General features: G+C 33.1%; 2 protein-coding genes across 5 annotated transcripts; one reads left to right on the top strand and one right to left on the bottom strand.

The window, feature by feature from the left end:
- Positions 1-40,885: 40,885 nt before the first annotated feature.
- LOC105791445 (kinesin-like protein KIN-14I) lies at positions 40,886-49,540 on the top strand. 3 transcript variants are annotated; one of them, XM_052635406.1, is made up of 20 exons: positions 40,886-41,051; positions 41,229-41,393; positions 42,008-42,174; positions 42,245-42,388; positions 45,030-45,272; positions 45,361-45,432; positions 45,676-45,744; positions 45,867-45,944; positions 46,028-46,156; positions 46,242-46,323; positions 46,432-46,527; positions 46,621-46,794; positions 46,884-46,990; positions 47,090-47,270; positions 47,429-47,588; positions 47,676-47,929; positions 48,048-48,211; positions 48,318-48,506; positions 48,632-49,131; positions 49,206-49,540. In XM_052635406.1, exons 2-20 carry the CDS (start codon positions 41,279-41,281, stop codon positions 49,336-49,338), a joined length of 3,057 nt encoding a protein of 1,018 aa, XP_052491366.1. In that variant the 5' UTR covers positions 40,886-41,051; positions 41,229-41,278; the 3' UTR covers positions 49,339-49,540. The 3 variants fall into 3 exon arrangements, with proteins under 3 accessions (XP_052491366.1, XP_052491365.1, XP_052491367.1); XM_052635405.1 differs by having other exon boundaries at positions 40,887-41,393; XM_052635407.1 differs by lacking the exon at positions 46,028-46,156 and having other exon boundaries at positions 40,887-41,393.
- Positions 49,541-69,171: 19,631 nt separating this feature from the next.
- LOC105791446 (ethylene-responsive transcription factor ERF071) lies at positions 69,172-70,454 on the bottom strand. 2 transcript variants are annotated; one of them, XM_012619512.2, is made up of 2 exons: positions 70,153-70,454; positions 69,172-70,075 (listed from the first exon to the last, which is right to left on the bottom strand). In XM_012619512.2, the coding sequence occupies exons 1-2, from the start codon at positions 70,325-70,327 to the stop codon at positions 69,369-69,371; spliced, it is 882 nt and encodes a 293-aa protein (XP_012474966.1). In that variant the 5' UTR covers positions 70,328-70,454; the 3' UTR covers positions 69,172-69,368. The 2 variants fall into 2 exon arrangements, with proteins under 2 accessions (XP_012474966.1, XP_012474967.1); XM_012619513.2 differs by having other exon boundaries at positions 69,172-70,072.
- Between the last annotated feature and the right edge of the window lie 1,635 nt (positions 70,455-72,089).

Below are 72,089 nucleotides of genomic sequence, written 5' to 3'. Positions count from 1 at the left end.
CATGTGTCCTAATAAAGAATGATTATCCACATATAGTTTGGTTGAAGGTGGAGTTGTGCGCATGGAAACGATTCATCCAGTAAGGTAATTAGTATTGCTACTGTTAAAATTAGGATGCATGATGGGACGATTAGGGCACTCTTAAATGTCAGGTATGTACCTGATTTACGAAAGAATCACACCTCATTGAGTATTTTAGACTTGAAAGGTTGTAGAGCCAACATTGAGTCGAGCGTCATTAAGGTGTCTTGTGGGGCTCTCGTTTTGTTAAAAGGTAAAAGGACCAACAGTCTTTGTATTTTGGAAGGTTCTACAGTGACCGGTGAAACCAGACGTCCCTTGTCCGTTATGGAGTCGAAGTCAACTCGTTTGGAGCGGATGCAACTTGGTCATAGGAGGGAAAAATGTATGACCATTTTGTTGAAGAGAGGTTCTCTTTTAGATGTAGGTTTTGAAAAGTTTGGGCACTATGTTCGTGAAAATCAGACCCGAGTTAGTTTTGATTTGGAAGTGCACAAGTCAAAGGCTAGAAGTCTTCCAGTTTTTAAGCACATATTCGACTCAGTTAATTCCCTACATAGTTCAAGATAGGCTTGTGGCGGCCTTTGACAAATATGACGTTGTGAGAATTCGTGTCAAGGTGGAGGTTATTAGAGTTGTGTAACCCAAATTCCTGTTAAATAAAATAAGATATTGCTTGCAAATAAATTTAAACAAAATATATTTTCTTTCTAGAAGATTTAGTATTTATTAGTATAATATATTTATCATTTATTAGTATAATTTATTTGACCTACGAATTTAGCCTATAAATAGGCTCTTTTACAACTTTAGAAGAAATACTTGTTAAAATTAGAACTCATAACATTTTTTGAGAATTTTGTATTTACGTTTTGAGAGTTCTTTGTTTTCGGGTTTTGTAACACCCCTAACCCGTATCCGTCGTCGGATTAGGGTTACGAGGCATTACCGAACAGAACACAACTCAAAATAGGTATTCATTACGTTTCATGCTTCGCAAATCAATCACATCAATACACTTATCCTATTCAATTTTCAAAGCTTAATACTACTATATTCTTATCGTTCGTATATTAAAATTTTATTTCAAGCTTATAACATTACAAAACATACATCGAGCATATCACAAAACATACATTTCCTAAACTGAATATCAAACATATCACTTCAATACACATGTATATTAAACTTAATAATCAATATGAACCATTTAAAGAAAAATGCATAATTCAAGTCATAGTATACTCAACTTACAATTTCATTAATCCAGTCAACTCACATATGCTTAGCCAATAATCCAAACATTAGCAACCATGACATATGTGCATAAATATATATACATTCAATTTACCTAACTTTAGCCGATTCTGCATGTACATCATTTACTAACTCTTAACCTATTTCCAAGACAACTATAAATCAATTTATAATACTAAAACATACCTATTTTCTCATTACAAGTTTATGCGTATATGTATACATCAATTGAGCCATTTCCGAACACCCATACTAATCATACCACTTTACATATATTTTATAGGCTAATCATCATGTCCAAAATTTATACACACTTAGCAAATTCATTCATTGCTTATTCGGCTATCAAGGTTAGCCACATAAATAGTACAAGTTATGCCATTCAATCATAAGCTAAAATATGCTATTTCCTAATCATAACAAAGTTGATCATTTCACAACCAATGACTTCATATGCAAAAATTATTAATTAAACCTATTACAAGTCGATATAAACTTGCATTTAATTCACTTATTAACAAATCATATAACCAATACAACATGTTTATAATATAATCATGAAATCAAATCAAATCATCTTAATTCATAAGTACAAATGCCGAATCAAATCATGTTTATTACACATATTATGCATTGTACCAAAATATCACACAAGACCAACTTGCTTCTTATCAATTTGGTTAGCAAAATTAATCGGAAACACTTTCCTCGAATGCCATTTAACAACCAAACCTATATAGCCAATTAACATTCAATACATAACTTAAATCGTATCACATACTCATTAATATGAGTCTAATACTTTAGCCGAATATACTTATACACATTATTCACCATTTCTAAACCATTTCACTAATGCAAGCATACCATTTCTAATTGACTCAAAGTAACCATATCAAATTGTCAAATATCCATAGTATAACATAGTCCACACATAACGAATACAACTAGTTTCAATATTAACATATAACTAAACAATTAACTATATGATTAAATCACCATTGCCGAACCACAAATTAGATTAAAACCATTATCTATGTTTACAAATTAAGTTAATACATGACCGAAAATCACTATCATTAGCATTATTAACAAACCACAACCAAAACACATCCATCAATCATATATCAAGCTTACCAAAGTGAACTAATCATAAGCCATATATATATCATTACTTCATACCAAAATCAAATACCAAACACACCACACACATATACCCTAACCGAAAATGCATAAATATAAGCATCATCTCTGGCCATTTTCACATAGCTTATAAACAAATTCAAAATCAACCAAAACAAATACTAGCCTATACATGCAATAGGTTCTTAATTCGAGCTTTTAAAATATCGAAATAACGGTCGATAGTGTGACGGACTTCCTTGACAATCCTGAGCTCGTAACTAGCTTCCCAAAATCTATAAAACAACGAACAAACACACACACAGCAAGCTTGGAAAGCTTAGTAAGTCATAAGCAATTAAAGTATAATAAGGACATTAACAACTTATTACTATTTGGCCGAATATAACTAAACTTATACATATATATAATCACATTTCACAAGTTATTTCACATAGTCACATAATTGCATCAAAACTTACCTCTTCATTCGAATATCATATAAACATAAAACATACTTGAATTATTTAAACCGAACTCATATTCGATCTTGCTAATCTTTGCCCGTTATACCATGCGGAATCATTAAGGATATTCGGATAGCTTAACAGCTCGCACAATGCCATCGTCCTAGACGTGGTCTTACATGTAATCAAATATCGATGCCACTGTCCCAGACAGGGTATTACACGAAGTCAAACACGATGCCAATTTCCCAGACATGGTCTTACACGTAAATCTCAAATCGATGCCAACGTCCCAGACGTGGTCTTACACGAAATCACATAGGTCTTACACGAAATCACATACCGAAATCCTATGGTTCGTACGGGGCTTTTGGACGTCATAATTCGATCGAATCAAACTCATAAACAACTCTCCCATGCTTATAACAATTAGAAATTTATAGTACATATACATCCAAATTTAACAATATTTATTTACTTATAAACTTACCTCGTACGGAGACAAACAGATCGGGACGACTATTCGACAACTTTTGTTTTCCCCCGATCCAAATTCGATTTCTTCTTTTCTTGATCTAAATTAATACAATTTGACTTGTTTAATCATAAATTCATTCAATTTTGTTCAAAAACACATAAATGTGAAAATTACACTTTAGCCCCTAACATTTCACATTTTTTACAATTTAGTCCCTATTTCATAAAACACAAAATATTCAAAATTTTATTTTTCCCATGCTTGGCCGAATATTCATATGGTTCATATAAGTCCATATCTTTCATTTGTTTTGCATTTTGACCCTTAAATTTACAAAATTCACAATTTAATCCTTAACACATATTTTTACCAAAAATCAATTGATTAAACATGATAATCTATCAACATATATTTATTTTTCATCATCAAACAACAAAAACTACAAGTTATCATCAATGGCAAATCATGAATACATCAACAAATTCAAAAATTCAAACATGGGCTAGCTAGTATTCGAAGCAACCATCTCAAAAATGTAAAAATTTTCAAAAACCGAGCTAAACACATACCTTAATCAAGCTTGGACAAGGCCGAACCTAGCTTGTTCTTTTTCTTTTGCATTTTCGGCCAAAAGATGAATAAATGCATGGTTTTTATTTTATGTTTTATTATATTAACATATTTAACTAATTAACAAAACTAACATTTTAATGATAAAACTTATAATATAAGCCCATTACCGTCCAAGCATATATTCAATGGTCAAATATCAACATAAGGACCCACATTATAAAAGCTATAGCAATATAGCACTTTAACAAATAGCTAGCCACTTTTGCATTTTACGCAATTAAGTCCTTTTATAAAATTTAGCACACAAACGATAAAATTTTCACATGAAACTTTCACATATATTAATTCACATACTGTAAACACGAAAAATAATTTTAAAATATTTTTTTGACTCGGATTCGTGGTCCTGAAACCACTGTTCGACTAGGGTCTAAACTTGGTTGTTATAGGTTTCGGGGTTTAATTTTTATCTCCATATTTTGTATTCTTCGTGCTTTTGCCATTATAGTAAATTTATATTTGCTTGTGGTTTTTTTATCCTCTTTGGAGGAGTTTTTTCCAAATTAAATTTGTGTGTTCAATTTCTTAATTTCTTCTACTAATTTTTACTTGTTCGTTGCTTAATTGGATTAATCCCCAAAAGTTTAACTATTTGTTAACTCCTACTTTGGCTACTACTCAAGAGGCTCGTGCCAACACTAAATAAAACAACCAATTTTGGGAGGGTTTTTTTTTTATTTATTAAAAAAAACATTAGAAGTAAATTTCATTTAATAAATACTTGAAAACACAGTATAGCAAACCTCCACGACAACTTGGACAATACAATCAAAGAATACTTTGGATAACAAACAAGTCTTATTAACCCTTCTAAACAGTCGAATATTTAAGGGATCATTAACATGCAATCAACGTTTCAACCATTTACTTGACTATGAGGAAATGCATATGACCCCTTCTACCCTGACGTAAACTTGAAATTTAAACCCAAGGATTAAAAATGAAATGTGTTACTTTTCAAATACTACTTCAATTTCGTATAAATGATCGTATTAAGAAAACTATATGTTGGGTAAAGCTCCTCAAAATCGATCGTTCTGTATTATAGTTCAGATTACATTTTGGTCCTATTAAAAAAAATGGAGTCCATGTTCATTAAGTCAAGAGTAAACTAATCATTTTGTTAAGAAAATGCTCATATAAAAGGTAATATTCCATTTCCCTTTGAATTTTTTTAAAACCCTAACCCTTCCCATTTCCTTTCCAATTTGAAAAATACAAAATCCTTTGCAGTTGGAAATTCCAACCCTAACAAAAAAAAAAAAAAAACTCCTGTTTGGCCAAAATCCGAAACAGGCAGTCCGGGAAACACAAAAGCTTAGTTGAACATTTTCAGCACTACCCTCTCGAAAAAGGGTACTGGTAAGCAACGTATAAAATACAAAAGCCAGTTTAGTTGAACAATGAACTCTTTGCAACACTACTCCGTATTGAATATAGGTATGGATAACGAATGATTAAAAATGGGCAATTCATGGGCGACTACAAGGAAAAAAAAAACAATTTCATTTTAATCCCTTCATAAATAATAAATACATGTTATTATTTACTATCATAAAATGTTAGTTCAAATTAAAAGTGATATAATTTGATTAAGGTTTATTGAGCTTTAGTTATTAAATAAAGTATGAATCAAATATGTGTAGATACTCTAGTAATTAATTTCTAATTAATGATGGGCTGATTAGAAATTAGAGTTAATGTACAAAAGTTATATATTAGGATTATGGTCCCCAAATTACACATACACAACTTTTCTAATATCCATCTTTAGAAAAGAGAGTCATATTCTCTAAATTGTTTGTCTGCTAATTTGGAAGATCAAAATCGTAAGATCCATATCTTTCAAGAAATCGATGAATTCAGGTACGCTTTTGCACCTAGTTTTATCCATGATTTATTCTTGATGATTTTGCATGATAGATCTTAATTTATTAAGCTTTATTTCAAATTTATTTTTACGATTCTAACAAGTGACATCCGAGCCTCGTCATGTTGAATCATTGAAAATTAATAATTTTAGATTACTCTGTTCTTGGGAGTATATGAATTTAGTGCTCCCATTATAAAGATATTATATCTTTTGGATTTGTATTAAAATTTTGGTTTTAACTAATTATGGATTAAGTTTTTAGGGTTTTCTTAATAATTTAGATTGAATGTATAACATCATATTATTGATTGGGCAATTGCATGATCGGAATGTGGTTCTCGATTTATAATTCACATTAGCTTTTTTTCCTTCATTGATTGCTGATAAAAGTTGCTAAAAGTCAGGTGTGTTTACGATATATTTAGATTATCATATAGTTTGATTTTTATAAATTATTATGATCTTATTTTGAAAAATATATTATGATATTCATTTTTTATTATAATTTTTAACCTTTAGAAACATGAACTCAAAATTTCGTGGCAGACGAGTATGTTGATTTAATGTGAAATAAATATGAATCTTTGGAAGGAATGTTTAAAGTGCCAAAAGTTATAAATGCTTTGTAAGTAGACCATATGGTTATGGGCGTTAAATTAACCCTATTTCTATGGTAATAACAGCTTTGGTATTGTTGTCTTTATACTACCCTTACAAGTATATACGACATCATATGATTTTGCTATGACATATATTTTATTTGTAAATCATATAAGTGTGTAAATTTATCGGTAGATTTAATTCGATTTACTTTATGGTTTTAAGTTTTATGTGTATTTATATTAAAATTATTGATAAATTGTTTATGAATCCAATTATAATTCTCTGTTAAATTGGAATTGCTGGACATTTATTGAAATTGTTTTTTTTTGGTAGGGATATATATATATATATATATATAATTTTATGGATGTTTTGATGTAAATTCATACTAAATTGATGCATGTTTAAGGAATTTAATTTTAAGTTTAGTTTTATAATATTTGATTTTTACATTTGATGATTCGAATATTCGATTAAACTGTGATGATATGATTTATAATTTAAATTGTGGGACATATCAATTATTATGATGCTGATTTTTAATATTTAACTTTGATGTATGTTGTTTTGGGAAAATATAAATACATATACTACTATCTTTTAATTTGATTGAAAGATGAAATTAAAATAAATTTATTATGAAACAAATAAATTCAGATTTTACCTTTGGGTTTTAATTAAGGATGTCTAATATTTTAAATAGATTAGTTGCAACAAAACGCCACCAAAGTGACCTCTTTTGTGTAGGGTAGTTTATTTAAAATATCAAGATGATTATATATTTTTGTGATTCATTCGTTTATTAATTGATGCAAAGGTAAGTTAATATTTGATAGAATTTCAACGACATCTGTGGTGATAAATGTGTGACAATTATAAGGTACTTTATGTGAGCAATAAGTTAGTGCGGGAAAGAGGACAATTATAATTGTCACACATTTATCACCACAGACAATTATAAATGTCTAATATATACATAGACATTGCACTAAGGGAAGAACAACTCGCACCTCTCACTGCAGAAAGCACCCTTTATGCTAAAAGGGATTTTGAGAGGTGGGATCGTTCAAATCGCATGAGTCTAATGATCATGAAGCACAAAATTCCAAAAGCCTTTAGGAGCACAAAATCTGAAAAGATTACTCAAGCTAAGGATTTCCTTGATGAAATTGAGAAATGTTTTGCAAAAAATGATAAGGTTGAGATGACATCATTTCTGACTTCTTTAATGTCTATGAAATATAAGGGTCAAGGAAACGTGAGGAGTACATTATGGAGATGTTCCATATTGCTTCAAGACTTAAGGCACTTAAGATTGAACTTTCTGAGGAATTGCTTATTCTTATGGTTTTGGTATCGCTTCTTACACAATTTAACCAATTTAAAATTAGTTACAACTATCAAAAGGAGAAATGGACTCTAAATGAGCTCATTTAGCCATTTGGCCAATGTCTCTAAAGATAAGGGAAAGAAAAGAAAATATCAGAATGAAGCTGCTAAGGGTCCAACTCAAAAGAAACAACAATAGGTTACAGAGAGTTGTTTCTTTTGTAACGAGTCTAGACACGTGAAGAAAGAATGTGTCAAATATCATGTCTGGCGTGCAAAGAAATGTATAATTCTTACTTTGGTCTATTTTGAGGTTAATTTAGCTTCAGTATTTAGAAACATTTGGTGGATAGATTCTGGTGCTACTACTCACATAAAGGTTTCTATGCAGAGTTGCTTGAGTTATAGAAAGCCAAGTGATGGTGAAAGACACATCTTTGTGGGTGGTGGAATGTAATACCTTATATCGGCCTGATCAAACTACTAGAAAATAGGCGAATGATCGTCGTACAGATCACTTCCTCCACATATACAAAACTCGTCCCAGTCACAGATACAGAACAACAAGTAACATCATGCATAACATGCTAATATACAGATCACATATAAATACTTAATAGAACAGATGTACATATCAGAATCCTACACAAGACAAACTAACAGAATATCATATTACATAGTTTAAGGTTTGGTTATCCCTTACCGATCCTACAGTAGGCCCACAGTTGATCGGAATGAACCATGCGACCGTAGGGAAAATTTCAGAGCTATGGGTCCATACGCCTAGATTAACCTTGCCCGTGTGGCCACATGGCCTGGGCCAAAACCTACATGCCCGTGTAGCCCACACAGCCACACTCAAGACCGTACCTTCGTCAGACAAACGGCCGTGTCTCAGACACGGCCAACCACACGGTTAGGCACATGCCCGTGTGGCTTTGATAAAAAACTTTTTCGGCTTTTGCTAATATCTGATTTTCTACGTTTTGGGAATACACCTGGTTCGTTTCGATGCAAAAACAATCCTGAGCCTTTAGAAACCTAAAAACAGAATACCCAACATCGATTTAGGAATTTGATTAACGTATTCGCCAATAAGAACCAACCACAAAATCGACTTACCGTTGACGACAAACTACCTTTAATGCGCACCACTTGTTGGGATGCAATTCTCCGCCTCACAACCTTCACCTAATCATAGAATCTGCCAATTATCACTACATTCTAACATCGCTAAACCCAAACAAGAAGTTAAAGGGATGCAAAATTTACCTACCAGTCGAATAAAGAACCAGGAAATCGTAATAACGATGATTGAACGAGGGATTCACAACCCGAATCAAAAGAAACGAAAAAAAGTTTACCGAAAAGAGAAAAATATCAGAAGAGGGAAAAGAGAAAAAATTTGACGTTAGAAATTGGGGAAAATAAAAATTTGAAAAAAATAAGAAAAATAAAATATGACAACGTATCCCCTATTTTTCTCCTACTGACCCACTAACTCATAACTATTTCAGAATTTTAGCTCTACCGAAACTCTATCAGACAACCGAGTAAAAATTAACATCGACTCTCACGCAAGGGCTCGAACATAGGAACTCCAACACACTAACTCCTTACCACTCAAACCAGCAGACTCATTCTGATTTAGATTAACAAACAGTTTAATATAAGCCCACTCAATAAGAGTAAAGCTTGGATCTAAAATAACAAAGTTTTGCCAAAAGTGGGAGTTGAACCCAAGACCTCTTACCCATATCAGAACACTTAACCATTGAAACAGATACATACTTGTGTTTGATTTCACAAAAACAGAAATAAGTTACTTAGGGTATCACAACTCTACCCCCTAAAAGAAATTTCGGCCTTGAAATTTACCTGATCCAAATAGAAGAGGGAAAAGAGAAAAAAATTGACGTTAGAAATTAGGGAAGAAAATAAAAATTTGAAAAAAATAAGAAAAATAAAATATGACAACGTATCCCCTATTTTTCTCCTACTGACCCACTAACTCACAACTATTTTAGAATTTTAGCTCTACCGAAACTCTACCAAACAACCGAGTAAAAATTAACATCGACACTCACGCAAGGGCTCAAACATAGGAACTCCAACACACTAACTCCTTACCACTCGAACCAGCAGACTCATTATGATTTGGATTAACAAACAATTTAATATAAGCCCACTCAATAAGAGTAAAGCTTGGATCTAAAATAACAAAGTTTTGCCAAAAGTGGGAGTTGAACCCAAGACCTCTTACCCATACCAGAACACTTAACCATTGAAGCAGATACACACTTGTGTCTGATTTCACAAAAACAGAAATAAGTTACTTAGGGTATCACAACTCTACCCCCTAAAAGAAATTTCAGCCTTGAAATTTACGTGATCCGAATAGAAGAGGGAAAAGAGAAAAAAATTGACGTTAGAAATTGGGGAAGAAAATAAAAATTTGAAAAAAATAAGAAAAATAAAAGATATGACAACGTATCCCCTATTTTTCTCCTACTGACCCACTAATTCACAACTATTTCAGAATTTTAGCTCTACCGAAACTCTATCAGACAACCGAGTAAAAATTAACATTGACACTCACGCAAGGGCTCGAACACAAGAACTCCAACACACTAACTCCTTACCACTCGAACCAGCAGACTCATTCTGATTTGGATTAACAAACAATTTAATATAAGCCCACTCAATAAGAGTAAAGCTTGGATCTAAAATAAAAAAGTTTTACCGAAAGTGGAAGTTGAACCCAAGACCCCTTACCCATACCAGAACACTTAACCATTGAAGCAGATACACACTTGTGTCTGATTTCACAAAAACAGAAATAAGTTACTTAGGGTATCACAACTCTACCCCCTAAAAGAAATTTCGGCCTTGAAATTTACCTGATCCGAATAGATGAGGATACTACTGATGCATCGAGTCCTCAGGTTCCCACATGACTTCATTATTGCCATGATTCTGCCACAAAACCTTAACCAACAGAATGGACTTCCTCCTCAGAATCTTAATATCTTGATCCACAATCTGAATTGGCACCTCCTCAAAAGTCAAATCTGGTCTAACCTCGATCTCCTCAACAGAGACAACGTGAGATGGATTAGACCGGTGGCACCACAACATCGAGATGTAAAACACATCATGGATACGGTACAGCTCTGAAGGTAGCTTCAACTGATAAGTGACTGATCCTACACACTTCAGAATCTGATACAACCCAATGAACCTAGGGCTCAACTTGCCCTTACGATCAAACCTCGGAACTTTCTTCCACGAAGAAACCTTGAGAAAAATAAAGTCACCCACAAAGTACTCGATATCTCTCCTCTTCAGATTTGCATAGGACTTCTGTCTATCAGAAGCTACCTTCAGACGATCTCGAATTAGTCTAACCTTATCTTCAGTCTTAGAGACCAACTCAGGACCCGAAACCCAATGCTCACTTAACTCAGTCCAATATAGCGGAGTACGTCACTTACGATCATACAAAGCCTCGTAAGGTGCCATCTAGAAGCTAGACTGAAAACTGTTGTTGTAGGCGAACTCAGCTAGCGACAGAAATTCCCCTCGTGTGACTTAAGCTTATGGGACGCATAAGCCACAATCTTACCATCTTGCATCAACACGCATCCTAAACCGACATGTGACGCATCACTATATACTACAAACTCCTTACCAGATTTAGGCTGTATCAGAACTGGAGTCTGAGTCAGAACAGACTTGAGCTTCTCAAAGCTCGATTGTTGTGCATCAGACCAGAAAAAAGGAACACCCTTACACAGAAGCTTAGTCAAAGAGCTACAATCAAAAACTGAAACACTGACGTAGCTCAAGTACGCCTCACACCCTTTCCGAACTAATTTTTCTGCCACTAGAGCGAAGATCACATTAGACAGATAATCTCAACGCTCACCGATAACTACTATTTTCTTGTCATCCACGGTCCTTACAACAACCCTCTTAGTCGCGCAGTCCAGACTAACTTTGTGCTCAACTAACCAGTCTATACCCAGAATCAAGTTAAACTCCCCAAACAGTAGCTCTATGAAATTTGTTGAAAATACAGCCCCTTGTACTTCCAACGACACATTACTATAAAGTCTTCTTACTCGAACAGACTGCCCTAACGGGCTCAATACAATAATTTCACTAGAAGTACACTCAATAGAAATCCCTAAGTTTTTGGAAATACTACTAGTTACATAGGAATGTGTAGAACCTATGTCTATCAGAGCAGTATAAGGAATATAAAAAATAAAGAACGTATCCGTGATCATATCAAGAGCGTCTCTATCCTCTCAACGTCGAGTGGCATAAATTATGCAGGCTGCCTCACCTCAGTCTGATTAGCACCTTTGCCTGGTGCTTTCTGTCCTTGACCCATACTATTACCACCCCTAGCCGGTCCATAGCCCCTAGGTGGCTCTTGAAGCGCCTCCGAGGTCTGCATGAACTCGGCCCAAGCTTGCATCCGACCAAAGATCTTGTGGACACTCTCTAATCCGATGCTCTAAAGACCTACACTTCAGACATGCCTCCAACCTCCTCCAACACTCGTCCGGATGACGCCTACCACAATCACCACATGGCTTAATCCTTATAGGAGCAACAGGAACCCGCACTCTAGTAGGCCCATCAGGTTTGGCCCGTTTCTTAGGCCTTTGAACAGAATTAGAGGGCTTTGAATTATTCTTGCCTCTCTTACGATCTCTATTCTGGCGCTCTACGCGCTTAAACACTTTGGCGATCTTCGCCTTATCCTCCAGAACAACAAACTCACTCTCTCTCTGCGGAGCAATCAATACCGTCAGATTATCCCTCAAGCCATCCTCAAAATAGATGTATTTCTCATACTCAGATGCCACCATGCCTCGAGCGTAGTGGCTCTACATCAGAAACTTGGCCTCATATTTGGCCACAGATCTATCACCCTGTGTGAGATTCATTAAAACTCACGCCTATGAGCATCAACATAGCTCGCTCCTACATACTTCCCCTGGAAGAGAGTCTTAAAATAATCCCAGCTCAAACGGTCCCGTTGAGTACCTTTCTCAACCGAAAACCACCACTGATATTCCTCATCGCGAAGCAAAGAGACTGCACCCTTAAGTTTCTGCTGAGGAGTACAGTCGATATCGTTCATATTCCTTTCGGTGGCCTTCAACCAATACTCAGCCACAGTAGGGGCGACTCTAGTGACAGCCTTAAATAGTTCAGCTCCATTGGACCGGAGTCATTCAGTTACCGACCCACGGCTTTCAGATCCAGAATAGGGTCTAGCGACCCTCTCTAATATTCTCAACATGGCTTAGGACAGTGCATCATCCCCAGTCGAGCGGTTTTGAGACCCAGTCTCAGTAGCAGGTGAAACCAGTGTCTCACTCGTGTCTAAATTTGACATACTTCCTAAAGAGGAAGACCCAGCTCTAGCCCTCCTACGGCCTCTATCTCGCCCACGAATACCACAAGCGCTCCTCGTAAATTTTAAATTTGTCTACATTATAAAATTTTATGCATCAGTTCTAATATTTATTAGTAGATATTTTATGCTTAAATTATCAAAAGTTTAGACATTTTTTAAAAGATTCAGTCTCTAACTTAACTCAGTGCAGTCTGACAAAGTACAAACTACAATATTTTCAAAAAGTTCTATCTAAGTTCAGAATTACTTACAAGATCAACGCCGGAGACTCGGTTTACCGCATATTCAAAACCATCCAAATTATTTGAAAAATTCTTATTAAAACATAATTTTGGAACCCAAAATTCACAGCTTGAGTTTTACAACTTGGCTCTGATACTATTAAATGTAACACCCTAAACCCGGCCTAGATGTTACGGTTGAATCCAGAGATGTTACAAAGAAGGGTTTTGATAAATCATCCTAGTTTCATAGCCCATATTTCTTTATAACTATTAGAAACTGTTATATTTGAAAATCTCGTTCGTATTTTCAGAAAAAAAAACATTTGTTTTTAGTAAAAACCATATTTTTAGCCAACCGTCGCAATTAAAATGTTAAATTAAAATTTTAAATCCAAAAATAAATCCAAACAGTCCAGATAGTCCCTTAATCATAAAACTCCCAAAAGTAAGCCTTAATTAAACGAAAACCATTAATTAAAAACAATTTGAAAACTTGTGGTCACTGTGAGACTCTGCTGCACCGATCCGCCTAAATGTGTGGATTACCTAAACATAATAGAAAAAAACAGAATTGAGTTTTCGTAAACTCAGTGTGTAACCCAACAGAAATAGATATGCTATACATATAGAAATCACATATACAGTCAAATTCAGATTCAGACTTAAGTCTTTTACATATACAGATATCAGAACCTACCCTCATCGTCTTTACACCAACTTCGACCATCTCATCACACCATGTAAGGCTAAAAAGACCCACCCATCCCTATACACCATATAGTGTCGATAGGGCACATAACAGATAATATGCAGTCAAGTTGCTAGAAAATAGACGAATGGTCGCTGTACAGATCACTTCCTCTGCATATACAAAACCCACCCCAATCATAGATACAGAACAACAGATACAATAACATCATGCATAACATGCTCATATACAAATCACATATATATACTTAACAAAACAAATGTACATATCAGAATCCTACATAAGGTAGACTATCAGAATTTCATATCACATAGTTTAGGGTTTGGTTAGCCCTTACCGACCCTACAGTAGGCCCACAGTCGATTGAAACGAACCATGGTACCCTAGGAGAAATTTCATAGTTTTGGGCTCACATGCGCGTGTGGGATAACATGTCTACTTTGGCCAAGCCCGTGTGGCCCAAACGGCCACACTCACACCACCACACGACCGTGTCTTACACACAACTGCACCTTCGTGAGACACACGACCGTGTTTCTCACACGGCTAGACACACGCCCGTGTGGCTTTGACAAAAAACTTTTTGACTTTTGTTGAAATCTGATTTTTCGCGTTTTGGGAACACACCTGGTTTGTTTCGATGCGAAAATAATCCCGAGCCTTTAGAAACATAAAAACAGAATACCCAACACTGATTTTGAAATTTGATTAACATATTCGCCAACAAGAGCTAATCACAAAATTGACTTACTGCCGACGATAAACCACCTCTAACGCTCACCACTTGCTGGGATGCAATTCTCCACCTCACAATCTTCACCTAATCATAGAATCCGCCAATTATCACTACATTCTAACATCGCTAAACCCAAACCAGAAGTTAAAAGGATGCAAAATTTACCTATCAGTCGAATAAAGAACCAAGAAATCGCAATAACGACGATTGAACGAAGGATTCACAATTCGAATCAACGGAAACGAAAAAAAGTTTACCTAAAAGAGAAAAATGTCAGAAAAGGGAAAAGAGGAAAATTTGACATCAGAAATTAGGGAAGAAAATAAAATTTTGAAAAAAAATAAGAAAAATAAAAGATACGACAACGTATCCCTTATTTTTCTCCCACTAACCTACTAACTTACAACTATCTCAGAATTTTAGCTCTACCGAAACTCTATCAGACAACCGAGCAAAGATTAACATCCACACTCATGCAGGGACTCGAACACAGGAACTCCAACACACTAACTCCTTACCACTTGAACCAGCAGGCTCATTCTAATGTGGATTAACAAACAATTTAATATAAGCCCACTCAATAAGAGTAAGGCTTGGATCTAAAAGAACAAAGTTTTGCCAAAAGTTTGAATTGAACCCATAACCTCTCACCCACACCAGAACACTTAACCACTGAAGCAAATACACACATGTGTCAGATTTCACAAAAAAAACATAAATAAGTTATTTAGGGCATTACAATCGTATTATACTTACTCATGCATTATTATTAGTTCTTTTACATGGTAAGCATATTTACTTTTAAACATATACCACATTACACATATAATCACATAACATTTAAGCGTATATCACAATACTCATATAATCGTATAACATTCAAGTATATGTCACAATACTCAAAAACATGTTTATAGACAAATTGCATAATGATTACATGTCATATAGACACATATCGTAATACACTCATATTCATAATTTAAGATAATTTGGCACTTGAGCTATGAAACATAAAAGTGAGCTCTATCATTACTCATCGGATACACAGATCTCCAACATACCATATAAATTCATAGAGTTAAACATGCCCCAAAAGTGAAACATAAAGCTAACACTCTCCTTATTTCCCCTCACATATCCCGTTGAATAGAGTTTAAATCGCATTCCCTTATCTCTCCAACATGTACCAGGGCCTCAATGCCTAAAATCACTGTACATATAGGTGAGTACTCACAATTCCATGGCATGCCAACTATATCCAATGGTTTCAAAATCACAAGGCCAAAATATCCGAAATCAAACACATATCACTTATCAATATCCGTGCACTATCACTGCATATTTGCATCTTTAGCAAAACACTGTCACTAATATTTAACATATACATAACATGTACACATTTTCACTTTCACAATGGTTATCATAACCACATATTACATGCTATAGCATCTCATCTTAATTCACATATTCACAAACACATAAGCACATTGTTCACAAGATAGCATAGGTTTGAGAAAGCTTACACTTGAAATTTAGAGTAGGGGTTTAGGCTACTACTAAATTCCCAAATAACGCATTGAATCATGTCCACAAGCAATTATTCCAAACACTCACCAATTATGCTTTCGCCAAAAAGCTGAAAGTTCAAACTAATCTTTCCTTACCTTTATCTCTACTCGTAGAAGGTCCTATCGAAGCTAGAACTTCAACACAACAATTCACAAAACAATGTAATCAACAATCATCCAAGAACTCACCACAAGCAATCAAAAACATAAGCTTAAGCTACGTTCCCATGTAACCGAAACTTTTAACATAACAAACTTAAAACTCAATTATCTCAGTCTATACTCAATCTTTTTACATAAAAAGAGTTTCATTCATCTAATTATTAATCCATGACTAATTCCTAACCTTTAAACTATAGTAAAATACTCTATTCATTGTATCAAGTTTTTGACATGTTTTATGACTATTTTCAAAAATTCATTAAAACTCAAGAATTCTTTAACGAAACTTCAAATTAAGTTTAGAAACTTCTTAATCATGTCAAAACTAATTGAAAAATACTTTAAAACCATGTTTTTACTCAAAATCCTAAAATCCACCATTAATGACTAAATTTTTCGCTTTTATTCAAAACATGCAATTTAATGGCTAAAAACTTAGTTTTAAAGACTAAATAATATTTAAAACCATTTAAGAGTTGAATCATTACCTTAGATAATGAAAAATTGAGTGTTTGATCGAAAACTCGAATAACTCACAAGCTTGACAATGGAGAAAACTATGGTGTTTTTGGTATTTTTCTTAAATTCTATGGTGATTTATAACTTACGAGATGATAGAAATCAAAAGGAATTAGAATTTGGAATTCAAAATTGATTGGGAGAGTTGGGAGAACTATGGACGACATAAGTATGAGTGGAGAACAAGACTAAAGTGAAAATAAAAATATAAATGGGGGTTATTAGGTTGGATTTTAAAATTTGGTCTAATCGCCTCTTAAAAACTCTAAGTTTTGATTTTTTTTTACAAATTAGTCATTTTTTTTAAATTTTAAGGTATTTAAAACTCATTTTCAGAAATTGATTTAATTTTCTAAAAACCATAGTCGAAAACATCTACGGTGTACCATATCATAGAATTTCGAAAACATCTAAGCCCTATTTTGGGGTGTTACATGGAAAATTTGTCTATCCACTTGTAATAGCCCAATTCCCAGTGGTGTCGAAAATAGTGGTTTCGGGACCACAATTCCAACGTGTCAGTCCGTATATTTACAAGGTCATTAGTGTTGTATTAAATTTTAGTTAAGAAATTTTATCATTTAGTTAGTTAATTAAAGAAAATGGACCAAAACGTATAAGTCTGAAAAGTTGGTTTTATTATTTAAAAGTATTAATTGGTTAGTAAAATGTAAGTTGTTAGGCCTATGTGTTAATTAAACCATTCAATAAGTTGGTGGACAATTATGGGTTAAGTTTGGTTAAGCATTGTGTTATATTAAAAAGGGTAAAATGGTAAAAGAAAATTTAAAACTAACTTAAACAAAAAAATAATGAAATTCATCTTCAAGGGATAGCCGAAGTTAGGAGGGTGAAAAACTACCATTTTTCTAGTTAGGTTTTGGCAAAGCATGGAGGGGTGCATGTAAGTATTTTCTTACCCGTTTTTCATGAATTTTATGTTTCAGGATCGAATTAACTCTATCTAGCTAACCCAGGAATTTATTTACTAAATGGTTTAATATTTTCAAATATGCCATTGATGAATATTGTAGGTTTTTGAAGTTTCATGATGGATTACTTTGCTTGAATGTTAAATAATGTAACATCAAAAGCATCTCTATCCTCTCGGTGTCGAGTAGCATAAACCGGTGTAGGCTGCCTCACCTTAGTCTGACTAGCACCTCTACCCGGTGCTCTCTGTCCTCGGCCTATGCCATTACCACCCTTAGCTACTCTACGGCCCCTAGGCGGTTGCTAAACTGCCCTCTGAGGTTGTACAGAACCCGGCCCTAAAGCTTGCATCTGATTAGACCACTGCGGACACTCTCGAATCTGAAGCTCCAAAGATCCACACCTCAGAAAAGCCTTCAACCTCCTCCAACACTCTCCCGGATGGCGCTTACCACAATCTCCACATGGCTGAATCCTAGTAGGAGCAACAGAAACCTTCACTCTAACCGGCCCATCAGGTCTGACCCGTTTCTTAGGCCTCTGAACAGAACTAGAGGGCTCTAAATCCCTCTTACTCTTGCCCCTCTCACGGTCCCTATTTTGGCACTCCACGTGCTTAACCTCTTCAGCGATCTTCGCCTTATCTACAAGAATCGCAAACTCTCACTCCTTCTGTAGAGCAATCAATACCCTCAAATTATCCTTCAGACCGTCCTCAAAGTTGACACATTTCTCATACTCAAACGCCACTATGCCTTGAGCGTAGCGACTCAACCTCAAAAACTTGGCCTCATACTTGGCCACAGACCTATCATCTTGCGGGAGATTCATGAGCTTACGCCTACGAGCATCCAAATAGCTCGCTCCCACATACTTCCCGTAAAAGGTAGTCTTAAAGAAATCCCAATTCAGACGATCCGACTGAGTACCCTCCTCAACCGATACCCACTACTAATATGCCTCGTCGTGAACTAAAGAGACTACACCCTTAAGTTTCTGCTCGAGAGTACAGTATATATTATTCATAATCCTCTCGGTGGCCTCCAACCAATACTTGGCCACAGTAGGGTCGACTCTAGTGACACCCCTAAACAGCTCAGCACCATTGGACCAGAGTCATTCAGTTACTGACTCACGGCCCCCAGATCCAAAATGAGGTCCAGTGACCCTCTCCAACACTCTCAGCATGGCTTGAGACAGTGCGTGTCTAAATTTAGCATACTACTGAAAGAGGAAGACTCAGCTCGAGCCCCCTACGGCCTTGCGAGTTCCACGAGCGCTCATCGTATATTCAAATTTTATCAACATTATAAAATTTTATGTATCAGTTCCAGTATTTATTAGTAGATATTTTATGCGAAAATTATCAAAAGTTCAGAATTGTTTTCAGAGGTTTCAGTATCTAACTATCTCAGTACAGTTCCAGAAAGTACTAACTACAATGTTTTCAGAAAGTTCTATTTAAGTTGAGAAATACTTACAGGATCGGCGCCAGAGACTCGGAGTACCACATACTTTCTCAAATTATCCAAATGATTTAAAAATTAGTTTCAAAAACCACAGCCCGAGTTTTTCAACATGGCTCTAATACCATTAAATGTAACACCCCAAACTCAGCGTAGACGTTATGATCGTATTTGGAGATGTCACAAAGAAAGGTTTTTGAAAACTGAGTCGTTCGATAAATCATTCAAATTTGGTAACTCTTATTCACTTATAACCTTTATAGAAAATGTTATTTCACTAACTTATTTGTCAAAACATAAATTACAGCCGAAGTCATAAAAACTTTATATTTGGAAATCCCGTTCGTATTTTTTGAAAACATTTGTTTTAGTAAAAATCACGTTTTTAGCTAATCGTCTCAGATAAAGTGTTAAATAAAAAACCTCAAATCCAAAATAAAACCAACAGTCTGAAAAGTCCATTAATTACAAAATTCTCAGAAATAACCTTAATTAAATAAAAATCAGAATCTTAATCATTTATGAACTTGTGGTCACCGTGAGGCTTCGTCGCATCGGTCCGCCTAAGTCTGTGGATTACCTGAACAGAACAGACAAACGGATGTGAGTTTTCATAAACTTAACATGTAGCCCAATAGAATTAGACATGCAACTTATATAGATATCACATACACAGTCAGGTTCAGTTTTAGAATCGGACTTAAGTCCTTTACAGATACAGATACAAATATGTAGAACAGATATACAGAATCTTACCCCCATCCTCTACACACCAACTCCGACCATCCCATTGCACCATGTGGGGTTAAAAACACCCATCTATCCCTACACACCATATTGTTTCATTACGACACAAATCAGATAATATACAGCCATACTACCAGAATATAGGCGAAGGTCGCCATACAGAACACTTCCTCCACATATACAAAACCCACCCAGTCACAGATATAGACATACAGAAACAGTAATCTCATGCATAACATGCTCATATAGGAGTATCATATATATAACTAACAGAACAATCAGCTATGCATTACAGTGTCAACTTAGAACAGATTATCAAATCACATAATTTTAGGGTTTGGTTAGCCCTTACCAACCCTACAGTAGGCCCACAGTCGATCGGAACGACCCGTACAAACCTAGGGAAAATTTTAGAATTATGGGCCCCCATGCCCGTGTGGGCCTACATACCTAGATTGGCCTTGCCTGTGTGGCCACACGGCCTGGCCCAAAACTCACACGGTTGTGTGGCATGCCCATGTGGGCCCACATGTCCATGTGGACCACACGGCCACACTAACACCACCACACGACTGTGTCTTGCGCACGACCATGCCCTCGTCAAATACACGGCCGTGTCTTGCACACGCCTGTGTGGCGTCGACAGTAAGGTTTTTTAGCTTTCACTGAAGCTCGATTTTCTGTATTTTTGGAATACACCTTGTACGATTTTGATGCAAGAACACACCCGAGACCAATAGAACCTGATTTCTCGAACGATTTTGCTTACAATTCTGTAAAAGAAGAATTCCACACATTGCAATTCTCAACACGTACAAACATCATGAATCGAAAAACTTCCATTTGGAATAATAAAAAGAGGATACATATTGAAGAGAAAATAACAGAAGAGGAGAATAGGGAAAGAAGCAAAATGAACGTCAGAAATTTGGAAGAGAGGAAGAGAGCCAAAATTTTGAAAAAAATAAATAAAAATATAATTAAATCTAATAATATCTACATTAACCTTCCACTAACCACTAAAACCACTAACCCACTAACTCTCAACTTCATAAGAATTTCTTCTCGATTGAAACTCTAACAGGCAATCGAGCAAAAATAAACTCCCTCGCTCACGTAGGGATTTGAACAAAGGGCCTCCAACATAACGACCCCCTTATCACTCGAACCAGCAGGCTCATTTTGATATGAATAACATATAATTTTATGTAAGCCCACTCCATAAGGGTAAGGCTTGGACCAAAAAAGAACAAAAATTTTCCAAATGTGGTACTTGAACCCAAGACCTCATACACACACAGAACACTTAACCACAAAAGCAGATACTTCTTTTGTGTCAGAACTCATAGATACATAAATAAATTTATTAGGGCATTACAACTAAGAAGATTTTACTAAGAGATTTTCCATGATTTTGAGTTTAAGGATTTATTTGAATAAATCAAATTAAATATGGTATGTATGTGAAATTGTAGTATGTGAGGATTGATTTGAGATTGTTATAAATTCAGTTTAATAGTTATAAAGTTTAATTAGGGAAATAAGCTTGTTTGGTTTTAAGGACCAAATTGTATAAAGTGTAAATGTGGGGGAATTGAATAGAATATGAAAATTGAGGCTAATAATCGAAATAAATTATATGAATTTAATTTAATTGAATAGAATTATATGAATTATATGAATACACTTAAAGAATTATATGAATTTAATCTAATTGAATAGAATATAAAAATTGAGGCTAATAATTGAAATAAATTATATTATAAATTAAGATCAAGTTGATAATCGTGGAAAAGGGAAGGTTGTTAAGTAGCCCCTGAACTTTTTTGTTTTTGCAATTTGGCCCTAGTAAGTTCGTACAGTTTAATTTTAGTATATTTTAAACATTTAATTACTTATGGATGGAAATATTAAAATGACTTGGAAGTATTGAATTGTGGTAAATGGAATGATTTGGAAAAGAAATTGTATTGAATGTTGATACATGGTAAATATGTGAGCCGATGAACGTAGGATAGGATAGGATTGGCATGCCAATAGGTTATAACGCATGCTGTACGAGACTTGGTTGATGTTGAGATGATTATTCTAGTTTTATTCATGTTTACTGAATATACCGAAGTTCAACATTTGTTACGAACTATCGCGTTATATTATAATGCTTTAGGTGTGTTCTGGGGGAAGATGTTAAGCCTACGAGATTGGTGTTTAGGTGTGTCCTCCGTTGGACAGCTCATTTGACTGATTTGATGTGTTTGGTTGTTTAACTCTGTATCCAAATCCATTACAACATTCATCGAGTATATTTAGTGTTATAATGTAATTGATTGAATCGATTCATTCGTATACAAGTTTATGGCTCACCTGTGATTTGATTATGAATGACAGGACTATGATTTATAACTTTTTTGTATTGATTAAGTTTATTCGGTAAGTTAATTGTTTAATTTGTAGAACTTACTAAGCTTAAGTAAGCTTACTTGTGTCTTTTCTATTGCTTTTTGTAGATTTGTTTTTGAGGCTTTGGGTGATTGGATCGATTTCAAGAATCACACTATCTGGAAATTTATCAGTAGTTTTTTTTTGAATGTTCATTTTAGGTTATATGGCATGTAATAGGTGAATTGAATTTATGATAGTAAATTGTGAAGTTAATAGTTTGGAGAATGTTTATTTGAGATGGATTTTGAGAATATGTAAATATGTTTTGGTTTGGTATATGTGTGAGTTTGGAACTTGTTTGGTATTTTGGTATAAGGCTTATAGAATGTGTGAATATGGCATGATGAATTATGAATGGTAAATAGTGATGTTTTGGTATGAAATGCTAATTGTGTATGAACACTTTAAATGTCATTACTTTGATTTTAAATGTAATATTGATGTGATTATTGAATTGTGGTGTCAATAAAGACACATTGGTTAGTCTATTAAGTGTTTAAATAGGTGAATTTTGGCATGAATTGAACTTTTGAATATGAGGTTTTACCATTTTAAAAATAAGTATCGATACTTTGGGGTTTGGTATCGATACTTAACCACATGAACAGTTTTAAAACAAACAAAAATGCTAAAATGGTATCGATTTCTATTTGAGTATCGATGCTCTCATATAATATCGATACCCTAAAATAAATATCGATATCATTATTTTGCAAAGGAAACAATATTCAATTTTGGCATCAATTTTTAGAAATTGATCCATTAAAAGAAATGTATCGTTTCAATATCGATGCTCACTACGGATTTTCAATATTTTCATTAAAAATTTAGAAATTTTCTAAACTTATCCTATTCTATACTTGGATTTTACAATTAGGTACTTTTAGAGTTTAAAATTCAATATGTTTGATTGCATTGAATATCAATTATCAATAAGTAAGTATTGTTTAGTAAGTGGTTATCGGTTGTTGAATGTTACTGTAGCATCTCTTTACTCGAGTCTGGTGACTGGGCCGGGTAAGGGATGTTACACCACCCGCGTTTATTGTCTCGGTGAACTCCTTCATGTTGTTATAGTCGAGCTATGGTCTTACTCAACATGACCCCTTGTTTAACGTCTTAACGATCTTGTTGGAAAAACGGGCTTGGAAAACGCAACAGAAAATAAATTTAGGGAAAAACCAGAGTTTTTAAAAAAATTTCCAAAACAAGATCTTGGTTGTGATATCTAAAGTAATAAACACTTAATCAAAATTGTACCTTTTCGATTTGTCTAGGATGAGTGTTTCGACCGAGTAGTCTTCTCCGCTATCCTAAAGCTCACATCTGCCAAGTGTAGGCTCGCTTCGAATCAGAAAATTTTTCACAAAAATTATCAGTGGCGTAATTTTGCAATTTCTCTAAAATTTTAGGTCAAGTTGTAAATCAAAAAAATATTTCTAGAAAATTTCTAGAATAATCTCTTCATAGAATTTTCTCTCTACAACTTTCTCTTGAATTTAAGTATGTGTTAATAATAAACCAAGGCTCTCTTTATATAGAGAGAGTTTAGAGAGTCCAACTATATTAAACTTAATCAGTTTAATATTAAATTTAATCTACTATTTATCTTGAAAACTTAAACTTTGAAAACTTAAAAACACCTGCTCCTCCTTGGCTTTGGTACCAGATTGTCCCGAGGATCTGATAATGGACTTTGTAATGTGATATTGTAATCGTAATTTGTAATTTGAAACTAAAATTTGAAAGGTTGTTTGATTAAATTTTTGGAAAGGAAAAAAATTAAAAACTTAAATTTTGAAAACTTAAAACTTGGAGAAACGAGTTTTGATCTCTGAATTGAGTATTTCAAGTCGTGCCTTTCATTCTAAATCTGATAGCCTTTTATAAAGGGCTATTGTCTCTTTACATCATTTGAAACGGGAAATTAAATCCCTTACATAATTACATAATTGAAACTTTTCAGAGAATATATTCTCTGGTTACAAAAATACAAACTACAGAGAATATTCACTACTCATGCGCCAGAGAATCTTACTGTTTTTGCCAGAGATTTCTATTGTTCATGCCAAAGAATATTTCCTGTTCACTCGTCTTTTCTTGCAAGGAATATTTACTGTTCTCGCCAGAGAATATTTCCTGTTCATCTTCATTCATTTCTTTCTTTTATATTATTTTTTCTCGGTCCTAGTAATGGTTACTGTGGTGGTATCGTTTGCAAGATCCACCATTTTGATTGAAGACGTTGAAGATTTCATATCTTCGGATTTAGAATCCATTGAGCTGAGCATTTTAGCTATGAGTTTTTTGTATTCCTTCTTGGTATTGGCTTGAGCTAACATTGCACTAGCTGTCGGTTTTACTTGAAAGAATTTTGTTGTGGTTTGATCCGGGGCTGGGGACTTACATAATATTGAATTCTTATTGAAAAAATTATCCAAATATTTTGAATCGTATTTTTAGTCATTAAATTTGTCCCACCATTTAGTTCTGAAGTTTCAAACTAATAATAGAATTCCAGTATATGGATCTGTTCATAGGAGTAATTCCAAGAAACAATCCAAGAAATGCACAGTTTTGAGAAAAAATGGATTGTTCTATAAATGTGTTTTTGGTCTGGTTCAGGTTGAAATTTGTCAAAGAATTTGGGCCATAAGTTTTGAATTTTTTCTGGTAAGATCTCAAAAGATGACAGTCCATACAAATTCCACCATTCTTAGAACTAGTTTGGGAATTTGAATTAGGTACCGTATTTGAAATATATGAGCCAAGAATGTCTCATATGTTGATTATTCATTAAGAAGGCGTTGTAACATGCCATTTGGTAATCCCAATATGTGAAAAATGGATGGTGGTCAATTTTGGTGGTAAATTTGGATGGAAATTTCTTTGGAGAATTTGGGTTTTCACCCCAATCCCTTGGTCGAAGAATTTTTAATAGTTTTGCTGTTGAATGAGTAATATAATTTGGATCTTTTGGGTTTGTGTAGTGTTTGAAAACTACTAATCCAGTTTGAACCAGTATGTTTTCATAATACTGCTGGTGTTTTTGAGAATCCGATGGCTTGAAATGTCATCCATTGAAAAGTTCTTTTGCAAGTAAATGAGGAGATTTTTCTGAAAATTCTTCCTCAATAATAAGAATTTTTTCAAAACATTTGTTTGGAAAATATTGTGAGGATTTTTATGTAGCAGTTTCTGAAGACATGTAACGCCCCAAAATTTCTAATTTTGTTATTGTGAAAATATGACACAAATATCTATCAGATTTAGTAGTTATATGTTCTGGGAGTGTTTGGGAAGTCCCAAGTTCAAGCCTTCGCTTGGAAAAATTTTGGTATTTTGAATGAATTAGGCTTTACTATTGTTCAGTAGGCTTTTATTTGATTGTTGGGTAAATTACATCAGAATAGGCTTGCTGGTCCGGTGATTAAATGGTGTGTTATTATGGTGGAGGTCTTATGTTTGAATCTCTATGCAGGCAAGGGTATTATTTTTTTTTTGTTCAAATTTCGGGATAAAGTTGTGTAATAGGGGGATTCTGAGTAGTGAATGTGTAGTGGGAATTAGGGGAGAAGATTAAGGGATTTTAGGGGTTATCGAGATTTTTTTCCCATAACTGAATTTTGACTCTTTTTTCTAAAAAAATTTTGTCGTCTATTCTTCTCCCTTTCCTCTTGCCGAAATTCTCTGAGATTTTCCATATTTCTCTTTTTTTTTCTTCTTCTCGATTTTTCCCTAATCCATTTATTTTCCTTCGTTTTCGCACGCGGTTAGTGCAAGCTTAGTTTCGGTAAGTGTTTCTCTTCGTTTCTACCATGAATCTCTTAACGACTGAAGTGGTAATGTTTTTTCTCTATGATTTGGGCATAGGGGGAGGCTCAGACTGGTGAATTCAGTGTTCTCGTCTTAACAATAGTTAAACGGAGGGTTATCGTTGGTGGTAAGTTGGGTTTCTATTCATTCTTGGTTGTCAATTCACTTGTAAATCTATTAAATTGATGTTTAGCATCTTGATTATAGGCTTTGGAGTTCTTGGGGATTGTTTTAGCATCAAACAAAATCAAGTGTGTACCCGTAATGCAAAAAAAAAAAGATTCAGCGAAAAGCTGAAATTGCTGCTGTTTGGACAACAGCAGTAGGTTAACTTTGAAAAATTGCCATAAATTGTGGAAATCGAATTAGAGGATGAATAAAATATGGAATTAAAGCTTATTGAGTCTAGTTTCTCATAGAAGAAATGGTGTAAGTAATGGAATTGTAAGTTGTGAGGTATAATAAACTTTGTGAGATAAGGTCAGAATGAATTCGGGTTCCCCTATTCTGATATTTGGAAAATCATAAAAAATTGAAGAAAAATAATTAGGGGTTAAAATTTACATTTTTAAATTATTAATGAGTCTATTTTCAATATAAAAAAATGGAAACATCATCCGAATTTTGTACTAAAAGATAATTAATTTTTAGTAAAGAAGAGACAAAGCTGTCAGATAGCAGAACAGGGCTAAGTTTGAAGATTTTACTGTACTTATTGGCTGAACCAAAAATTCTAAAAATTTTATGGTAGAAATTTATTTGATTCTAGTTTTAAAAACATCAAGCTAATCTTAATTTGGAATTCTGTAGCTCAAGATATAAATAATTTAGTAACAGTGACTCAAGTAGACAACTTTGAAGGAACATATAAGTAAATAGTGAAAATATATATGAATAATTAATTAGCACGGGTTACAATAAAAATGGATCACGTGGCTAAGGCCAATTGGGGTTGAGTGGGCCACATGGGCGTGTGAGCCCATTTTTCTGAAAAGTTCTGTAAGGTTGCACGGGTCGCCCAAGTCGACTATGGACCTACTGTAGGGTCGGTAAGCTTTACTTAGACCCCTATATGTGTGATCTATCTGTCTAATTTCTATACTGAGTATGACTTATGATATTTGAATGTATGTACTATTAATTACATAATGGCATGACATATGTTGTATGTTGCATTGCATCGGGGTGGGTTGATGATATTTGGATGAAGTGTCTGAAAGGCTATTAAGCCCGTTATCTGGCAGCTCAGCTGCAACCTTCTTATTATGTGCCGCATTTCGGTACAGCATGGTGTGTAGGGATGGGTGGATTGATTTAATCCCCACATTGTGTGTAGGGTTGGACGAAGATGGTGTGTAGAGGCTGGTGGGTAGGATTCTGATTTACTGTATCTGATATGGGCCAAGGCCCTAATGTATTTCTGAGACTATATCTTAATGGGCTAAGGCCCAAAATGATTCTATGATGGGCACAGGCCCCAAACTGTATCTAACTGAATTTTGTTGATTATCTGTATGCATGTTTTCTGTGGGGATTACACACTGAGTTTGCAAAAACACACCCTTTCTCTGTTTAATCTGTACAGGTAATCACCAGACTTGACAAATCGGTGCAACGGAGGACTCGACGTGGCCACACGTAAATTTTAGACTGTTTTCCGTTAATGCCTAGAATTTATTGCTTATTTGGGGTTTTTGATTTATCTTCTGGGCTATGGACTGGTTGGCTTTAAATTTGGGACTTTATATTGTTTTTTATGGATTTTTTTTAAACTGCAACTCCACAAAACACAGTCTTTTTCTAAAAACTGAGGTTTTCGTAAATAGAAACGATTTTTCCTAAATTAATTGGTTACAAAAGCTTCCACTAAAAGACAAATTTTAAAGCAAATCAACTAGGTTTTTTCGAATTAAATAAAATTTAGCTTACTGTAACGATTTTCAAACTCGACAATCTTGTCTTCAAATCCCTTTCCATGTGACATCGTTAGATTTGACCATAACATCTAGGACGGGTTTGGGGTGTTACAAGACACTTCTATTTCTTTTTGGAAAACATCTTGGAGAGATGTCTCTTTTAAAATATTTTTTAGAGATCTTGGTTTGTGTAAAACAATCTTTTTATTTTTTGAAATCTTTTTTGCTTCACCAACAATTTGCTTGAGAGGAGTTTCCTTTTTCATTTGAGAAAAGGCCAATGCCATTTCTGAATATTAAGAAAGAGACTCAATCCATTTTTTTTTATTTGAGAACCAATTTCATTTGGATTTTGTGCATCTTAAACGAATGTATTTTTGGAGGATTTTGATGGGGATGATGATCTCTCATTTTTTTTCATAGAAAATTTCATACCATAACTTAATTAATTTTGAAAAAATTTGGGCTTTGGATGTTTCTCCTATTTTTCCTTTTCCTTTGTCTCGGGATTTGGGTGGCATTTTTGAAGAAACTCTCTGGTGAGAAAATCAGGCAAAGAATTAGTTTCTCCTTTGATGTATTCAATATCAAAATCAAATATGATCAAAATTGTCTGCCATCTTGCAAAAGTTTGTTTTAAGGTAATATTTTGAACATCTTTTTTAAAAAATTCTTTTGTTGATTTGCAATCAATTCGTAAAAGAAATTTTTTATTTAATAAATCACTTTGGACTTTTGTAATGCATAAACCAATTGATAAATTTTTTTAATAGTACTATAATTTTGCTGAGTTGGATTGCAGTGTCTGGAAGTAAATTAGACTATTTGCTCTTTTCCCCCTTTAACTTGTTTTAGGATCTCACCGTATTCTATTTCAGAAGCATCTATCTCTACTATTTAGGGGGCACTTCGATCAGCTAAATATAAACAAGGAAGCTAAGTAATTTTTTTTTAATTTGGGCAATAATATTGGTGTGGTCATTTGTCCAAGGTTGTGGATTCTTTTTGAGCCTATCATATAATGGTTTACATAATTTGCTAAGACCTGGATAACAGTCTATGACATAATTGAGGCTTCCTAAGAATCTTTATAATTGGACTTTATCAAGGATTTGGTCTGGGAATTTGCTAGCAAATTCTATGGACCTTTCTATTAGGGTAATGGTTTCTTAGGTAATGTAATGACCTAAAAACCTTACTTTGGTTTGGAACAAACTTATCTTGAATTTAGAAATTACTAAACCATTATTTTTTATGACTTTTATAAAGATGGATAAATGTTTGAAGTGTTTTTCTAAATTTTCTGAAAACACTAATACATCATCGATGTATACTATTGTGAATTGAGATTATTGGTAAAAAATATCATTCTTTATTCTTTGAAATTTGGATGGAGCATTTTTTTAATCCAAAAGGCATGACATTCCATTCATATTGTCCAAATAGTACAGTAAATGTCATTTTGTATCTTTCTTCTTTTATTTGGATTTTCCAAAGTCCTAATTTCATTTCAAATTTTGAGAAAATATTTGTATTGCAGAGTTTTTGTAACAAGTCTTTCTTATTTGGTATTGGGTACCTAATCCATTTTAAGGCTTGATTGAGAGGTTTGTAATTAATTACTAATCTTGGCATTCCTCTTTCGAGTTATGCATTTTTTATTACATAGAATGCTAAACAACTCTAAGGAGAACTGTTTTCCTAATTAATTTTTTATTTAGAAGATCTTGTATGTCTTTTTACAAAATTCTTTTATTTCTTTGTTCATTTGTATTGGCCTTACTTTTGTAGGTATTTGTCTTTCATCAAAATTATTTTTATATGGTAATGTTACTTCGTGTTTTTCCTATTTCAAAAAGCATTAGGAATGTCGAACAAATTGTTGATTCTATTTCCTCTTTAATTTGATTTATCCTTTTTGGACTTCTCTTTTTCTAATTGTTCAGTCAATTTTTAAAACATATTTCTTCTTTCAAAAAGAGATTTGTTTCATTTATGATTAATTAAATTATTTATTTGCCCATTATGGATGGATAAATATTTTAATAAGTTGAGATTTCTTATTTTGGTTTTTCTACAAAAGAAATTCTACTTTAGTGTTTAAAACTTTGGTGGAGATAGACTTATTTGTTACTTTATAGGGTTTGAGTAAGGAAATGAATGGGGTGCCTAATATGACATTTTGGGTAATATCTTTTACCATTAAAAATATGTTTGATATTTTATACCTTTATTGCATATTTCGCATTGGGAATGTTGTAAGTAATTTCTAATTTTTTACCATTTGCAGCTTTAAGAGATTCTGATGTTCTGTCATAATATTTTTTTGGAATTATCCCTTCTTTAATACAGTTTTGGTCTACTCCTGTATCAAAAAGGGCTATTGTTTCTAATTGAAATTCATTATTTATAACAATATTTGTTTTTATTAAATACCTTTGGATAGATACTTCAGTTAGAACCATCATATATTCCTGTGTATTTTCTTCAGGTTCGGGTTCAGTTTCTGACGAACTATTTTCTAGGATTTCATGTTTTAAGGTTTGCAGTTGTTTTTTCATTTCTTGTTGTTCCATTTTATGCTGAGAAAGTTCTAATTTAATTTGTTTTATTTCTAATTGTAATTTAGAATTTGTAATTTGTCTGGATTTTAAGTTTTCATATTTATTAAATATTATATCTTATATATTGTACATTTGTGATTGACTAGAAATATTTTCTTTTCTTTTTCTTTTTCGGTTTATCTTTTAATGAGGATTTTAATTTCAAAAGGTATTCTTTTTAAGTTCGGGTCTTAAATTTTATCAATAACTTCAATCATAAATTCTTGGTTTTGGTTAACATATTAATTGAAGGTTCATTTTCATCCTTAGAAGATTGGGATGTTGTATGTAATTCGTCTATTTGTATTTCATCATTTCATTGGATGTATCATTTTCGAAGAAGTTGTTTCTAAGAGAATCTCATTTAATTTTTGTTCTATTTCTTCATCTAGATTTAAATTATTAATTTTTCTTTTAATTTTGCAATATTTTGATATGTGTCTGGTTTTCCACATCTATAACATTTTATTGTTTTATCTATTTTGTTTTTGTTGTTTCTTTTCTTTTCTCGTATTTTCTATATTTGGGTTTTTTATAATTTTTTAAAATATTCTTTCTCCTATTTTTGGTTTCTGAGGCAATATGTTTTTGAAGAAAAGGTTCATTCCTAATGTCAAATTGGTGGCGAATGATCCTAATTCCTTTCTACATTGATATATTTCTTTCTTAAGTTGTTTTGTAATTTTAAATCTTGACAAATTTTTAATCCTTCTTTTTGGGTGAATTAGTTAACCATATGTAAGTTTTTCATACGGAATAATACCTCTGTAATTTTCTCTTATTTGATTTCTAATTTTTCCTCCTAGTAAAATAGGAAGTCCTGCTAGAAACTTTTCTTTCCAAAATGGTTGTTGGTTATTAGATCTTTGCATAACTCTAGTCATAAAGACATCTTTATATCATTTAAAATCGGTTAATTTTTTGCATTTTAAATTTGATAATAATTCTGAATTTCTATCTTAAGATGAGAAGGATCTCCTATAAAGTGTTTAGAGATTGAGAAAATTAAAGTTGCTACTACATCTTGGATTTCTCTTCCTTGTTCATCCAAAATAATTCTTCCTTGATCATCTTTTTTTTTATTGCTTTCAAGATTTCTTCTTGTTAGGTCTTAGTGAGTGCATGGTCCCACCATCCTTTTAATTGACCAGTAAATCCAGCAACTAAAAGATTGGCTATAGTATGATCACTGATTAATCCATTTTGGCTTTAGGTTTTATAAACATTTGAAACCATTGTCATTTGTTGTAATAAATTGAGAATATTATATTTATACATTCCGTCTATATTCCATTCATAAATTGTATTAGCATTGTATTTATTTCGGAAAATAGGTTTTTCTTCTATATTAAGATCAAGTGCAGTGATTTTTGGATAATATAATTTTTTTGGTTCTTTCCAGGTCATTTTGTTAATTTGTTGTTCATCTGGTTGGTCAGAGTCAGATTAGGAAGATTGGTGTAATGTATTTACTGAATGTTGAGCTTGCATTGGGGTATCAGGTGCAATTAATTCAGACTTGTAACTTTCCAAAGCATCAAGTCTATTTTGGATTTCTATTAAGAAATCATTTTGAGATTTTTGGAAAGGTTTTGAAAGTTCATAAGGTGTAAATATTGGTTCTCTAGAACTTTTTTCTGTTACCTCTTTTACTGGTTATTTCTTAGTCGGTTGATTTTCTACCAAATTCTTAATATAATCTAATTGTTTTCCTATTGTATGAAGACTGATATTTGTATAGTTATTTTGTTCTACTGTCATTTTAATATCTTTTGATGAGATTTGTTCTCCTGCATCAGAAGCTCTCATTCTTAAAAGATTTGCTTCTATTCTAGTATTTTTGTGAAGATATTGAACCTCCATTAAAGGGGGATGTTGAATTCAACTTCTCCTTTATTAGTCTGCCATCTAGTACTATGTTTTATTGTATTAATAAATTCTGAATAATATTCTTCAAACCATTCAAAGAATTTTATATGAATTTTATGGGTATTCATAAATTCATAATATCCTTGAAGAATGTTTTCTTTTTTATCATTATAATTTTTAGAGTAATCTTCTCTTTTTTTTTCTTATTTTTTTTGGAATAGAAGTGTTTTCTACACCATTCCTTATTTATCTCAAAAGATTTTTCTAAAAAAATTATTTCTGAACTTTCTCCTTCTCTTGCATTATTAGTCATTGATGAATATGTCGGTGACATATTAGGTGAATTTTGGGGACTCTCTTCCTGTCTAGCTTAGATAGGTTCAGCTATATTTAAGGAATTATCTATTCCTTGTAAATTGGTTCTAAATGTTGTTGGGATAGAAGAGACAGAAGCTCTAGCTGTCTTAAAATCTGTCGTTTGTGTTTTTGGATTTGACTCTTCTTCTAAATTTAACCTCTTAAATTTGTGCTGGACTTCCTATTTCAAAGGAATGTCTTGGAGACATTCTTCGTGGCCTGTTGAATATTAATTCAACTGTGCCATCTTGGTGTTGGGAAATTTCACTTAATGAAGTGTTTCTTATTGGAGTTTGTGCCTTAGAGTCTGTAGCACCCTCAAGTTTCCACCTATCAGGAAAGTTGATTTCATGCCATTGTATTGCTCTTGGGATTTTGGTATGATATCTTGAGGTGTTTGTTTCTATTAAAAGGGTTTGTCCTTTTGGGCTTTGAAGTAAAGCCTTGGTATTAACTACAGAATACATAGCTTTGAAGTGGAGTCTATAGACTAAAGTTAGTAACTCCGAACCAGGAAGCATTTTGTAGTTATAGGTATGAATTTGGAGGGTCAAAAATTGTAAAATATTTTTGTCAGTTAAAGAAACCATAAAATTTAGATAACAATTAAAATGTATTGGGCCAGTACATAAGCTTGTTTTTATAGTTCCTAATAATGAGTCATTAAACATGATGTGTCTTTGGTCTCTTAAGACAATTAAAATTGAGGTATTTTCAGTGGCTTCAACACTAAGAGGTTTAACACCAACTTGGATTAATTCAAAATGGACATATTTGTATTTTTGTTCTTTGAGTTTATTAATGACGACTTTATCTAATAATTGGATTGTTTCATATTCTTTTTGAATGGTTAAACTCATTTATTTTGTTTTTATAACGTAACTGCAAAAAGCATTTAAATTTTCAAAAGTTGTTTTCTTGTAAACTTGGTTTGTTGGAACTCTTGGAAGAGTCCAATTATCAAATCTTTGGGGAATATTTTCGTAATGTTCTTCTTGTTCATTAAAGGTGTTGTTTGAGGTTTGGTCGGACTCTTAGGATTGATTGGAAACAAAGCTTGTAGAAGAATTGGTTCTTCTAAGGAAGGAAAACATTCTTTGTTTTCTTATTTCCTACAAGGGGTTCTACTATCAGGATTTCTGGATTATTATAGTTGCCTATAGGGATACTTTGTCCTTGACACGCCTAACCCATGGTTAACTGGACTGTGTATCAATACTCGGTAAAATAATAATACATTAATAAAGACAGCTAAACCAGAACTCAGAAATATTGAAAACAAATTGAATATTTTCAAAATTTAGAAATACTTGCTTCTCTTTGGCTCTGATACTAGATTGTCCCGAAGATCTGAGGATGGAATTTGTAATATTAGATTAAATTTAATATTAAATCTTATTAAAATAATAAAATATTTATCTACAAGATAAATATTAAATTAAATTTAATATTAAGATAATTACTTTAATGTTAAATTATAAAATACTATTAAGATGAGTATTAAATTAAATTTAATATTAAACTATTAAAATAATATTATTTTTGGAATAATTAATATGAAATCAAATTCTCTAGTATAGTCTCAGTATGAGTGTAACTCTTCCACTGCTCAACCATTTACAACCAACTGCCGCCGGTGACCAGGACGCTGCCGTCGCAGCCACTGGCACCGCCGTGTACGATGATGCAAGTGCGATACCTTTATGCCACCCTGAGCTCGTTCGACTACTGTCGGTTCGATCTGGGTCAATGAGGACCCGACCAATCTTGTCTAACCATCGTTGGATCGGCGGCCTGGTTTAACATACCAGGCCCAATTCGATCAGTTTTTGGGTCTTGGTCTCGATTTTTGGCTCCCGAGCCCAATTTACGATCTCATGTCCAATTTTCAAGCTCGATTACCTATTGGGCCAATTGTCTGATTTGAAAATTAACTTCCAAAAATATCATATTAATTTTAATTGATTTGATTAATTTAATTTTACTTGATCAAAATTAATTTTTCCAAAAATCACTTAGACTTTCCAAATTAATTTTTCAAGAAAATTCTTTAATCAAATTCTCTAGTTAAATAATTCTTACGATCACCTAATTTGATTCCACATCGAATAAATCGACTTAATTAAATTATTCCCAAAGTCGTAGAATTTTCTTTTGATTCAAATGTAGTCAGATCGAGCTTTTGTTGAGCTTGCGGAGGGACCAATCAGACATGTACAATCAGGCTCTAGTGATTGCAATTATACCCAGAAGTATCGTTCCGATAATTCGCAATTACTTAATCATGGAGTCAGTTCATAAGAAGTACCATGAGTGAAAACTCTTTATTGCATACTCTTTACGAAAGTAATTCATCCAACTATTTTGTCCAATGACATCGTCATTTTTGTGTTACCCTCATATGATATCTTTCATTCCTTTAAGTTAAATCTGTTCACTCAATACAATCCTATTTTATCTCACTGTCAGCATTGCGTCTTCTTAATAATTAATATGATTACTATCAACAAACGACTGTGATAAATTGCTCGTTCGAGAACAAGCAACCTATGGACACGTTCCATATTTATCAATCCACACAATGCCAATGAGAGGATATCATTAACTCTTTAATTGAGCTATGAATTCTACTATTGCTAGTAAAGCCATGCCATACACAAGTCATGTACCCAACATACCGGCTATGGGCTCGATCATCTTTAGAGCATAAGCCTCCACTTATATCAAAGCACATGAGTTGCATACACATGGTCAATGACTAATTCAGGATTTAGGTAAATCACACCATGAACGTCAAAGTGAATTAATTCACAAACGGATTTAGAATTAATTAATATTGGGTCTAGTCCAATGTATCATTCTACCAATGAATACACCTATGTCTCTACTCGTGGAGTCAACTGCTTTGATAGCTAAGACTAGCCATCTCCCCAATTGGAATTGTAAACGACATATAATCCTTCTTAGTATTTGAATCAAATGCTCACTTTGATTTTTTTTACGGGATTACGGGCTCATTTAGATTATCTACTAAAGTAAGTTGTCTTTCTCGCAATGTAAACGTTCTTTACAATGCCACTTATCTTCAATTTGAACTTTAGACAATCAATGAGTTAATATTTGCTTGTCACGATTTCGCTATGCATGCAAAATATAAAAGACATAATAGTGAAATGTGAAATTAAATTTATTTATTTATTCATCATTCAAATTAATAGAAAATAGTTACATATTTACTACAATATGGGCACATTTCCCAAAAGAACTACCCCAGTTTAGTGTCCCGACGGACCGCCCTGTGTTTACTATCCCAATGAACTTCTTCGTGTTTAATGTCTCGACAAACCGTCCTGTGTTTAGTGTCCCCATGAACCATCTTGTGTTTACTGTCTAAGTGAACTCTATATGTTGTCATAGTCGAGCTATGGTCTTACACAATATGCACCCACATTTAACGGCCTAACAACTTCATTGGCTACCATAGCCAAGTCATGGTCTTACACCTTAAACCTCTGTGAGGTGTCGCCTCAAAGGACTTTACTGTCGTCGTAGTGTCGCCCCATAGAGCCTGTTGATTGTCGTCACGATGATACTCTATGGAAACTAAATACTGTCAATATCATTCATCTTATATCCATTTTGATGCTCGAATAATGAAGTGTCCCCCCTCGGTTAGGCCTAGAACTTTGCACATCACAATTTGCTCCCAGCAATTCTGGATGGTAGAATCTAAATGGAATTCCAATTTTCCTTTTACCTTATTCCTCCGGGCATTCCTCCATTCGTGTCCTAACCTTGATGCTCGAACATCACAATGTCCCCTCTGCAAGGCCCAGAGCTTCGCACATCACGGTTTGCATACAACTACATCGTATGGCAGTATCCAACAGAAGCACTCTTTCCCTATTCTTAACTTCATCTAACCCATCGATAATTTCCTTAAGAAAATATGCAATGCATACATTTTATAGATAAACTACCATGAAATCATAACTATTTCGTGCACAATGAACTACAGTGGCGGATACACATTTACCAGGCAATCTTACCCATGCTTAGCATAAACAATCAACAGAGAACATTCGTCAAAATAGAACTTAACACAGAATCATGCCAATCATTCAGCATTCTTGGAATGGTAAGTAAAAACTCACCTAATGTTCATTTCCCTTCTCAACTTAGCCTTTCCAAAATGTCAAAGCTTCCATTCTCTTGGCAGCTAAGCATTACAACCAATACCATAAATTAATCTCAGCATTTTTCAACAAAAAATTCAATTTTCTAGAAACATGCAGAACTCCTAAAATAGTTCTGCAAATCCTCAACTTTATTTCCTAAACTTACAAACACCGAAGGTCTTAATACCTTACTAGTTCACCGGATTCTCCATTTTTCTAACTCAACTCTTGCGATCACCACTCCATGCAGAGCTCCCCATCATTATTTCTTCTTTGAGGCAACCATAAAAGAAGATGAATAAGAGAAGAAAGTGAAATAGAATGGAGTTGAATCCTCCCCGAGAAGTTATTCCCTGATTATTTATAGTCCTTCCCACACGGTCTTCAACCATGTAAAATCCATTTGTTAACAATCATTATGTCTCCAACTAAGAGACCGAGTGGTTCTAATCCAACTGAACCAAACTTGAATCTCAACCATGTCTAATTTTGTTCTTAAGCTTTCCTAGTTTTTTAGCAGAGACCGTCAGGTTACAACCTCTTTCAATTTAACTCCCAAATTGTTCCTAATTTTTGGGTTTAAAGAAAATTGGGTGTGACATAGTTGAAGTCAAAACTCAACTTATTCATTCAAGACTTTATCAAAAAGAAATTTTAAGAAAAGTTGATGTTTCAAGACGATGGACTTTGGAGTTCAATACCGAGCAAGTATGAATTAGGAGGGTCAGTTTTGTTCGTGGACTTAAAATCTTAATCCATGAAAAAAAGCCCATGTGGAAAATGTCAACAAGCTTAGGTGTTACACTTCAAGGACCCCAATCAAGCCCACTCACCTAGCCATGTTACAATCAATCGACTTGCAGTGAATTTTTCAAAAGGATCCAAGCATTTCTAGGTTGATATGTCTCATAGCGTTTGAAGATCTATCTCTTATATTTGAAACGCATTTTGAATCACTCGATTTCAAGTTTAGGAACTCAAATTATAATTGTTTTAATGAAGACTATGCAAACAAAATTTTTGGACGGGATTATTACGACAATTACAAGTTTTGGGTTTTTAATTCGAGTTTAAATCATATTGGGTTTGATTTTTATGCTTGATTTTTATTTCATATGATTCCAATATTGTATTTATTAGGTTTTATTATTTTATTATTTATTTAATTTGAATTTTGGATATTTTTAAGTATTTTAAGTTATTTTAGAGTTTTATGTTTCTTAGTCAAACAATAAAGTCTAGTTTAAAACTAGTTGTTTAGATTAATTAGAGTTTCAGTATAATTATGAATTCTATTTGGATGTGCTTAGCTACCTTATATAAAAGCCTCTTCATTGTTAATTAGAGGCACAATTGTTTTCATTAATAAGGTTTTCAACTCTGGGAGTTAGTTTCTTTATGCAAGATTTCTTTCTTGTGATTTTTAGTAATAGTTTTCTTCAAGGAGTCGTTGGAATTCGTTATTCATCCTTAAATTTGCCAAGAAATTAATTCTTGGAGGGTTAATTAAATTCATTAATTGAGTTTGTTAGGGTTTATATCTCAAAGGATTCAATTGGACACTTATCTATCTATCCATCATATCCATCGATTTACTCGTTCCATCTTCCACTTTGTTTTTTTTGTTTATTTATTCTTTATTCTCAAATTTTTAGTGTTTTCGTTTTCTTTATTTCTAAATTTCTTTATTTATTCTTTCTGAGATCAAATCTGAATATTTCTTTCTTGAGTCAAACAACTTGAATATGATCTTCTTCCGCTATTCTTTATCACTTTACCTTTGGTTCTCTATGAATAGGTATTCATAGATTTACAATTTAATCCTCATATTTTAAATATGCTCCACATTCAATCCAAACTAACATTATTCAATTAAAATGTTTTGAAGTTTAAGGACTAATTTAAAATCTAAACAATAGTTTGAAGACATTTGGTGGAATTAACCCTTAAATTTATCGTATTATTTAAGGTGGTGTTATATATATATATATGTTGGGTAGAAAATTTATTAGATTAGACTTTTCGGTTGGAAAGTGTTTCTACCATACAAAAACCTTTATGCTTGTTCGTTAATTAATAGACTATAATTGGCATTAAATTTTATAATGTGATCGCTCCGCCAGCATTTGATAAACTACATCCCTTTTCATATGAATGTTAAGAGAAGCTTAAATTTGTGATAGCTTTCTCTTAAGATCTCAACCACTTGATTTAATCTAACAATCACCAATAAATAATAAATCCATATAAAAGAGGAACTTCCAATATATAGATATTAATTGAAAAAAAATTCAATTTCAATTATAGCTTCTACAATCACAAATTATACATGTCTAAATGAGTATAATTATAATTGGCTGTAACCAAATTGAAAATTAGAATAATTACGGACATGATCCATATATAGTGGGATTTAAACTTAAAATAAATTTAAAAGAGAATCTACGCATAGTATTTATTGATGGTTAAACTCGAACTTGAAAAACTTTGTTCTCAAGATCTCAACATTACTATTAAGCCAAGGTCTTGTTAAGTTTTATCTCTTACACAGGTGCACACACATTCCTTGCTGAGAGTTTTTGTTTCCCAACTCTGAAATAGTATGACCTAAAGAGGCGATATGTTCACAAGACACGATTCTGAGATTTTTCAATAATTAATTCTATAAACCTGATGTCTTTTTAGAAACTCAAGCTATTAATGAAGTTTAGATTTAAAATATTATAACACTAAAAGAATATCCATCATTTGGCTTACTTAACCCTCAAGATGAATAACGTCCAAACATGTATAGTGGGATTGGGTTAATGCTAAGCTTTCATTCATTACCTCCCAAGCGTTATAGCTAAAGTGGATCTCAAAACGACACAAAGATATGCTATTTGGTAACCGTTTTGGGATTTTCAACAACCAAAAGGTGCCTGTTACCTACCGGTCGGGATCAGCCGGGTCCGTCTTTCTCCTAAGTAATTGATTTATTAGAAAGAAAGAAATAAAGCTTCAACTCTTGTAACCACATTGTTTGGTAAACAAGATAATAATTAAGGGTTGGTTTAACATTAGTTGAAACAAACTGTAATTTCAATTTGTTTTGAGCTGCTCCATTATTAATCATATCTGTTTCTGTTTTTAGGCACTTCATAATTTTTAAACAATATTGTAATTCATTTTACCCATTTTTTTATTAAAAAAAACATATACCTGTTGGTTCAATAATAATTAAATAAATATTAAAAAAGTTAAAAAAAATCATAAATTAATTTGATCTTTAATAGTTAATTTTTGTACTGTATCACAAATGATTCAATTTATATCACCAGTAGAATCATCAATTTTCAATTCAACCGTTTAATATCACTGCTTGACCGTCATTGAGTATAACCCTTAGATTTTAACAAAAACAGAGTCCACTTCCAACGAGGTGAGGCTGGGAGAGAGGTTTGGCGTAATAGTAGGTTTGGGAGAAGGAAATATATATATACTCAAAGTGGTGTAAATGTATGCAACTATAAACTATAAAGCAGAGTTAGCTTTGGTTTCTACGTTGTACAAAGAATCAGAAAAGCAAAAGCAAAAGAAAAAAAAGGTAATGGAGAATGTGATTTGTGTTGTAGAAGTTCAGTGTTAATATCATAAAAAGAAAACTTCAACTCCCATTTATTTCCCCACCAAACTTTCCTTTTTTTTTATCTCATTCTTCTGTTTTTCGTATCTCATTTTTTCATCATCTGGGGGATTTTTTTTTTTTTTTTGGATGGTGGAGTTGTGAGAGAAAAAAAGAAGAAATTTCCGGGAATAATTTGTGGAGAGAAAATGGCGGCAGAGGGAACGTTGTCGTTTTCAGTTGCTTCAGTTGTGAAAGATGTCTTGGAACATGGCAATCGCTCCAAGGATTCTGATTTGGAATCTAGAAAAGCTGAATTGACTGGTACTCTTTTTCTTTTCTTTTTTCTTTTTTTTTCCTTTAATGGCAGAATCTGGATTTTGTTGAATGATGATTAATTTTCAAGTGCAAACACTGTGATGTAATTTCATGGAAAATGTGGGAATATATATATATATATATATATATATATATATTCAATTCCAGTCTCTGATGCCTACTTATTTTGAATTAGTAAAAGGAAGACCTCCTGATCATTGATCATGTTACAGCTTTTATTTTCTTTTCAAAACAAAATAGAGATGAATTATGCCTCGCTAGTGAGAAGAGTAAATTTTGAATGACATTAATAAATTTACATATGGAATTTAAAAGTGACCCCCCCCCCCAAAAAAAAAAAAAGAAAATGTGATGATCATCTGGACTTTGTTGAATGATGATTCATTTTCTACTGCAAAACATGCGTTCTTTTCTTTTTATAACCTTAATCAGTCACAACGATGTAATTTCATGAAATTTTTTTATAAATGATGGGTTTCTTATTCTAAATCCAGCCTCTGATCCCCTCCACTTCATTTTCTTCAAAAGAAAACAAAATTGAGATGAATTATGTTTTGTTGGTGAGTAAAATTTGAATGTGATGACCTTTTGTATGGCAGCGTCAAGGAGGTACGAAGCTGCTAGATGGCTAAGGAAGATGGTCGGAGTTGTGGCAGCTAAAGATTTGCCGGCAGAGCCATCGGAGGAAGAATTTAGGCTTGGTTTGAGGAGTGGAATAATCCTATGCAATGTTCTTAATAAAGTTCAACCTGGAGCTGTGCCTAAGGTTGAGACTTTTTCTTTAAAATTGATTTTCCTTTTAATTACCAGTAATTAATTTGGTGGTTGGTTTTTAGGTGGTGGAAAGTCCATGTGATGCAGCTCTCATACCTGATGGAGCTGCATTGTCAGTATTTCAGTACTTTGAAAATGTAAGGAATTTCTTGATAGCGGGCCAAGAATTGCGGCTTCCAACATTCGAGGCATCTGATCTAGAACAAGTACGTTTCCAATCTCGATTCTTTCGTTTAGTAAGTACTGGTTTCATTTTCAGAAATAGCTTCGAGTTCAAAAGTTGGTCCGTATTTATTCAAGCATGTAATAATTTGAGTTGGAGAAATCTTGAATCCATAATAGATTTGAGTTGGAAAAAAATTTGGACTTGAAAAAATATGAACCATAAAAAGCCTAAGACCAAAAAAAATTCAAGCTTAACAGAATTCCGTTTTGACAAAGCCCATAAGAATCCGAATTTGAGATCGATCTAACCCGAACTTGAAATAAATCCGACTCAAAACTCAAAAAAATCCTAATTTATAATTTAACAACCATAAAAGACGTTAATAATTAACATAAAAAATAATTATTATTTATTTTATGAAAATGTGCATTACATATTTATATTAAAAATTTTATATTAGATTATAATGTGAAATATAACATATTTTAATACTATAATTATATATGTATGAATATATAAAATTAATAATTCTTTAAATTTATATAAATAAATTTGATAATAATATATATTAATTTAATAATATGATAATTGGTGTTATACTTATCTCAAATGATTAAATTATGCAATACTAATAACATTACTAATAAATTTAATTTTAATGATTCAGAATGGTAGGTTTTACCTTTAATTTTTTTATTAATGCTTAATGTTTCTATTAATATTATTATATTTATATTAATTTTAATTTGGAATGTGTTTATTTTTATTTTAGTTGGGTTTTGAATAAAATTGAAATTTTGGATTTGGTTGGAATTGGGTTTGGGTTTGTTTAGTATTGGCTTGGGCTTTGAGTTTGAGTTTGAGTTTGGGTTATATATATTGCATTTAATAGGTGTAAATTTAGTTAATTAATCTAAAAGGTTTTGAATTTCAAAATCAAAACCGAACCGACAACATCAAATCAATCGATTACCTAATTTGATTTTAATGCATATGTATAAATTATTAATATATTAACCAATTATATTTAATCATTAATGTATATATATAAACTATTAATATATTATATATTGTATGATATTATACAACATTATATAATATAATAGGAGGGCTAACTTTCAAATATACAAAGAGTATAAAGGCTTAAAACATATTTCAACTAGTATAATGATAAACAATAATATATAATAATTAATATATTATATACTACTATTATAGTATATGTATAGTATTACATAATGTAATAATATGTTCTAAAACTATTAATACATATATAACTATTAATTGGTCCAAAATTAAAATCGAATTTACTAACCAATTTGCTTAAATTGGCTCGATTTGGTCGATTAAGTTTGTTTTAATCACTAACTATAATAGATGATATCTTGTTATATAATATAGTATGTAACTATTATTAAAACTTTAATACATATATATAACTATTATTATATCATATTATAGATTCTAATAAACGACATAGTATTACATAATATTATAAGATTTAATCATTAATGCAAATATATAAACTATTAATATTATATATATATATCATACGTTATGATATAACATTATTTAATATAGTAGTAGGGTTAACTTTCAAATGTAGGGATTTAAAGCATATTTCAACCAATATAATAATAAACAATAATATATAATGATAATTAAAATATTACTTATTACTATTTCAGTATGTGATATAGTATTACATAATGTAATAATACATTTTCAAACTATTAATTTTCTAAAATCAAAACTGAATTTACCAACTGGTTTGATTTAATTGGCTCGATTTGTTGGTTAAATTGATTTTAATCGCTAACTATAATAGATGGTATATTATTACATAATATAATAATATAGTGTATAAGTAGGAATCACTTACACCGTTGTAAAATTACTTTAGTTTTACACAATTTTATGCAATTAATATTTTAACAATCCAACATTTGAATTTATCGATATAATTGTACTTGTCATGCATGTGACTTTTGAATCGATCGATATCTATATCATATTGATCTAAAATACTATATATATTAATATTTATTAAATAGTTGAATTTATTTTACATAAAATAAATAGTTAGAAAATTTTAATTGACATCAAATTAGACATGAATGAAATATAAAATGTGATGGGTGGGTCGTTTAAATATTAATCGTATAAAGAGATAAAACAACTTTAATTTTACATCGATATAAGTGAACCTCTCCCAATAGTATATAACTATTACTAAAACTATTAATATATATAACTATTAGTATGTTATAAATTATAATAAAATATATAGTATTACATAATATTATAACGTTTAATTATTAATGCATGTTTACAAACTATTAATATATTATATTTTATATGATATGATATGATAAACATTATAAACATTATAACCCTAAACCCTAAACCCTAACTTTCAAATGTACAAAGAGTACAGTGAATTAGAATATATTTCAACATATATAATAATTAATATATTATATATTATTATAGTAATAATATATTTTAAAACTATTAATACATATCTATATAAGGTCCAAAATCAAAATTGAATTTGCTTTAATTGGCTCAACCTTTGCAAGTTAGTTTTAATAACTAACTATAATAGAGGATATGCTATTATATAGTATATAATAGATGATGTGCTTTAATTTGTTCGTAAATTGGTTAAAATTCTTCAGAGGGGCAAATCTACAAGAGTGGTGAACTGTGTTCTAGCGCTCAAGTCCTATAACGAATGGAAGCTCGCAGGTGGAAATGGAGTGTGGAAATTTGGTGGAAACACGAAACCTGCAACGACCTCGTTGGGAAAGCCGTTTGTAAGAAAAAATTCAGAGCCTTTCATGAACTCTTTTCAAAAGACTTCATCGATGAATGAGAACTTATCCAATGGTCACCCACCTGATATTGATCCTAATACAATGGTCGGTAAGCCTCAACTTTTTACAGTAGTCGCGGGTTTTTATGTTCTACTTGGTCAATGTGAATAAAGTTTTTTTACTGTACAAGCAGGGTGGTGCTGGTTCATTAAGTATGTTGGTTCACACTATTCTAATTGATAAAAAGCCTGAAGAAGTTCCGCTGGTAAGCTTTTATCGGCTCATGTTGTTAATAAACATATCAAACATTGAGTCATACTGTTTTCGTTTCGCGTTGATCCTATGAGTGCAAATTCAGGGGCTTGTTGACCACTATGATATTGCACTCGTTTCATGTCTTTTCGATATTCTCTTAGAAATTTTCCTATGTTCTTATTGTTTATAATAAGCTATTGATTATCCTTTTGCTATAACAGCTACTTACTTGGTCATATTTTGTTGTTGATAGCTGGTTGAATCTTTGCTTGGTAAAGTTGTAGAGGAGTTTGAGCAGCGTCTGGCAAGCCAATATGAAGTGGTACATTCAATTCTGTAATCGCAAAACTTGTGCTGCAAAATTGATAGAAAACTGGAAGTTATTCACTATGTAACTAATAAAAATCTTTACTAACCACATGTTTTTCTCTGCCAAATTGTAAGATGAAAACAACTTCAACAGACATCACTGCTTCCAATTTCAACAAGCCTCTATCGGAACCAATTTCTGGGGATAAAAAGGTATACAATGATCACTTTTCTTCAATGTGTTAATGATATGGCTGAGTTTCTCAAACTCTCCCCACGTATTTATGTTGCTTTAGATGGAGGAAAAAAATATCAAAATGATGAAGAAAGATGATTGCTTTCTTAAAAGCATCACTAATGACGAATTAAAAGATCAATCTCTAAAACTGCAAATGATCCTTAATAAGCAACAAAGAGATATTCAGGTGAGAACTAATCGTGTCGTATATTCCTTTTTCTTTTCGACTATGTACTTTACCAAAGCACTTATAAGAATAATAAATCTTGCAGGTCCTAAAGCATACTATTGATGCCACAACAGCTGACATGCAACACATGCAAACAAAATTTCATGAAGAATTCAATAATCTCGGTACTTATTGCTTTAATGGAAGTACTTATTTTCATTTTCTTGTGTTTTATTGAAATGCAAAGCATGATGTTAATCTCAAATTTTAGTTAATACACTTTTTCTTTACAGGTATGAATATTCATGGTTTAGCTCATGCGGCTTCTGGTTACCATAGGGTTCTAGAAGAAAACCGCAAGCTATACAATCAAGTGCAGGATCTTAAAGGTAAGTTACCTTTTGCATAAGTTCTAACAATGATTTATGTCTTGTAGTAAGTCCTCCAATTAATTACAAAGGTTATCAACTTTATTTGACCAGGAAGTATCCGTGTTTATTGTCGTGTGAGACCGTTCTTGTCTGAAAGATCTAGCTATGTTAGCACTGTGGAGCATATAGAAGATGGAAACATCACCATCGGCACCCCATCAAAGTACGGTAAAGGATGCAAGTCCTTTACCTTCAACAAAGTCTTTGGGCAATCTGTAACTCAAGGTTTCAACACTAAATTTAATTGCTTGTCGATAATCTGTCTGCAATATTTTAGCATTCTTTACTTAGTTTATATCTTTATTGCACCGCAGCGGAGGTATTTTCTGATATGCAACCACTAATTCGGTCAGTTCTTGATGGATACAATGTTTGTATATTTGCATATGGCCAAACAGGGTCAGGAAAAACTTACACAATGGTAAGAATTGAATTATTCACTAAAAGTATGATAAAACATTCAACTAATACTTGTTTGAAATATGTGTTTTCTTTTGGATTTGTCGGTTTCTGTATATAGGTTGGACCCAAAGACCTAACAGAGGAAAATCAAGGAGTAAATTACAGGGCATTAGGTGATTTGTTTGTTCTAGCAGAACGAAGAAAGGATACCTTCCGCTATGATGTTGCCGTTCAAATGATTGAAATTTATAATGAGCAAGTCAGGGATCTCCTTGTTATCGACGGAAGTAACAAAAGATATCCTTTTGTTCATTTGATTTTATTTCTTACAAGGTTATAAAACTATGACTGATCAAAAGCTGGTCATTTGGTGTGGAACCTCTTTTATATAGGGTTAAATAGTTGCCCCTTGCCGGTTAATTTTCGATCGAGGCTTATCCTTAATCAAGTAATACATTAGAAATTCGCAATAGCTCTCAGACAGGTCTCAATGTACCCGATGCAAGCCTTATGCCTGTTTCATCGACATCTGATGTTATCGATCTGATGAACCTAGGACAAAGGAATCGGGCAGTTGGTGCGACCGCTCTAAATGACCGTAGTAGTCGTTCCCATAGGTATCCTCTTTTTCTTTTTCTTTTTTACAATATTTGGTCTCAAAATATTCTTTGTTCTAAAACTAAAACTTGTCTCATCACTTGCAGTTGCTTGACTGTCCATGTTCAAGGAAAGGATTTAACTTCCGGTACTATTCTCCGTGGCTGCATGCATCTTGTTGACCTTGCAGGAAGTGAGAGAGTAAACAAGTCTGAGGTAACAGGCGATCGACTAAAAGAGGCACAACACATAAACAAATCTCTATCAGCTTTAGGGGATGTGATTGCTTCCCTTGCCCAAAAGAATACACATGTTCCGTACCGAAACAGCAAACTCACTCAACTTCTTCAAGACTCACTGGGTGAGTTTAAACTGTTGAAATAATTGTGATTTCAATTCTTTTAAGGTGAAATTTGACTGCATCCATTTTTTTCTTTCCGAAAGTTTTAATTATATTGGAGCTAGAAATGTATTTTCAGGAGGGCAGGCTAAGACACTAATGTTTGTTCACATAAGCCCCGAGCTTGATGCCTTGGCTGAAACATTAAGTACTCTCAAGTTTGCAGAGCGTGTGGCTACCGTCGAACTCGGTGCCGCCCAAGTGAACAAAGACACAGCAGATGTCAAACAACTCAAAGAACAGGTTATCTTGTTCTTAGTCACCTCCACATATTGGTCGAGATGATTATCTTGATAGTTAGCAATTGTTATACTATTCCTTTTAGTAACTAGTTGGAATCGTCTCTTAGATTGCGAGCCTTAAGGCAGCTTTGGCAAGGAAAGAGGGAGAAACAGAGCAAAGTCGACATTCTATTTCGGACACTGATTGCTCTGAAAAATACATAACAAGTAGTGATTTGTTTCCGTTTACTCCTAATCACCGAGTTGGAGATATGTTGGGGGCTAGACAACTCATGGGTGATGCTGGCAACATTGAGGTACTTATTGTTTTCCACATATAAAGCTTGCTTGTTCATATCGTCATCATGCATTCTCTACATACATACACAATATATATGTATAGATCAAGAGGAATTTGATAACGTTTTTCCACATTTTGTAGGCACGAGCGAACTCAATGTTGAGGCAAGAGAAGCAAAGCTTTTCTCTTGACGAGTTACTAACAAATTCACCTCCTTGGCCTCCTGTTATCAGTCCAACACAAAACTTCAGGGATGACGAGAAAGAGTCGGGCTCGGGTGAGTGGGTTGATAAGGTTATGGTGAACAAACAAGACAACATTAATAGAGTGGGAATCCCCTTAGGATGTTGGGAAGCAGAAAACGAGAATTCGCCCGATGTCTTTTACCAAAAATATCTCCAAAATTCTTCAAAAATTTACCAAGAACAATCATCATATAATATGTTTATGGGGGGTAACAGGTTCAACATGGCCAATATTAGTGACATAGATGATCTCGATGTCTCTACCAGCCACTTGTCCGAGCCCGATTTTCTTTGGCAATTCGATCAGTCCAAACTTAGCTGTATAACCAATGGGATTGGGATTGGATCAAAGACCAAAAAACCTCCTTCCAAGTCTACAAGTACTCCAGAACGGAGGTAAGGCAACATACATACATACATCCATACATGAACATGTCGAATATTTCAAATTCATTGTAAATCTTTTGCAGCAAAAATGCATATCCCATATCAGGACCATCACCATCAAGGAAATTAGGAAATGGAGTTGGCCAGCCTTTGCATCGAAATGGGAGGCAACCAGTTCCTGCTGAAGGGAAACGCAAAATTGGAAGTAGAAAATAAACATGTTTATATATAAACACTAAAAAACACGCCGGATTGATTTTTTATTCTTTATTTTATTTTATTTTAATTTTCTTTTATATTTCTGAATGAATGAGAGAGATGACTTACATATATATATATAAATATCCATTTCATTGTAATTATATGATATAGTTTTGAATACAACAATACTATACAATTTATCAGGTTTTCCATCCAATGTTAAAAGTAAAAATACCTATGAAAATTTGACAGTGATGTATGGAAAATTTCGGCTTATTTTCTCGTATATAGGAGTTTGTTTAGAAATTAACAAAGTAGTTGACTTCCTCAATTGTTTAGCAAACTAATCGAGTTTGCGGAGGAGAGAGATGAAGTCGATACCTTGAGAGACCGACTTCAGTGCATTACTCAGCAACTTTACACCCTGCAACCATGCACTGAAGGAGTACGTGAAGGTCGAGAAATACAATTTTCTTGTTGTCATGAAAATATAAAATAATGTGTAACTGTATACAGTCGTTAACAATTAACAAGTAATAAAGCAGTGAGTAAAGAGTGTTGTCTCCGCAGAAATTAATTAAATAAGACAAATATTGTGAAATTTATCAAATAGCAAGTTGGTGACAAAAATACTTAAGAAAGAGTTGATTTAACTAATTACCATAAATAAAATTACTAAGTATGATTAAAACAAATGAAGGTGTAACATAGAATAATAAGCCGCAAATCACAAATATTAATTACTATGACATGAAAGAGCTAGATTAACTGCTTCCCTTTACTTAAAACTACTAAAAACAATGTCAATGATATTACAACAAAAACCATGACAATTCAACTATTTACCAACCCATATTTTATAAGTTGTGATTGTACGTATTCAATTTTTACGTTTCTTTAGCATACTTCTATGCTCAACCAACTTCAAATGTTATTAAGCAAACATCATAAAGGACTTATGCAAGGTAATGCGCTCAATAACATTACTAATTTAATCATTAGTATATCAAACATGCACCTCAAATATTGTGTCTATAATTACCATCTTGTTTGGATTAAATAATTTCTCATGCTTCCCTACATTAATTATGCATGAGTAGCATGATCATAATTTTATCTGAATGAATAAACAACTAAAGCACCTAACAACATCAACAAAGTATTAATAATAAAAGCAAAGGATATGCCATCAATCTAGCATCAACAGAATTAAGTCATTATAATTAAATTGAAAGCAGAAAAATAATTGGAAATCATGTTTATCAACTTCAACAAAATTAAAAGACTAAAGGGAAAGAAATTAGAAGTCGAATCCGGTGTTTCTCTATGGCACTGCTTTTGCTGCTTCTCCTCCTTTCTTCTTCTTTGCTCCTATGCACAAGTACTCTTCAAAGTGTTGAATTTGACTACTCAAAAGGACCTCTGAATTGCTCTCTCAAACTCGTGTATTGCTCTCTCAAATGGGAAGTGAGTGAATGAAAGATAGATGAAAGAATGACGAGTGAGTGATGAGTGAATAACCCCAAATGCTTGCCCCTATTTATACTTGTTTAAGCCCCCTATTTTTAGCATGTCATCCATTGAATTTCTCCATATAGATGGTTGTCCCTTGATTTGTGGAGAAGGAGTGGACGGCATGCTTGTTTCAAGGGGAAGAAGTTGTTTGAATTGTGGAAGGAGATGGATGGTTGCTTGATTTTTGGAGGAGGGAGATCCTTGATTTTCTCCATACTGATTTGGGGGTTAAATTAGGTGAATACCAAATCTCATGGACGTTTTGGGCACCTCAAGTGGACGGTTGGGCTCCTTTCTCCATTAGCGGGTGGTTTGGGCTCCTTCCTCAATTAATGGGCTGTCAAGATATATTAACCCACTTTAAAGTTGGGTCAAAAGGAGTTTTGAGGTCCAATAAGCATCTTTGAGGCGTTCAAAGATGACACCACATTAGCCCAATCTCGTAGGGTTTTTACTACAAAGATGCTGTGGCGCTAAACATTCATAAGTGAGTTTACAAACAGGGGCACGTATGTGTAATTATACAATAATCTTCTAAAAACATAATAATTAAAGCATCATAATATAAGTACACAAATAGAAATAAATAGAAATTTGTTTACATATTGAAACATTACGAATTTACCTTGACGACTAAGGCGTAGAAATATAATCGAGCTAATCCGTAGCTTTCGCCTTTCCTCGATTTAGATCTAGTTGAGGTTTATCTTGATCTAAATAAATAATTATATTCAATTAAGTATTTCAATTAATCTCAAACATTCAACTCAATCCATATTTCACAATTACGCATAATTACCATCTTGCCCTTCTCGTTTTAACTTTTCATAATTTAATCCTTAAGCTTATAACTTAAAATCTAACCATTTCAATCAAATTTCATGTTAACCAAACATGCAAGATACCTTATAACTACTCATATTTATCACCTTTTCACAATAAACCCTATAATTTATACCTTTAACAATTTAATCCCAAATTCTAAAATTCATCAAAATTCATTTAACAAAACTTGTTTATTTTTCAACAAAGGTTCAAAATCTATCATTTAACATAAAAAAAATCATTCAAGAACATTTAGCACAACCCTCAACCTTTAATAGTTTTACAAATTAACCCCCAAGCTAGCTAGATTAAGCTAAAACGACCTCAAAAACATAGAAATCATTAAAAAAACGGGGTTGAAAATCATACCTTACAAGCAAAGGAGCTTAATCGAACCTTTAAACTTCAAAAATAGGGTTTCCTATCCCTAATTCCGATAGAGAACAAAACTAAAGAAGATGATACTATGTTATTTTCTTTTGTTTTCACATTAATTACCTTTACCATTTTAACCTTTAAAAACTTTAATAATTTCAATAAAACCTTGCCATGAATACCAACTAACTATTCAAATGGTCTAATTACCATCTAAGTCCATTCACTTTAAACTTTCATAGCCATTTGACCATTTTAACTAATGGAACTCTACTTTTATACTTTTTAAGACTTAGTCCTTTTCACCTAATTAATCATGCAAACATCAAAATTTCTTAACAAAATTTTAACACGACCTTAATATACTTCCATAAACATTAAAATAATAATAAAATAAAAATTTACTCATCAAATTTATGGTCCTGAAACCACTATTCTGATTTCACTGAAAACAAGATGTTACAACTCTTTCCCCTAAAAGAATTTTCGTCGCCAAAAATCTTATCAGAAAAGAGGTTCGGGTATTGCACTTTCATAACTTCCTCCGGTTCCCAAGTAGCATCTTCTATTCTGTGTCGTTGCCAGAGAACTTTAACTAAAGCTATACTTTTATTTCTTAATTCTTTAACTTCCCGACTTAGAATTCTGATCGATTTTTCTCTGTAAGTCACATCTGACTGAATTTCAACATCTATTTGGATATCACATGTGAAGGATCTAATCGATACCGTCATAAAATCGATACACGAAATAAATTGTGAACCTTTTCTAACTCTGATGGCAAAGCCAACCGGTAAGCTACTGGTCCAATCCTCTCAATGATCTCGTACGGTCCGATAAATTGCGAACTAAGCTTTTCCTTTTTGACCAAAATGAAGAACTTTGTTCCAAAGTGATACTTTCAGAAATACTTTGTCGCCAACTTGAAATTCTATATCTTTTCTTTTCAAATCTACATAAGATTTCTGACGATCAGAAGCTACTTTCAAACTATCACGTATCACTTTGACCTTTTCTTCGGTTTCTTGAATCAAATCAACATCGAATAACTTTTTCTCACTCAGCTTAGTCCGGTATAACATAGTTTGAAACTTTCAACCATGTAGAGCCTCGTATAGTGTCATTTTAATACTCGCCTGATAACTGTTATTGTATACAAATTCAACCAACGGCAGAAATCTCTCTCGGTTACCTTCGAACTCTAAAACACAACATCGAAGTATGTCTTCGAGTATTTGAATTACTCGTTCAGACTAACCATCGGTCTGTGGATGAAACGCTGTACTAAAATGCAGTTGAGTACCTGGAGCTTTATGTAACTTGCTACAGAATCGAGACATGAACCGTGGATCCCTGTCAAAGATAATAGAAACTGGCACATCGTGCAATCTAACAATCTCGGAAACATACAACTCTACCAATCACTCAAGTGAAAAATCCATACGTATTGGAATGAAATGCGCGGATTTCGTCAAACAATCTACAATGACCCATACTACATCTTTTTTTCTCAGAGATAGAGGCAATCCTGATACAAAATCCATCATAACACGTTCCCATTTCCACTCTGGAATCATCACAAATTGTAACAAACCAGAAGGTACCTGAAGTTCGATTTTAACTTCCTGACAGACCAAGAAATTTGAAACAAACTCTGAAATATTCTGCTTCAATCCTAGTCACTAGTACATTTGTTTCAAGTCACCGTACATTTTATTGCTACCAGGATGTATCGATAAGGTACTACTATGAGTTTCTTGTAAAATCCTCTGAATGAGATAAGAGTTTCTCGAAACACAAATTCTATTTTTGAAATACAAACTATCATCAGAACCAACATGAAAATCTGAATCACGTGTCGATTCAATTTGTTTCTGTTTAGTGATTAAATCAACATCACATTTTTTAGCATCACAAATTTGTTGTAAAAACTTCGGTCTTGCTTTCAATTCAGCTAAAATTGAACCATCATTAATCAACGTCAATCACGTGTTTAAAGCTCGCAACACAAACAAGGATTTTCTGCTCAAAGCATCAGCAACAACATTAGCCTTTCCCGGGTGATAATCAATGATCAAGTCGTAATCTTTCAACAACTCAAGTCATCTTCGTTGTCTCAAGTTCATATTTTTCTATGGCATCAAATATTTCAAGCTTTTGTGATTCGTAAAGATATGACATTTTTATCTGTACAAATTATGTCGCCAAATCTTTAAAGCAAACACAATAGCTACAAGCTCCAAATCATTGGTCGGGTAATTCTTCTCGTGCAGTTTCAACTGTCGAGAGACATAAGCCGCTACCTTTCCTTCTTACATCAAAAGACAACCTAAACCATTCAAAGAAGCATCATTATAAATTATAAATTCCTTATCGAACTCCGGCTGAACCAACACAGGTGCCTCGATTAATAATGCTTTCAACTAGTTAAAACTTTGATGACACTTCTTAGACCATTCAAATTTGACATCTTTTTGAAGCAATCTCATCAACAGAGTAGCGATCATTTAAAATCTTTTGACAAATCTTCTATAATATTCGGCTAAACCCAGAAAACTTCTGACTTTTAAAACATTTCTTAAAGGCTTCCAGCCCACTATACTTACGATTTTATTCGGATAAGCTCTAATACCATGTCGATACCACATGTCCTAAAAATCTACTTTGTTGAGCTAGAACTCACATTTGCTAAACTTAGTAAAAATCGTTTCTCACGTAGAGTCTGTAAAACGATTTTCAAATGATGGGCATGCTCTATCTCATATCATGAATAGATAAATATGTCATCAATAAACATAATAACGAATTTGTCTAAGTACGGTCTGAATATATTGTTCATCAAGTCCATAAACACAGCAAGTGCATTGGTTAAACCAAATGGCATAACAAGGAATTCATAATGTCTATACCTGGTTCTAAAAGCAGTCTTTGGCACATCCGAGTCTTTAACTCGTAGCCGATAGTAACCAGAACAAAGATCGATCTTTGAAAACACTATCACATTTTTTAGCTGATCAAATAAATCATCAATGCGTGGAAAGGGATATTTATTCTTGATTATGACTTTATTGAACTATCAGTAATAGATACATAATCACATTGACTCATCCTTTTTCTTAACGAACAAAACTAGAGCACCCCAAGGAGAAAAGTTGGGTCGAGGAAAGCCCGTATCTGTTAATTCTTGTAACTGTGCTTTCAACTCTTTTAACTTTGTAAGTGTTATTCTATACGGAGCTACCGATATCGGAAATGTTCTCGACACTAACTCAATAGCAAACTCTACTATCTGACTGACGATAACCTTGGTAATTCCTCTAGGAATACATCTGTGAACTAACACACAATCAAAACTAATTCTAATTTCAATTCTAAAACCTTGGAATCAACTATATAAGCGATATACGCTTCACAACCCTTTTTAACATATTTTTGTACCGTCATAGCTGAGATTATATTAGATGTATCATCCAATCTATCTGATTCAATTTGGATCCGTTCACCGTTCTGACATTTTAATACGATATGCTTTCGTCTACAGTTCACAACCGCACTATGCAGAGTTAATCAGTCCATACCCAGAATCACATCAAACTCAACAAAGGGTAATAACATCAAGCTAGCGGGAAAATTGTAGCCCCTAACTTTCAGTAGACATGATCTACATATTTGATTAACTAGTACACACTGACCTAGGGGATTTGTAACTTTGACAGTATATTCAATGAACTCAACAGGTAATTTCTTTTTGTCAACTAATGCAGTGCATATATACAAATGAGTTGATCCAGGATCAATCAATGCATATACATTAATATCAAAGAGAAAAAAACCCGTAATAACGTCTGAAGCAGTAGCTTCCTCCCGAGCTCTAATTGCATAGGCCCTAACTGGTGTTCTCGCTTCAGACTGTTCATTCATCTCACTATGCCTCCCTCGATTAGGCGTAGTGTTCCTAGTGTTTCTAGATCGTCTACCTCTCTAGGAAGTTGTTTGGCTTGTTTGATTGATTGCCAAAATCATTTTGCTTTTTTGGACAGTTGCGAAGGAAATGATCAATGGATCCACAATGGAAACAAGCTCCCGAATTTCATCGACACTCACTAAAATGTCTTTTATTGCATTTCTCACAAACAGGGACATTTCTCTTAACATTTCTTACACTTCCAACACTAACCGCTGGAGAATTAATAGACTGAAAATTGCTTTGCTTCGATTTCTCCCTACTCGTAAACTCTAAAGAGGCAACTGATCAACTTTTTTCATTTCTAAATTTCTTCGATACAGACGTTTGTGCAGGCTTGAATGACCCCCTTTTGTTAAAGTCTCAAAATTTCGAATCTAACTATCATTTACTTTTACAAATTTCTTCAACTTTCTAAGCCTATTATAAAAGTTCTATAAATTTTCGTAATTTTAGTGCTGCCACAGACAAACAGATATCATCATTCAACCTGTCCCTAAATCTAATACACATTTCCTCTTTATTTGATACTATGTTCTGGGCATACTTGCTCAACTACACAAATTCCCGTTCATACTTAGCTACAGTCCAATTTCCTTATTTTAACTTGAGAAATTCTTTCTTTTTCCTGTCAACAAATAGCCGACTAACTTACTTCTTCTTGAATTTAGCTTGAAAGAAGTCCCAATTAATATGATTATTTAATGTCATCGTGTTTAAAATGTCCCACCACAAATACGCCTCATCTTTTAGTAACATAGCACACATCTTAAACAATCTTCCAGAGTGCACATCAATTCCGCAAAAACTTTCTTTATATTCATTAGCCAATACTCGGCTTTTAAAGGATTATCATCCACCTTACATCTAAATTCTTCCACTCCACATTTTTAAATTTTATCTACTGGTACTCGGGTAACCGTCATAAAAATAGGGTTTTGAGAATCCAGGGGTACCGAAAAAGGCACAATAGGGGGTGGAGGTAGCGAAGTTACTAAATCTGATTGCTTGAACTCATTAAACCACTAGTTCATCATTTCAAGGAATACATTTTTCATTTCTTCACCAACAGATTGTAGAATAAATGCACTATCACTTGTTTCAGGATTCGAAGCTTGAACATTACTTTCAGCTTCATTCACTACAGCTCAGCTCGACTCAGGTGACATCTTGAATCTATAAAAAAAATACAATATTAGAACGGATCAAAAGCATCACACTATTACAGGGTTATGTGCCATGTATATATTAAACTCTACTCCGCTATTTTAGTCCTAGAATCGACTAAATCGTAACTTTGATACTACTAAATGTAACACCCCTAACCCATATCTATCGCTGGATTAAAGATACAGAGCCTTATTGTATATTTGGAACATTTAAACATAAATATCATACACTATCATAAACATATCATAAATCAATCATATATACTAATTTCGTCCCTAACTCGAGCCCTTGAGGCCTTAGAAACACTTTAGAAATAATTTGGGACTAAATTGAAAACATTTGAAAAGTCCAATAAAAAGTTACAAAAATTTGAATACAAGGGTCACACGGCCATGTGGCCAAGCCGTGTGCCTCACACAGTTGAGACATACACTCTTATCTCAGGCCATGTAACCTTCGAATTAGGGAACACGACTGTGTCCCAGCCCGTGTCCTCACTCATGTAACTCTCTGAATAGGGTCACATGCACGTGTGCCAGGCTGTGTAACTCTCGAAATTGCCCCACATACCCATATGACACACGACCGTGTCGTCAGGCTGTGTGTCACACACAGCTGAGTCACACGCCTGTCTCTCAGGCCGTGTGGACCTAAAATGCACAAAAAATAAGCCATTCTCAACACCATATCAAGCATAAACATTTGAACAGTTTGTGCACACCTACAAAGCATCAAACCATACCTAAATATGCATATATTTTCCATTCCAAAAGTCCTAATACAACTAACCAATATGCCATTCAAAGGTACCTCAAACACACACAATAACACTTACCTAAACATGCATATTTTACCACATTACAATTGTCAATTACTAGTTCAAAACTTACTAAAATATGCCACAAATATATCCATTAACACATCATTTCAAACGTACCATTTGAACCATTCAAATATGCATAGTAGCATAACTAAGTTGACATAATTTGACAAAGTATTACATGGTGCCAAAACAAGATAACATCCATAACTTATACAAGTCAATCCACAACTAAACATCCATCACAACAACATTATAATTCAACCTAAACATGCCACTACCCTAGGAGATACAAAAACTACCAACGTTGATGGACAGTGTAAGTCGATTGATTGATCCGCCCAAAATGTCAGCAACAATGATCTACAAAACAATCCACAATAACTGATAAGCTTTTAGAGCTTAGTAAGAACATAGTATAGCATTTAATCTAAAAATAATTAAATATGATTTATCAATTATTTGATTCAAAGTTATTGAAGTGTATCTGAGGTAGAAGTTGTCCATGGTAAGCCGAGAGTTGGTAGGCCCGAAAAAATTTTACCGACTCTTAGGGCAGGCCTACCCTACCAAATATGAGCTGAATTTTGCCTGTGCTCGGCCGGGAAAAAAAAGTAAGCTGAGAGCCTGACCTGGCCTAGCTCGATTTTTAATAAACACAAAAAATATTTTAAAATAAAAAATAAAAATAAAAATATTTTAAAGTATTTTAAAATTAAAAATAAAATAAAAATATATATTTATTATATTCAAGGTGGTAGGGCCCAGGCCAAAAAGTTGAGCCGAGCCAGCCCATTTTTAAAGGCCTCGTTTTTTGCCCAAGCCCATATTTGGCCTATATTTTTACCCGAACCTCCCATATTTGGTAGGCCGCCCTTACCATGGATGTCTAATCTGAGGCACGAAAGTGCATTCAAGAGTACTGAAGTACAAACAGAGGCACGTATGTGCAATTCAGGGGTACCGAAGTACAAATAGGGGAACATATATGCAATTCAGGGGTACCGAAGTATAAACAGGAGTACATACGTGCAATTCAGGGGTATCGAAGTACAAACATGGGCACATATGTACAATTAGACAATAATGTTCTAAAAATATAATAATTAAAGCAACATAATATAAGTACACAAATATAAATTTGTTTATATATTGAAACACTACAAACCTACCTTAACGACTAGGGCGTAGAAATATGATCGAGCTAATCCGTAACTTTCTTCTTTCCTTAATTTAGATCTGGTTGAGGTTTATCTTAATCTAAATAAATAATTATATTCAATTAATTATTTCAATTAATCTCAAACATTCAATTCAATCCATATTTCACATTTATGCATAATTATCATTTTGCCCTTAACATTTTAACTTTTCATAATTTAGTCCTTAAGCTTGTAACTTAAAATCTAACCATTTCAATCAAATTCCATGTTAACCAAACATGCAAGAGACCTTGAAACTACTCATATTTATCACCTTTTGACAATAAAATCCTATAATTTATACATTTAACAATTTAATCCGTAATTCCAAAATTCATCAAAATTCACTTAACTAAACTTGTTTTTTTTTCAACAAAGGTTCATAATCTATCATTTAACATAAAAAATCATTTTTAAAAAAATTCATAGCATAACCTTCAAACTTTAATAGTTTTACAAGTTAACCCTCGGGCTAGCTAAATTAAGCTAAAACGACCTCAAAAACATAAAAATCATTAAAAACGGGGTTGAGAATCATACCATGCAAGAAAAGAAGCTTAATCGAACCTTCAAACTTCAACAATGGGGTTTTCTATCCCTAATTTCGGTGGAGAACCAAACTAAAGAAGATGATACCATTTTTTTCTTTTGTTTTAACATTAATTACCTAATTATCATTTTAACCTTTAAAAATTATAATAATTTCAATAAAACATTGCCATGAATATCCACTAACTATTTAAATGGTCTAATTGCCATCTAAGTCCATTCACTTTAAAGTTTCATAGCCATTTGACCCTTTTAACTAATGGAACTCTACTTTTATACTTTTTACGATTTAGTGATTTTCACCTAATTAAGCATGCAAACATCAAAAAATAAAATAAAAATTTACTCATCAGATTTGTGGTTCCGAAACCACTATTTTGATTTTACTAAAAACGAGTTGTTATAGATCCAATTATGTAATATCGCTTAGTATTAGTTAAACATTAGACAACCAGTAAGCTAATATTGCTTCTATTTTGCTTTACATGCAAAAAAAACATAAGGACATTACGCAAAGAATATTAATGTAATTCATGAATCATTTTATTAACTAATTTATTCAAAAAAATTACAAGTATACAAACAAATATAAAACACTTAGGCACCAGGTACAACAATATTGATGTCACAGATGTCTCATATAGTGGATTCCCAAATTTGAAAATCGAGCCCAACATACGGGTTGATTAATAGTTTCATATTGCTATTGGAAATTCCTTCCATCTCCAATGGATCCAATGAAACAATAATGCAATCAAGATATTTTCAATCATAGTTTCTAAAATCATAATTCAGTGGTGCTCCAAAGCCTTTTCCAAAGGCAAAAAGACTTCCCTCGTGATCTACAAAATGAAATAGATCTTTAACTTACACAATCAAGTAAATATTTAAGGATGAAACTAGGATTCATAAATAAAAAATGTAAATGCTTTTAGCCAGTAATTGATAAAATGAAGTCTAAATTCTCATTGTGGAAATCAAAATTATTGAGTCAAGAGGGAAGTTAACCTCTAGTGTACCTATCTATCAACTATTTTGTTTTCAAGCCCTAAGGAAAATTTATGATAAAATGGATCAAGTTATGAGAAACTTTTGGTGAAGAGATGATTCGAATAGGAGAAAGATTCATTTTATTAACTGGAACAATATATGTTCTAATAAATCCTCCAATGGACTTGTGGTAAGAAATATACAAGTAATGAATAGAATATTGTTGGTCAAACTTTCATAAAGAATTGTTAATAGACAAAAAAGACTCTGTAACACCCTATACCTGACCTGGCCGCCAGATTCGAGTATCAGATGCTACACCAAACTAAAAGACTTAAACGGTACTTCCATTTCGGATTCAATTACATACTTTAATAACTCAAAATTTTGATAGTCTAAATAATAAAAATATCGTACACAACTGGTGGGTAATCCTTACAACCCTAATTTCAACATTTCATTACAATCATTGGATTTACACTCAAATACGGACATAATTGACTTAAACCCTGAGGCAAGGCCTTTATAAGTGCCCACTATATACGTGAACAACTACAACACATCGCCTATTCTGGCAGAATCTGACTTAATCCCTCTCGTTGCCCATATCTTTACCGAATCCTACATTCAAGCAATAATTTCATAAGTTCAAAAGAACTTAGTGAGATCTGCACATATCTTGTATATTCATATACATCTGCATAGGTCTTAAGAATAAAGCATCTGACTTAAAATCAACTCCCTGGTTTTCCAAGAATATAATAGGGAATATAAACCTGATATTTTTAGTCTGCTAGAAACGAGAGTTAATGGATGAAAACTAGATAAGATCATCACCAGTTTGGGTTTCCAGCATTCGCACAGAGTAGAGGCTATTAGTTTTTCGAGAAGTATTTGGGTTGGTTGGAAATATTCTATTTCAGTTGAGGTAATTTGTAATTACCCCCAATTCATTATTGTTTGAGTTATTAAGGGGATCCAATCTCAAGTTGTTATCCCAGCCTTAGTATATGAGAGTCCTGATAGACAGAAAATGAGGAAACTTCGAGAGGGTCTTAATTCGATCATTCCATCTAGAGGTGTTCCCTGGGCTGCTATTGGTGATTTTAATGTTTTACTTTCATCTAGTGATAAAAAAGGTAAACTGGTTTGAATAGGGTGTCATTTATTTGGAGAGTTTCTTGAATTGAATGATTTGTAAAACTTAGGGTTTAAGGGGCCAGCCTTCACAAGGCATCGGAGAGAAATTTTTGAGAGGCTTGATAAGGTGTTAGGAAATGAAACTTGGATTAGAGATTTTCCCTTTTGTTCAGTCACCCATCTTTCTAGGCTTAAATCTAATCATAGGCCATTGTTCTTCTTTCTCAAGCCAATAGTCAACTTTCCTAGGGGCGCCCTTTTAAACTTCTGGTCGGTTGGGTGGAACATCCAAAATTTCAAATTTTGTTAAAGATAATTGGTGTTTTAATGGTAACATGGCCGAGTCTCTTCATCAGTTTACCTCAAATATTAAATATTGGAATAAGTCTATGGCCATATTGGTACCCATAAAAAGTTTTTATTACAGAAATGAGAAAGGGTTCAAAAGGATATGGATAGGTTGGGTTCCAACGCCTTAAGTCAGTTAGAACTGGAGGTTAAGAAGGAGTTTGAAAAAGGTAATACATCATGATGAGCTACTTTGGAAACAGAAAGCTCGATGTGATTGGTTGTATTTTGGGAATCATAATACTAAATTCTTCCATTCTCGTATCATTCAAAGGAAGAAGCATAATTGAATCTCTACTTTGAAGAATGATGGGGGTGAATGGATTTATGATGCGGAGGAACTTCAATCTGAGGCGCTTAAATTCTTCCAGAATTTGTATGGTGAACAACCAGTTAAATTGATAGATTTACCTCCTAGTTTCTTTTCTAATTCTAATCAAAGTGGCACCCTTTTCTTAGGCAAAAAGGAACCAGGAGATTACATTAAGGTTACTTTTTTCGACATGGATCCTTTAAAAACATCAAGGAGTGAAGGTTTTCACGCCCTCTTTTTCCAGAGTCAGTGGAACCAGATTAGTGGAGCCGTTTGTGGTTAGGTTTGAAAAGTCTTTGTTGGACAACCTATAGATTGGAAGTTTAATAATAACTTGATTGTTCTAGTCCCTAAGGTTCCAAATCCTCAAAGTGTTACGCAATTTCTCCCTATCAACTTATGTTCGATTTTTCATAAGTTAGTCATGAAAGTTATTGCTAACCATTTCAAAGTGGTTTTTCCTAGAATTATTGGACAAGAGCAAGATGGTTTCATCACTAGGAGAAATATCATGGATAACATCATTTTGGTTCAAGAAGTGGTACGTTCCATGAGGAGAAAACACAAGAATAAGAAGTGGATGGCAATAAAGATTGATTTGGAGAAGGCATATGATAGGGCGTATTGGGATTTTATTGAAGCTTCACTTCAGGCATCTGGTATTCTTGACTTCTTAAAGGTTATTATGTCGGATATCACGAATACGTCTATGCAAATTTTATGGAATGGAGTCCTGATTCAGAAGTTTAAGTTGGCCAAGGGAATAAGACAAGGTTGTTCTTTGTCACCTTATCTTTTTGCCCTCTGCATAGAATGACTTAGATAGTGTATTTAAGTTTTCATCAGTACAGGTAAGTGGAGTCCCATTCGTTTGTTTAGGACAAGACTTGTACTCTCACATTTGTTTTGCAAATGATCTAGTTATTTTTGGCAAAGCTGACATGGAACAAGTAGTACTGATCAAGAAAATTCTCGAGAATTTTTGTGTTTTTGTGGGCATCGGATTAATGCTATCAAGACAATGGTCTACTTTTTCATAAGAAGATCACTAATAGTTTCTTAAGGTTTGTGGTGGAAATGGTTACGGCTAGACTCCAGCGATAGGATGCAAGGTAGTTGTCTCTTGTTGGTAGAGTCATGTTAGCTTAGTCAGTTCTCCTTACAATTCCTAGTTATTTTATGCAGTTCTTAAGGTATATGTGAGAAGATTAAACGCATCGTCAGACAATTCATTTAGGGGTATTCTAGAGGGAGTAGAAAGATGGCCCTTATTAATAAGTAGTTAGTCAACCCAATGCATCTGAAGGGTTGAGGATTCGGTAGTTGAAAGATCAAAATATTTCTTTTATGTCAAAATTGGGGTATAACATTTGACCAATACTGATTTCTTATAGGTCCGTGTTCTCAGGTCAAAGTATAAGGTGGAGGAAGACATACTTGCTGATATTAATCGAAGGAATTTCTCCTTCTTTGTAGATCTCTTTTGAGGATTTGGCCCCTCCTATGTGAGAATACTATCTGGTTAGTAGGAAATAATAATAGCATAAAATGTTGGAAGGATAGTTGGGTCCCTAGAGTTGGCCCATTATTGAATCACATTTCAACACGAAACAACCTTGATGTGTACTGTCTCCTTCGGGATATGGTAACAGAGGAAGGTTTGTGGAATTTAGACTTATTTTGTGTTTGGCTATCAGATGAGATTAGCAATCGTATTGTTAGTATTCCTCTCCTATGCCCTATTGTTGGTTTGGATAAAATTGTTTGAGTAGGTACATTGACAGGTTCTTTCTCTATAAATAGTGCTTACAAGGTGATTAAGGAAAACTCGTGGAACTTGAGAGATGAAGTTTGGAATATACCATGGAATAACAAGGGCCTTAGAGGGTTCATATTTTTATTTGGCTAGTCTTCAAGTATTGATTACTTATGCAAGTGGAGAGACTAAAGCATTGTATTGTGAATGATAACCATGGTACGATCTATAGGTCAATTCCAGAGGACATTATTCATGCCATCAGATATTGTAGTGCAGCGAAAGAGGTTTGGTCACATATTATTCCAGTGGAGGAGTAAGCTTGGTTTTTTTCTAGGAACTTACAGGAGTGGCTTACGTCTAATTTGCAAAATAGCCAAAAGTTTGCCTTCGGGGGGATTGGTTGGCCAGTTTTCTTTGGGTTAGTCATGTGGCGCATTTAGAAGAACATGAACTCTCTTATTTTTCAAGGAGTTCTATAGAATGTAGAAGAGTTCATCAAAGGTTCATATAGTTGGGCAAAACAGTATGTGTCCCTTCCCAAGGTAAACTCTACAGTGAGACAAGGGACGAGGGTAGGGTTTAACTGGACAGGCAGATATGTGAGACTAAGAACTAATGGCTCAGTTAAGGTAGATTCCAATTATGCTGCTATAGGGTGTCTTGAGGGGCGAGCACGATATGTATATCATTGGCTTCAATCAACAGTTGGGGAAATGCTCAATCCATAATGTTGAATTATGGGGTATTTTAAATAGTCTATCACTAGTGCAAGGAAAGCAATGCAATAAAGTGTTGATACAATCGAACATTTTGGAGGCTATTTAAGTTAATTTAGTTTCAGAATCAATGCTCTCTAGATCGATGTTAATCAGGTGTATTCATCATCTCCTGAAGAATATAGGGAACTGGGCACTTGAATACATTCCTAAAAAAGAAATGTAACATTTCACCCGGCGAAGTGTAGTACTTGAGTATTGATAATTGAACTAAGGCTTACAATGTGACCCCCCCGAGTAAGAAAAGGGTTAGAAATTTATTAAGTACTTAAGGTCTGCGAATGCGCCCTTAGGTGAAGCCCTGATTAAGGTGAGATCTAAGGTTTGGCGGACTCTTTGATAAAGCATACGCCGCCTTAGTGAATAGATAAAAATCATGAGTCCTATTGTTAAACCTCTAGTTTGATAGGAACAATAAATATGTTTTTATCTTATTCTCTGATTAAACTATTTAGTTGGTCTAATGAGGACTAGTCAAGATTGGACAAAGTTTCTGAGAATGAAAGGACATGTATTTAAGATGAGAGAGAAAACTATTAGTCAAGGGTATTGAAAGAAAGTGGAGGAAATAAGTTTGTCCACTAAGTTTTCTTTGGTGTGCACCTATATAAAGCCAACCTTAGTTTCCTAAATTAGTTTTATACTTTCTTTGGCACTTCATACTTCCTTTTAACAATTCTCTCTGTGTTTTTCAGGAAACCATTAGAGCCAAAGCATGTTTGAAGGATTAAAGTTCGTTGTAATCAGCTAACTTCACCGTCGTGAAACCTGGTAAATAACGATGAAACTTTAATTGTTTTCGTGATTATTTTTTACGGGGCCCTAGGGTTTCTTGTTTTAAGGACAGACTAAAGATTAAGGGAAGGAAACTTCCAGATTCTGGGTTTCCTGATTATGTGTTCTTGAAAGCTTGTTTAGTTCTTCTGAAAAATATGATCTGATAAGTTAACTATTTATGTTATAGCTCAAGAAACTCCCGAAAGCTCTCGAAACAAGGGTAAGGGACTTGTTGTTTAGTCTCTGCTGCATCTTTTAGTGAGTTCCTTCATACCCCATGTGTGTGTTGTACATGTCTAGTTCAAGGTAAGTTTACTTGTCTGGTAAAAAGTCTGGCTTTGCATGTCTGTGTAAGAAATGAAAAGGTCTTACTTCGTGCTGAGTTATTACCCACTTTACTTTGAAAAAAGAACCACATGGTTAGAACAAAATATGTAAATTCATGGTATTGCCTTCATTGGAAAGAGCATTGAACTGGCAAATCGCGATACATAAATGATGTTATGTAGCCCCTGCTAAGGTAAGTGTAATGCAAACCATATTGGCAAAACGTAACAAAGGAAAAAGGAAACGAAAGAACGATACAATCTCCAAACATGGACTAAGGTTTTTGGCTAGCACGAAAGAGGTTGTCTGCATGAATGCATAGGCATAGTGTATGCGGCAAAATGAGTCTCATTCTGTTAAAGAATCTGTAAGTTCGTTATTCGCCAATAGGCGAGCTACATGAAGTTAGTTTGTATAGTGTCTTCGCCAATGGGCAACCTGTATGTTCCACTGAGCTGGGAAGAGTCCTTCTGTCTGTGTGATGTATAGATATCCTAATGTTCGCTTTGGAACTCACTAAGTTCTATGAACTTACTCCGTTTATCTTTCCTTCTCAGAACCACTAAAGAAATAAATGAACCTTCAAGGACTATGCCAGAGCATACATATTTTATGAAGCTTATAGTGGTTTTGTATTATGCATGACAATTGAGGGTAGTGTCAAGGCTTGAAATTTGAATAACAATATTTTGTAACTAAAATTTGTATTTGTCAAACTGTGTTCTTTCCTTAAATCCTTACAATGAAGTTTTATGTTTTAAAAGTGTTTGGACCATTAAGTTTAAACGTTTCATATATTACTGTTATAACATATACTAAACTGTTTTTGTAAACCTGAGGTTCCGGCAATTACGATATCAAAAGGAAAAGACTTGAAGGTTGTAACGCACCATTCCTGGATCCTCCTTAAGGGTCGAGAATTGGGTGCTACAAGAAAACAACGAAGAGATTAAATGGCCAAAATAGTTTTTAATAGGGAGAAAGGGCTGCAATTGTTTGTAGAAAATCCCTTTGTTTTATAACAAAGGGATTTTTTTTTCCTTTTCTTATCACAAGAAAAAAAACAAAAAAGTTGGATTTTTTATAAAAATAATATTAAAAATTAATTAATTATAGAAATGAGGTGGAGAGCAAATTAATTATGAAAATGAGGTGTTTGCTACTATAGCTTTAGATGTCGCTTGACACATTGGCGGAACTGATAAACTTTTTTAAAAAATTTAATAGGAAAAAAAGGCTAAAAAAGTGAAAAAAAAATGTTTTTTGTGGTGTCGCCTAATACATTAATGGCACCGATAAATTTTTAAAAAAAATATTATAAAAAAGAAGTTGAAAAAGTGAAACAAAAACTAGTTTATGGTTCCAACAATAAGTCATTTCCCTACATTTAATGCTTAATGACTTTTTCATGCATTTAATATCTTAATGCTTTTTCCCTACATTTAATGTATTAATGCCTTTTCCTTTATTTAATCTCTAAAACAACAAATTTTTTTATTTAATTAAGGGAGTGTCGCCTAAACATTGGCGTCACCAAATAAAAGAAATAATTTTTTTTTACTTTTTTAATTTTTTTTCTATTAGAATTTTTGTAAAGTTTATTGGTGCCGTCAATGTGTCATGTGGCGCCCAAAATTATTGTAGTAAACACCTCATTTTCATAATTAATTTGTCCTCCACCCTCTTTTTGTAATTAATTAATCTTTTAATATTATTTTATAAAAGACCCAAAATGTTTCATTTAGATTTTCTTCAAGACAAAAGTTTATAAGATATAAAAAAATTATTAAAATATCCCAACACCATATTCAAGCGTCATAAACTAATAGAATTTCTTTTAATATTTCTTTTGTATTCAAATAATTCTATTTTTGATATAATGATAATTGAATCTAAATTATTTTAGAGTAAATAGATTTCCAATCAATATACTACAATTCATTTAAGTCTATATTTCAACTTATATTAACTAAGCCATTGATTAAATATTTTTATTTTCTGATAACTCTACTAACAGTTTAAATGGTGATTAAATTTATTTCATAATAAAATAATGATTAAATAATTAAAAAGATACTTGGCATCATCTTAGAGCTGCTTGTGGAGTTTACTCTATTAATAGTGGATGAATAATTACCCATTAATTAAATTGTTAAATTCAATTAATAATTTTAAAATTTACATTTGCATATCTACATCTATATTATTATATAAGAGTTTGATTGAGTTAATGTCATCCATGTATCAAAATTTAGCCCAGTTATGAAATGATTAAAACCATGCTATTTAGCATGCAAATATTTTATTTTTCTTTTACATTTTATATAAAATTAATAAAATTGTTTAAACCTAAATTTATTCAAACTTTAGCGCTTAAACCAACATCAATCAATCACTTTAAATATTATAATAAAAGTATTTTATACTAATTATTCTGGGTTTTGCATGTGCATATGATTAATTAAAAAAATTAAAATTTAACTATAATATTTTTAAAATATGATGGAATAAAAAATGGTAATCCTGATCCAAAACAAATTTACATATATCAGCTTCAAAACAGGATTAGATATAGTTTTATTGTTTTTAAATCATAACGTATTTAGGTAACGACTCTTCTACATATGTCCTAGGTCTATGGGCGTGACTGACTTAGGAACTTTACAATGGAACATGCCAAGTCCGTTCGGACACAGATTATAATGCGCCAAAACCAACAGCGCCGCCATTTCCACTTTTACTTGGAATATTACCCGTCGGTTGTCGCTTTCTTTCTCCTTTGCCAGCTTCTATGGCTGTTCGCCAATCTCATCCAGAATTAGCTACACATAAACCATTTTTAATGTCATAAAAATTAACAGTAATCATTCCATAAACCTAATCAAATCATCATTAATTATCTTAATCCAACACAATATATCTTCTTTCTCTTCCAGAGCTTTTTTTTCTTTTTTTGGGTTAATCAAATTCTTGCAGGATATAATGAAGATATAAGGGGGGAAAAAACATTTGGTTACAATTGCATTTCACAATTTTAAACACAAACAAATCTGGGAAAATTACATGAAGTTAATCCTAAATCCTAATTATCAAAAGCTAAACTAGAAAAAAAGGGTAAGAATTCACGACAGAAAATCATTAATTTTCACCCAATTTACAACGCCCAAACGCATTAAAATGTAAACGAAAGTCGGCTCACATGGCCGTTGATGTCTCCGGAGCAGCAACGCCATCATCGTCGAAGCTCCAAAGTTCACCGACGACACTATCCTGCGGAGCTACGCCGTTTTGGGTCGGCGATTCCCCGTCCAGATAAGGTATTTGATAAAATTTCATGTAATTCTCGTAAGCCATGAGCTCCTCAGACAGTTTCTGCACTTCATTGTTTTCTTCTTGAACCCCCACAGCCGACACGGCCTTGTTCATCGGCTCTCGCCGTTTCTCTTCTTCTTCAAGTTCCTCAGCCTTCACAGGGACGTAACAGAGATTCACATTTTGGTCGTCGGACCCTTTATTTTCATCTCCAGATATAACGATCGGGTCAGTTGCGTACCCACCGATTTCATTCAAATCGTAATTGAATCCATAGTTACTGTTTATATGCTGTTGATAAACGCAAGGGTTCGAATTGGGCATGGAACGGTTCAGATTGTACGGGGTGGAGAAGGAGTCGTCTTCGTTGGGGAAATTGACCTTGGCTTTCTTGCCCCTGATTTTGCGAGCTTCACGGTCGTAGGCGCGGGCCGCTTCCTCGGCAGTGTTGAAAGTGCCCAGCCAAACACGAACCCCTTTTCGAGGGTCGCGAATCTCGGCCGCCCATTTGCCCCACGGCCGTTGCCTTATGCCTCTGTAAAGATTTTTCCTCTGCCTTTTCGGTTTCTTCTCCACTTGTTCATCACCTGCTTCAATAAAAAAAAAAAGCAATCAGAGGAACCCAAAGTAAACGAAAAACAAAAGTATGAAGGGAAAAAATGGGTACCTAACGACGATGGCGGTTCGGGTTGGGATCTTTTGAAATGGCAGACTGAGTGGTCGCGGTAAGAGCAAAAGCCATTGATTTTCACGAAAGGGGAGTTAGGCCAGATATCGGCGGCGGTCACGCGGCGGCCACCTTTCCGTGGGATGAACTCAGATATGATAGCACCGCCACACATTTCTTAAGGAAGGGAACTATTTTTGCTGGCTTGAAAAGCAGCGTTGAGTGAGGTAAAAAGGAAGGGTTTAAGGGAAATTTGGAGGTGTTGAAAAAAGAAAACGTGTTTTTAGCGAATTTTGGAAATAAAATGTGAAGAAGGAAGGGAAGGGTGGGGTTTAAATAGGGATGGAAAATGTAAGAAGGTGCGTGACAGTGCATACATGATGGGCCTGGGAACTTTCCTTATCAATTATCAATAATTCGTATTTTTGAATAATAATATTGATATCAATTGAATTAAAATTAAAATTTACATTAAATTTTATCTCATTATATTGAAGTTGGGATGCGTAATGAAATCAAAATTTTCAAACATTTAATAATTTATATATTTAATATTCATTTTAACTTTTACTTAATATAAAATTTTCAATAAAATAAGTGAGTTGGTAACTAGTTATATTTAAGGTAGAAAACATTAAATAGATTTTATTTTATTAAAAATGAAGTAAATTACCATTTTTTAAAATGACATATTCAAATTATCATATCTATCTTTCATCCAAAACTATCTAAAATAAAATAAGATATTATATTAATAAGATTAAAATTAAAATTAAATAATCTTCTAAAACTCAATATTTACTTTTATCAAACAATATAATTATATTCAGTACTTATATTTATTAATTTACCAAACAATTTTCTAATATAGATTTAACACTTATAAAATTTAATAGTAAAAATTCAAGTACTTAATGTTTCAGTTTATCAAACTTACCCTAGCATCTCAAATTAAAATCCCCCTAAATTTAGTGTCACAAATTAATTTTTTTAACAAATTAATATCATTATAAATTCTGATCATATCTGCTATTTTTGACACAATGCCTAGAACTACCCATAATCCTTCCCCGACTCATAAATAGGAGGATAATACACTTCAGCGCACTCGAGCCCATGTCCTCCTGCATTGGCAATAATGTCTTTGTTAATTGAATTAAAACTCAATCGACAATGTCACAAATTAATTAAATACACGTATATTTAACAAAATTAGATTATGCACACCTACGACATGGTTGAAATCTTTATGTAACAAATTTAAAATAATTGATATAAGAATCAAATGCGGCTTTGGTTGAATTGGTAAAAGTTGAGATAAGAGAGATTTTAAGATATGGAGTTTAAATCTTTTCAAGTGTATGTATTTTTCTAAATTATAATAAAGGATAAAAATACCCTTAAAATTATATTTGTTGCTTTATAAAATATTGAATTTTGATAATTTTACAATCAATTGAAACTCGATTGAGAATGATACCAACTCAATCGAAATTTTAAATAATGGGTACAGATTTAGATTATAAAAGAAGTATAAAAATATAACTATAAGGATATTTATGCCTTTTGTTATTTTAAAATTAAATATAAAATTAATTCTTTTAAAAGTTGTCATGCCCTTTTAGGTCTAGCCGTCTAGTTATGTTTGTAATTTATTGTTTTTCAGAAATTTAAAATTTAATCTACCTATTTTAATTTAATATAATTTGACCCTTTTTCTTGTAATGTTATAAGTGACTTACATTGATAATATTATTAATCGTATCCTTAAAAGTGATGGTACATAAATTTTTTAAATATATTTAAGCATTCAATTATATATAAATTTATTATTAGTTAAACATGGTTGATTCGATTTTATGTGATTTAAACTACACGATCCAATAATATTAAAAATTTACATCATTATTTTAATAACAACAACTGACAATGTGATC

Source organism: Gossypium raimondii, chromosome 8 (assembly GCF_025698545.1).
Source record: "Gossypium raimondii isolate GPD5lz chromosome 8, ASM2569854v1, whole genome shotgun sequence".
Classification (NCBI taxonomy): domain Eukaryota; kingdom Viridiplantae; phylum Streptophyta; class Magnoliopsida; order Malvales; family Malvaceae; genus Gossypium; species Gossypium raimondii.
This window is presented reverse-complemented; position numbering and strand designations above follow the sequence as displayed.

What these genes read in the sequence shown, in the direction of transcription:
- LOC105791445 (XM_052635406.1), top strand. Translation starts at nt 41,279, where the DNA reads ATGGCGGCAGAGGGAACGTTGTCGTTTTCAGTTGCTTCAGTTGTGAAA. An exon ending in CGTAGTAGTCGTTCCCATAG is followed by an intron (nt 47,589 to 47,675) that starts GTATCCTCTTTT and finishes CATCACTTGCAG; the next exon opens with TTGCTTGACTGTCCATGTTC. An exon ending in GTGATGCTGGCAACATTGAG is followed by an intron (nt 48,507 to 48,631) that starts GTACTTATTGTT and finishes CACATTTTGTAG; the next exon opens with GCACGAGCGAACTCAATGTT.
- LOC105791446 (XM_012619512.2), bottom strand. Translation starts at nt 70,327, where the DNA reads ATGTGTGGCGGTGCTATCATATCTGAGTTCATCCCACGGAAAGGTGGC. An exon ending in CGAACCGCCATCGTCGTTAG is followed by an intron (nt 70,076 to 70,152) that starts GTACCCATTTTT and finishes TTTTTATTGAAG; the next exon opens with CAGGTGATGAACAAGTGGAG.